Source organism: Castanea sativa, chromosome 2 (genome assembly GCF_040712315.1).
Source record: "Castanea sativa cultivar Marrone di Chiusa Pesio chromosome 2, ASM4071231v1".
NCBI lineage: Eukaryota > Viridiplantae > Streptophyta > Magnoliopsida > Fagales > Fagaceae > Castanea > Castanea sativa.
Window position 1 is genome coordinate 1,561,944 of NC_134014.1, and position 72,089 is coordinate 1,634,032.

The 72,089-nt window shown below is 33.7% G+C and overlaps 4 protein-coding genes across 6 annotated transcripts; 3 read left to right on the top strand and 1 right to left on the bottom strand.

Annotated features, from left to right (window-relative positions):
* The first annotated feature begins 2,627 nt into the window (after positions 1-2,627).
* Positions 2,628-4,496, top strand: LOC142624042 (pentatricopeptide repeat-containing protein At3g22670, mitochondrial). The gene has a single exon (XM_075797541.1). The coding sequence runs from the start codon at positions 2,712-2,714 to the stop codon at positions 4,359-4,361; it is 1,650 nt and encodes a 549-aa protein (XP_075653656.1). The 5' UTR covers positions 2,628-2,711; the 3' UTR covers positions 4,362-4,496.
* Positions 4,497-5,152: 656 nt separating this feature from the next.
* LOC142623315 (DExH-box ATP-dependent RNA helicase DExH16, mitochondrial) lies at positions 5,153-16,543 on the bottom strand. Its single transcript, XM_075796714.1, has 17 exons — positions 16,266-16,543; positions 15,196-15,319; positions 14,142-14,263; positions 13,858-14,048; positions 13,143-13,283; positions 12,778-12,900; positions 10,358-10,435; positions 9,753-9,921; positions 9,039-9,151; positions 8,803-8,883; positions 8,222-8,287; positions 7,994-8,058; positions 7,753-7,798; positions 7,551-7,667; positions 5,834-5,925; positions 5,614-5,757; positions 5,153-5,537 (listed from the first exon to the last, which is right to left on the bottom strand). The coding sequence occupies exons 1-16, from the start codon at positions 16,330-16,332 to the stop codon at positions 5,643-5,645; spliced, it is 1,710 nt and encodes a 569-aa protein (XP_075652829.1). The 5' UTR covers positions 16,333-16,543; the 3' UTR covers positions 5,153-5,537; positions 5,614-5,642.
* Positions 16,544-30,703: 14,160 nt separating this feature from the next.
* Positions 30,704-36,304, top strand: LOC142623462 (type IV inositol polyphosphate 5-phosphatase 7-like). Of its 3 annotated transcripts, none has more exons than XM_075796882.1 (14): positions 30,704-31,278; positions 31,429-31,516; positions 31,941-32,012; positions 32,100-32,184; positions 32,286-32,390; positions 32,492-33,329; positions 33,444-33,637; positions 34,025-34,133; positions 34,242-34,390; positions 34,617-34,881; positions 35,047-35,152; positions 35,531-35,613; positions 35,710-35,892; positions 35,988-36,304. In XM_075796882.1, the coding sequence occupies exons 1-10, from the start codon at positions 31,249-31,251 to the stop codon at positions 34,837-34,839; spliced, it is 1,893 nt and encodes a 630-aa protein (XP_075652997.1). In that variant the 5' UTR covers positions 30,704-31,248; the 3' UTR covers positions 34,840-34,881; positions 35,047-35,152; positions 35,531-35,613; positions 35,710-35,892; positions 35,988-36,304. The 3 variants fall into 3 exon arrangements, with proteins under 3 accessions (XP_075652997.1, XP_075652995.1, XP_075652996.1); XM_075796880.1 differs by having other exon boundaries at positions 31,112-31,278; positions 31,429-31,550; XM_075796881.1 differs by lacking the exon at positions 35,047-35,152 and having other exon boundaries at positions 31,112-31,278; positions 31,429-31,550.
* A 31,913-nt stretch (positions 36,305-68,217) lies between these two features.
* Positions 68,218-69,138, top strand: LOC142624270 (uncharacterized). The gene has a single exon (XM_075797796.1). The coding sequence runs from the start codon at positions 68,218-68,220 to the stop codon at positions 69,136-69,138; it is 921 nt and encodes a 306-aa protein (XP_075653911.1).
* The last annotated feature ends 2,951 nt before the right edge of the window (positions 69,139-72,089 follow it).

Below are 72,089 nucleotides of genomic sequence, written 5' to 3' on the forward strand. Positions count from 1 at the left end.
GATAAAGATAAATCATTCCATAGTCTTAAAAGTAAAGTACCATACAAAAAGAAAAAGAAAAAAGAAGAAGATAAAGATCAATCACTCCATGGTCCACACTCTAAAAGTTAATTATTATCTTAAATATTTATAATCCACTTAATAATATAAAATTTATAAAAAATAAAAGCGAAATTTTTTTTTACCCAGTACTTGATTTCTTGAAATTAAAGTTTCATACAAAACAAAAAAGAAAAGGTTAAAGATAAATCACTCTACAGTTCATACTCTAAATACTAATTACTTTCTTAAATATTTATAATCCACTTAATAATATAAAATTTACAAAAGGAAAAAAAATGTGAAAAAAATTGCCTAGTACTTTGTTTCTTGAAAGTAAAGTATCGTATAAAAAGAAAAAGAAAAGATAAAGATAAATTACTCCACAGTCGACACTCTAAATACTAATTATTATCTTAAATATTTATAATCTACTTAATAATACAAAATTTAGCTGCACAGAGCTTTAACCTTTTTTGAGGATAAACGACAAACACAGAGATTTAACCTTTGATGTACACAACTATAGGGGTGACTCAGACCTTGTAGGTTTTGAGCTACACGTGGGTGGAGAGTTCAAACTTAGGTTATAAATCATAATGGCTGGGCTTGGTCTTTTTGTATATTTTAAGAAGGTCGTCAATTGTTTTTAGAGAATTACATTTATTTGGTCTAATTGTCAACCTTAGCCAATATCAATAAGTAATAGTAAAAATAAATTATTATAAGTTATTGGGTAATAGTTTAAAAACTTAATGAAAAATGTTTAAAAAACTAAATGGAAAGTTAGAGCGTCGCATGGTAGGATATCATGTATTCCCAGGTGAGGTTTCTACTTTTGTGTGTGTGTGTGTGTCTATATATATATATATATATATATATATATATATTGATCGGGTCTGATAAGTTTCTAATTTATTTCCAATGAAATCAAAGTACTGTTTTATAGGTAGGTATTACTTCTGTCTATAGTAAGTAGGCACTATATGTATTACTACAGTACGTAAATTTAACTTTCCTCCTCTTCAATTTTTTGACCATAGTAGGCAGGCACTACACTATAGTGACTGATGTACGGAATGTGTGTAGGTTGAACTGTTTTGGGTTTGTTAGTAATGAGAGTTGCCTAGAATATTTAGTAAGTGGTTAGGTACCTCTACAAGAATACTAAGTTAAATCACACAAAGGCTTAAAATCACTAATTCTCAAAAATTTATTATAAGAATGAGAGTACAAAAGTGTTTATGCAATTTCTCCTACTACTAACAACCATTAGTTTCTTGCCCAGTGTCAAACTAACATTGTTTACATCTAATACAACTAATTCATTAACAAGACTAACTAATTTAAATCAGTGACGGCTTCAGAAATTTTTTCCAAAGTGGTACTTAAGAGGCATAAATTATACAATATAATAAAAAGAGAAATTCATATATTAACGCCAACAAAAAATAAAAACACAAATTCATATTTGAATGAAGATTTTTTAAGTTAAAGTTAACAGGAATTCACTTAAAAGATAAATATGAATCTTGCACAGAAAATGAATCTTAGGTATGTGGTTTCCTTATCAAATATTTGTTGATAATAACCAGCAAAAGAATAAACAATAAACTATAAATTCATTTGAAATATTAATAAAATTATTAATTATTTTTGTTTAGTTGTTTTATTATTTTTCTTTATTAACCACTAGCAATCTAGCACACACCCCACTGTTTGGTTTGTTTTGCACAACGTAAAGAATACAAATACACTGCATCATCTACCTGCCTAACATAGGGTTTTTTTTTTTTTTTTTTTTTTTTTTTTTTTTTTTTTAATGTGTTGTTCTGGGTGTTGCCTTTAAGTGGACCAGGACCACTACCTCAAGCCAATGCAGCCATTTTTTTTTTTGGTTGAGAAAAATGCAGCCAATTTAGCCTAAAGAGAACTAGAAGAAAGCCTAAGTCAGAGCAGACAAATATAAAATTTAGCTCAATAGCTTTTTTTTGGGCCTTTTCTTTTTGCTTGAAAGGCTCAATATATTGTTAAGTGGACCAAAGAATAGTTTTATTGGGCATAAAAAAAAAAAAAAAAAAGAGGGTGGTCACAATTATTTTTTAAGGGCTGGCAAATATAAAATTTTAAATTATTATATATATATATATATATATATATATATATATATATATATATATAATTTTCAGGTCATGGTGGTCCCTGGCCTCAATGTGCTGCCGCCCTTGGTTTAAATAATAAATCTAATCACTATTTGAGTGTTAGGTAGGCACTACATGTATTACAAACATTAACATTTAAATAATAACTCTAATAACCATTTGAGTGTTTTTGATTTTTTATTATTATGTTAGAAATATAAATTTTACGGGCTTAGGCTCAATGAATCACTATCTATACTACATGGATTGGTTTTTTACATACGAAAGAATTAAATTTTAAATCTTTTATTTATTTATTAAAAATTTTATTAATTGAATTATCTGAAATTTACTTATGACCGTCTTTTTACGGACACCTAAAAATGTGAAACAAGCCTTGTACACAATCTTCGTGCGCATTGATTTGTTTCTTGGTGTCTCTCATAGGCTCAAAGCCCACCATACGTAGAGCTCAGACAAATCCATTTCCTAAACAATCTTTCATTGTCTCATCCTTGTCCAAACTCCAAAATGCTCTCGTCGAAGTTCCAAATTCTCAAGCTTCTCTCTCACACAAGAAAAACCAAGCCTTTCATCTTCTTATACCACCCACTATGCACCATGACTGACTCAACCCAACTCACCGAATCACCCGAGCTTCCAAGTTGGATCAAATTCAGCGACACCCAAAACCCATCAAACCCAGATTCAGATGATGATTTTGTTATACCTTCACTTGCTGGTTGGGTTGACAACCACAAGTTTCATGATCACAGCAAAGTTGTTAAGCAAATGCTAAGTGAAAACACTGAGACAGAGGTTGATAAAATCAGCAAAATCCTCAAGAATTGGTACCCGTCGCCTGATAATGCAGCGGAAGCTCTAAATGGGTCTGGTTTTATTGCATCAAACAGTTTAGTTGAACAGCTTTTGAAGAGATTTAGCAATGATTGGGTCCCGGCTTTCGGAGTTTTCACTTGGGCAAAAATGCAAACAGGTTATAGGCATTCTCCGGAGCTTTATGATTCCATGGTTGATATCTTAGGAAAGGCGGAGCAGTTCCATACTGTGTGGGAATTGGTGGAGGAGATGAATGAGTTAGGTGGGTATGTCACATTGGTCACAATGAGTAAGGTTATGAGGAGGCTTGCAAAGGCTGGTAAATACAAGGAGGCAATAGAGGCATTTAGGAAAATAGAGATGTTTGGTGTGAGCAAAGATACCACATCAATGAATGTACTAATGGATGCATTGGTGAAAGAGGGTAGTGTTGAGGATGCCCATGATGTTTTCTTGACGTTCAAGAAAGTAATACCTTTGAGTGCTCACACATTCAATGTATTGATACATGGGTGGTGCAAGGCTAGGAAATTAGACCATGCCAAAAAGGCTATGGAGGATATGGAGAAACATGGGTTTCAGCCTGATGTGTTCTCCTATACTTGTTTCATTGGAGCCTATTGTCGGGAAAAGGATTTTCGTAAAGTGGATAAAATTCTTGAAGAAATGAAAGATAAGGGCTGCCGGCCTAGTGAAGTGACTTACACTATTGTAATGCATGCTCTAGGGAAGGCAAAAAGGTTTAATGAAGCTTTGGAGGTTTATGAGAAGATGAAGAGGAATGGCTGTGTTCCTGATGCATCAATTTATAGCTCTTTGATATTCATTCTTGGTAAGTCTGGTAGGCTTAAAGATGCACGCGACATATTTGAGGACATGACAAAGCAAGGAATTAGTCGGGATGCATTGACATATAATACCTTGATCTCTTGTTATTGCGTGCATTTGCAAGAAGAGGCGGCGATGAAGTTGCTTCAGCAAATGGAAGAGGATACTTGCAAGCCAAATCTTAAGACTTATGGTCCTCTATTGAAGATGTGCTGTCAGAAGAAGAGAATGAAGGTGCTATACTTCTTGTTAGACCACATGTTTAGAAATGACATCAGTCCAGAAGTCGGGACTTATTCGCTTTTGGTGCATGGACTATGTAAGAATGGGAAACTTGAACACGCTTGCTTGTTCTTTGAAGAGATGGTGTTGAAGGGAATGCTTCCAAAGGATTGCACATACAAGATGTTGATGGAAGGACTTGAGGGCAAGAGTATGACAAAAGCAAAGGAACATATTGAGAATTTGATGTCACGGGCACAGAACAACAAAGCAAAAGAGCACATCTACTAGAATGATAGTTTTTATCTTTAGACCAGGATGAATTGCTTCAGCTATTTTACATATTGAGAAGTTTCTAATATATTACCAATGAAATCAAAGTGTTATTTTTATTTTCTAGGATGATGAATGTGAATAATTTTATCAGTTTTGTCATTTTTGACAGATGAGAAATTTATCATTCCATTATAGTGAATATATCAACATGCGATATGGTATCATTTCAACTTTAAGAATGTTCGCAATGAGCTCCAGTTTTCTAAAAACTTTGGAGGACATATTTCTTCCCATGTAGTTAAAAGTTAAAAACTTGAAATTATGCTCTTCAAATAGTTGACAGAACCAGTGTGTTTGACCAAAAATTGTGTCTAGTTTTTGGGCTTCCAGAAGGAAGGTGCAATTCTAACTGGTCTAATATTATCAAATTCTAGGCATGGCCCAAAATGGGAGGCACCTAAGAACTAAGATTTACAGGACAGGATGTTTCCCTGAGTATATACTCTGCAAAATTATGTTGTACTTCCTGCCATGCCACTTTTGGTGGGATTTTGACACCAACTTCACAATAATGCTCACGAATGGATGTACCGGGTGCTCATCCATTATCCTTTGATCATGAAATTAGTCCCTCAAAAAAGGTCATGTTGCACATTTTCCTTGCATACTTTCTATTGTGGATCCTATACTTGCATATTATACCAGATCAGATCTTGGCCAACTAATATTGGTTCACTTCAATCTTTAGACGACATTACAAGTTTAAAAAGAGTAATTATTCTGAAGAGGTGGAGCTTATATCACATCGTAGTCAATAATATTTTTAGATTATTGTAGTGCAAATAATACAATGATTGCCAAAGTAAATGATTGAATTAAATAATTTGAAGTAAAGGAATTTTCTTGAAGAGGTGGAGCTTCATGCTCTGTTTTGGTTGTTAATCAGGACAGGAGAGGTAAATACACATATATAACGAGTTGAGTGTTAAAGTGACTAAACTAAAAATTCAATTATCCTTCTCCTAAAAGCTTTTGAAGATCTAAGAGAAGGAATGACTGTATCATGGAAAATGAGGACTTTCACAAATGCTGTCAGATGTCTTTGGACAACTGAGAATTCATTCTTGTACATGGTGGTAACCTCCTTGCCCTTGGCCTCTGCGACCCTAGTCCTTCCAGGAACTCCTTAACCTACAAATTTTTTGTAGAACAATAAGAGAGCTATCAAAATAAAAACTAACATACTTCAAATCCCAAGCAAACTCACAGGCTGCAAATGGCCTTCTGTGAGGACTTTCACAAATGCTGTCGGATGTCTTTGGACAAAAGTGAATTCATCCTTGCACGTGCTGGTAACCTCCTCGCCCTTGGCTCCTGCCACCCTAGTCTTTCCAGGAACTCCTCAATCAACCTACAAATTTAATGCAGAACAATAAGAGAGCTAGCAGATTAATAACTAACACACAACAAATCCTAAGCAAACTCACAGGCTGCAAATGGCTTTCTGTGATGACGCCAGCTCACGGTCTGGGAATGAATCCTCCAATCGAAAGCTCAACCAAACATAGAGATCCAACACCTTCAATTTTGGTACCAAAAGAGAAATTTTAGTAGCAAACCTACCTTATATAATAGTGAGAAAAATGAATTCTAGTAACATTTTTCTTGGAAGCACGAGTCAGGGAAAATGTGGTATATTCAACTTCTCAGTTTGACAAAAGAATACTACAAATACATCTTGAATGACTCTCAATGTATTTTCCTTTAATCCTTTGTCAATCTGGAAATCATTTCCACAGAAAACAAAATGTATACATCTACAATATGACATCAACTGCAGGAATGTAGATACTACAATGGCCAAATTACAAGTCTTCACCCAAATTTATTGGCAAAGTTTAAAACTTAATCATTGCAAAAAATCCTATATTTTGGAAAAGTTTACCTCATAATCTTCCATAAATAACATGGAAATTATGATCAGCTTGTGTCAGAAGACAGCCAAATGGCAACCAGAAGCCAATTGTCTCCAAGATATGAATTCTAAGAAGAATATATATAGTAATGTACTTTGCACACAAATTAAAAGTATTTTCATTCAATTTTTTTCTTGGCAAGTACATATTCTGCCAAGACGGGGAAACAAAGGGAAGGGAACTGCCCAACTACATGAGTTCTATATGTGAGCTACTAACCAGCTACAGCAACCATGTCCAACAATTTAGAGATATCATAGATTCAAAAGGAGACAAAGCAAAATAAAAATCTTCAATTAGAGGAAAGACAGAAGGACAACAACCATTGTAACAATGCCTTTTTGTTTGGGAAGCAAGATCCCAACACCCTCAAAATCTCTACCATTGTGCTCATTCCAAATACTTCATATTAGGCAAAGAGGGCCATGAGCTCTAGCCTAAATGACAGCTCCTGCTCCTATAAGAATAGGATGGAGAGTGAAGTTGTGTGTAACTTACTAATGACTATATATTAGACAAAGGGACTGTCCATGCTACAACACCCTAACCTTCCCCGCAACCAATACTGTTATTTATAGATCTTTGCATTCTGCAATTAAACCAATGAGAGCAAACACCAAAGCCACAATAGACTACAATTCTAAGCTGCCAAAAAGTGAAAAAGTATATGAGTAACCAACTCCCCTTATACAGCATCAGCTAACAACCTATGTCTTGATCAAATTATATGTAGTTAAAATCTAGAGCTAAAGTTCCTTGAAAACTAGCAATTACTCAAGTTCAATTCCTTCATTATCTAATTAATTCCAAACAGACAACAGATGTGCCTCACCTCCTATTCTATCATGCAATGCCCATAATCATGATTAACTCTGATAATTCATTTCACTAATAAAACTGATGTACCTTTTAATTGCAAAATTATTCTTAGCCATTGAAATTTACTGATATCAATATGATAATTACTGTTTAGGTTCAATAAAATTGGTGAAAATAAAAAATTAATGCATATTTTAGAAGATTAAGGTCATTTGCAAGATTCAATATAAAAATTTCAGATCCTCTGATGTCTATTTAGGCATTATGTAGTGTGTTTCTAAACATGCAACATATTAGAAGATTCCATCAATGAAAGGAATTTTTCAACCAATGAAATTGGGAATTGAAAACCAGTTAATCTCCCCAGGATCATAACTGATGCTTAGAAAAAAGGATGTAAAGACTTTACCTTGTGTATGGATTCAAGCTCCTTGAGAGCAGTTTGTGTTTTTGGCACCTTGAGTGTCCCTGGTGTAAATATTTCTCGCAGCCGAACTATGCCATTGTTTGCATAATTTTGTGCAAACTGGTTCACCAGGAGAGATCATATTAATTCATAATTAAAAACAAACATCGATTTATTTTTTTAAGATCTACATGTTCAATCTTACCTGTGTAAGACCTTGAGATGAAATCTCATCACCCATGTCAACTGGACTGCACAACACAATTATTAATAGAGCTGAAGCTGAACAAGTTCATGAAAAAGAAAAAAATACCCTAACTTGCTCAGTCGACCAAGTTTTCAGTCTTAGGAGAATTCCACCAAGATAGTAATCACATTCTAGAAACTTGGGTAAACAGTAAGCCTGAAACAATTTTTGACCATTTCAAATGAACTAAAGATATTACCTGATGCAGAAAAGGTACTTATCATGCAAACCAAGGGGCAACTCATCAATAACAGCAGCAACTTTCTGGTATCAATAATGTAATTGGGATCCAAAGTAAGAATTGATCCAGGATATTACGTAGTTACAGGGATGAATATACTTGACATTCATGGTTGCCAAGAACAAAGCAACATAATAAAAAACGTTTCCCCTGATTGATGGGGAAGGGAGCATGATATAAACGTACCAACATTTCTTCACAATCAGCAATAAAATAATTTTCCGATAATTTAGCGTTGTCTAGAAAGTGCTCCTGGAAAATTTAAGAAAAAAGGTCTTTTAAGTATCACACGATTGGAAACACATTGATATCATAATGCAGACAAAAAAAAAAATGCACAAGTTTCAATTATTTAACAAACAGTTACAATTCTCAGCTACTTGATAGCATCCATCATAAAAGTCAAACCCATTCATTGAGGAATCATGCTATTTTTGACAATCATAATTTGTTTATCTTGTTAATCTCTCATTTGCGAGGGGGCAAGAGAGTGAAGCTCCAACATTCAATGATCTCCACATAAACATATATGAATTTTCTATTTTATTTTCATTCTTTTCCTCGTCATTAAAAAAATCCATGATAAAGGTTGAATCAGCAACCCTTGGCATCACTTACGCAGATTACAGACACTTTTTTTTTTTAATTGTTCTAGAAAATGTATTACTCAATAAATAGCTAGGGCATAAAGATCGATAGACATGAAACAAATGAGTAGATGACAGATACAGAAGATACAAAAAAAAAAAGGTCGAATGAAAACCTACCAATATCTGATGGAGGCTATTTGTTGGGTGTACACGTGAATGCATATACATGAGATCGAAGGTAGGAAATAATCCAGCAAGCTGCATTGCAAGAGTTACTTCAATTAAGAAAAGAGGACACAACATAAAATAAAAATAATTAAAAAAAAATGATACTAAACCACATAATTATCGTGTAATGAAAAAGAACTTAAGAGAAGTCAAATGCATAGCCATCTCATTGATGGTAGAATAACCTCTAGCGTGGGCGATGGAGATTCGAGTGATGAATGAAGCAAGGGCAGATCCTCTACATCTATACAAGTGACTTTACCAATAGGAAATTTTGATCCATACCGGCCAGCTCTCCCTACAAGCAAATCCAATAAGTCATCTTGAAACACTCATGAAGGATCCAAATAGACATCTCATTTCATTCAGAAACCAAATACCAATAGGGGTTCCACAGGCCACTCTTTTCCATGGAAGAGCATATGGGGTGCAAGGGTCCCACGAAAGGTGACCCTTTTTTGTGTGGACTGTCGTGGGGGAGAAATATTGACAACTGATATCATCAGTAAGAAGCACTTATTGAAAGTTAATTGGTGTTGTATATATAGGAGTAGGGAGTCATTTGAGACAAATAATCTGGTCTTTTGTTTTTGCTTTTTTTGGATAGTTTGGGTGATGCAAAAATATGTGATTGAGATTAGGAAGGTTGACAAGGAGGATTCCATGCCATAGGGTCATAAAGGTTTGGCAAGCTGTAACTCTATGTATTACGAGGAATCCTCGGTGCAAAAGAAATAGGACTTTTGACGGAGTTGAGAGACCTACTTTTGTAATCAAAGAGTTTCTTTTGAGGTCCTTGTATGACTGGATGACCGACAGTCTAACATGGGTACCATCCCCTTACAACCATGCTATTACTACCAAAACAAAATTCTAAAGTTCAGCTAGGATTAAGCTACCTGCAATTTGCTTGATTTCAGGTACCATAAGATCCCGCATCTCAATGCCATCAAATTTCTTCATGGTTGAAAAGATGATCCTGGAAATGTTCAGATTGAGACCCATCCCAATGGCATCACTAGCCACAAGAACATCAAAGTCACTGCTCGCATCGTTGAACATTGTTGCCTGCAGTCCTAAAGAACATTTTAACTCAGCTAATCCTTAATCATCAAATATACAGACCATAAGAGAGAAAATTAAAAAAAGGGAAAAAGAAAAAAAAAAAAACAATAATCAACAGAAAAATGAGATGCACACAATATACATTAATATGCAAAGCAGTACATCAAGTAGAAGGTTTTCTACATATATATAAAATATTGAGGAGAGGAGATGTCATTTGAGCTAAAGAGAGGTGGAAAATAAATTTTGTTATTAATATATGGCAAACACATAACTCACTATAGGGAAAAAATTATATGGAAATGCATAACAGAAAAAGGAAGAAAAGAGAAGAAAAGAACATATAAATGACTTCAATTAATAGTATACATCTAGTCCAATGAGTTAAGATTAGGTATAATTGAGGAAGAGGATTTCAGACACAGAGAGGAAGGCATACCTGTCTAGTTCGAGTCTCAGGTGGCAGCGAACCATAAACGACAGAACAAAGATGCTTTCCCCCATTTTCAATTTCCTTCTACAGTGGAGGAGAAAATACAAATGCAGTTTGACAAGTTAGTTTACTAAGTCAAACCTATATTATGTCACTTTTGCATAATATAAACAGAACTAAGAAAAGGGAAGGAGACGGAGCTCCTTATGTCAAAGAATAAAACTCAATACATGGTATGTCTACAGCAACAAATATTGGAAAGTAAATTTTCTTTCTTCCAGATACATATACTTCCTTCAGAAAGCTAAAGAGCAGAAGTATAGACATTAATGAGTAGAAGAACGTTTGATTGAAAAAGACCCTTCAGTTCTTGAGTTAATAAAAGAGTTCTTCCAATTCGGTGGCTTGATCTCTTCCAGCAGCCTGAGCTCCTCCAGTCACCACTCTGACTACTTCGGACCTGCATCTTCTCCTTGTCCATTCATTGGACACAGATTCTGGGTACATACCAAAATACAAGCCTTTTGATAAAAAGACTAATGCAGGATGACCTAAAACAACTTGAAACAGAGGCCATAGGAGAATACTCAGTTTAATTACATCAACAGCTTCCACTGCTGCACAATCTAACCAGTCTCCTCTCCTAAGCTAACAAAGTATGAAACTTACTTCTATGAAAAAACACACATTATCTATTATCAATTACAATTCAAAACAAACCATAGTTTGATCTTGTTATTACTTTTGCTCATGACCAGTATCTTTTTTTTCTAATAATAAAATTTTATTAAGGCAAAGTAACTATCTCATTTACACAGGATGTTAGCCTAAAAATTTATTGAGAAATGAGAAATACAATCGAAACGAGAAGGAATCAGTGAAATCTACAATAGAATGGGCATCACTAAGACCCAAAACACTAGACCAGTGAAAAATTGATTGAATAAATAGCAATTTCAATTTCACCAACAAGGCTTCCTCGTCTTCAAAATCATAATGATTCCTCTTTGTCAAAAGTGTCCACAACAGGCATATGGGAACTAGATTCCAAACTAAAGACGAGTGTTTACCAAACAAATTCCTCCATCTAGATAAAAGATCAACAATACTTCTTGGCATAACCCACTGAACCCCAAACACCAAGAAGGTGAAAGTCCACAATGCATGCAACATCAGTCTACCAAAGTGATTCCTCTCTACATGAGATTGTCACAATTCAGAATCTTTCCCCAAGCTACCGCCCACACAAAGAAAGCAACTTTTTTTGGAGCCTTAGCACACCAAATACATTTCCAAAGGACGTGTATTACTCAAGCCTCTCAAGGCCCCATTACCAATATTAGCCCAAAGCCTATTCAAAACTTCCAAACTTATTTTGAGACACCCTTTTCCATGCCTCAAACATGTGGTCCTCTATTAGAATTCAGAATTGCATTTCAAAAACTTACAATCCAGTGTTTCCATTCAACCAGGCCCCATTACCAATATTAGCCCAAAGCCTATTCAAAACTTCCAAACTTATTTTGAGACACCCTTTTCCATGTGTCAAACATGTGGTCCTCTATTAGAATTCAAGATTGCATTTCAAAAACTTACAATCCAATGTTTCCATTCAACCAGGTAACACAAAATATTTCATGCCAGGTAATTCTACATTTTAGCTTGATTGAGCCTAGATCTTAGCAAAGTGATGCTAAACAAAAAGTCAAAAACTAGGAAAGAAATAAAAGAACAAAAAGATAAAACCTAGGAGTCAGCAGGGAAGCCAGGAGTCAGCACCAAGCCATTGAAAAATTCCAACGAAATTTTATTTCATCAATCATAGACTTGTCTCCATTGGAGGATAGTAGCACACTTATATAGACTACTAGGACTAAACCCTATTCCCAATTAACTTGGGCCAAAGCTTAATTATTGAACTACAAATATAACCTTGACTCTAGAGAATTAAATAAAATACTAATAACCTAATAAGACCTAAAATAAATCCAGTGGACCAAAAGTAACAGCAGAAAGCCTGTGATCATCATAAGCACTAGATGTTAGATCGTATCGTGGTTTAAAAATTTGCTTTATTAAGATAAAAGACCCAAATCAACATAGCAACCAAATTTTAAATGATTTTACACCTTTTTTTGCACTCGTTCATTTTATACATTTTTGCGTTCATCCTTTTTCTCCCAACAAGTACATATATTTCATCTAAATACACCAAAAAAAGGAAAGGAAAAGAAAAGATTATAAGATAGATAGCTAGACAGATTTATGTTCACCACTAACATATAATCACAAGAAAATTTAAGTAAAAAAAAAGAATGATTCAAGAAAAAATAATTGAAGCCATGTCATATGGGGTTAAAAAGAAAGAAAACACAAGCACAGAATGCAATGATGGCAGTAGAAACAAAAGATCAGTAATCACTAACCTTTAGCCTGTATATGGCACGACGTGAAAAGGTTACAATGCAATCGCCTGTTTGTATATTAGAGAAGGACCCAAGAGGAACCTTCATTGGAACTAGAGGTGAAAGTCTCTCATAAAATTGAACCTACACAGAAAAACCAGTCACATGATACAGACACCACAAAACTAGCATAGATCTAACAGCCACATAATGGCAAATAGCCTGATTATTTAAGATGGATAACTGCAATTGGCCCATAATTATATTTCAAATTCACGAAACGAAAAGATTTCATCTATGTAGAAGTAAGGTAGCATTAATATATATCCTTTATGAACAAAACACAAAAAACTTGACTGAACATTACATAATTTTTTTTTTTTTACCTCCACCTCATCACCAGTCACTCTCAATATTTCCTGGATGAGGGGGACAGCAGCTGGATCTCCACAAAGGTGAAGCTCATCAGCAGAGATTCCTAATAGAGCACGAGTAAATGAAAAACCTCTTGTCCTACATCCCAACATCTGTTTTTGGTGGAGGAAGGGGGAGGGGGAGGAGGAGGAGATAAGAATATGAATATAATGATAATAACATAACAATCACATTCATAATTGCATATGCTTGGATTTTATAGAATTCATCAACAATAAATATAAAGTCAAACAATCCAATAACTTGGGATTTACTGGACAACTATCACTTCACCAACATACTCCAGCTAGGCCACATCTTCAAGCATATGAAAGCCACCATGATGTAAATGATATTTAATTCTAATATAAGTATTGATATAAGATGAAAATAATGATCAGCTTTTTTAACATGAAATCCAACTCATTATTTAAAAAAAAAAAATGCAGGAGAGGGGTCTTTTAAATAAATTATATGTACTTTGAAATTTTGTCATGAATATTTAGGCCGGACCCAGACCCTCCACAACTATGAACTATAGAAACTAAATCAATTGCATTAAAGGTGCACTCCCACTAATTTCACATTTATATAAAGCATAATAATATCAATTCCATTAACAGAAATTTTTTTTTGATCTTTCTAAAATAAACAGACAGTAAGTCTCCAGATAAACCAATGACATGCCTGAATTTCATCAATAACGGCACAATGGTAGTCTGAAGTTACATCAGCCATCTCAACTGTCACGGCCTTATGTTTTGCACCTTCAACCTCCTCTCTCTCTTGTCCTGTAATGAGATCACAAGGAACATTTGCCTTGTTCAACCTTTTTGCCACCTCCCATGCTAACAATCTCAATGGACCACAGTATATGCCTGCAGAGTGATCACAGATACTTAACCGGTTTACTTACAGCTATGGTACTCCCTCTTAATTCTTCAACTAAGGGCATTTAAAAAGGAATTTACCAGAAGAACTTGACTGAAGTTGCTTCAGAGCATTGTGTGTTTTACCACTATTTGTGGGACCCATATGCAGGATAACCTTGCGATGTTTTCTTCTAGCATTTGGGTACCATGTATGAGGACGACTGAAATGGATTGAAAATTCCATTGTGAGGACTCTAAGAAGATGGTAAAAGTAAATATGGCATTCACAATTACCATAAGCATATTAACAGGAGTGACTGGGTCCTAAGATTTGATCATGGGAGGAAAACATTTATTAGATCATTACAAAAAGGTTTGATCAAAATCCAAACTTATAAAAAAGTGCACACACCAACCAACAGTATTACTTTTATGCGCACACATGGGCATGCAAACACTAAGGGCATCTAAATGGAAATGCGTCTTTCAATTGATCTTGCACATCAATTTAAGGAGCAAATTCATCTTACATAACCAAGATATTGGTGACAAAACCAGACCTATTCATCACCACAGATAATTAAATCTCAGAGAAGAATATCAAGAAAAAGTTTCATAGTAGCTTGGGATTCAACAATGAAATGTATGGTACTGTCCTTAATCCCTTATACAAAGTCCTGTGGTTATAAAGAAACATGTCAACTATTCTGTTAGATTAGATTTTACTTAATTTAAAATATTCTTTCTTATCACCTGTTGCTAACTTGCTACCCAAAATCTAATCCGATAAAAATGGAATAACTGGGTCCAATTTTTGTTGTTTTTGGGGGGTCCTGCAGTTCCGGCCTGACTTGAGTACTTAGTTATATATAAAACGATAGAAAAGACACTCTATAACACAACCAAGCAACATAGCAATTTATTTTATATATTTTTATACATTTATCAAATGTATAAAAATATATAAAATCATTTAGTATGATACACTATAAGCAAAGGAAAGGGTCATGATAATCTAGTAGTCAGAAATGTATTATGTAAGTCAGTCGATACAATTTTCAGGTACAAAACTATGCATATCAAATGCAAAAGTACTATAATTCTCCTAAGTGAAGACAACACTACTTCAGCATCTGTGAACCAAAATTCTTACGTGAGATCTGTAAAGTCAAACTTTGTGGTACCATTGCCACTGCTGAACTTTCTCGTTGCACCAAAAAGAGTAACTAAAGCCTCAATCCTTGATTCCAAGTGCAGCCATCTGTGCTCCATATTTCCTGTTGCACAATGGAGAGAAAAAAAGAGTAAGAAAAACTAAAAAACAACAAAACAAGTTCAAACACCAAAACTATTAATTTTGATGTAAAAAAAAAAAAAAAAAAAAACTGAATAATTGATAGCAACATGTTAATGAAAAATAAGGAAAGTTCATTATAACTAATAATATAAATTTGAAGCTAAATAGCCACCAATTTATATGTGATCAGTCCCATGACAGGATTAGGCTCCTTATGTTCATTATCTGATGATGAATATCTCTAAAGCAATTATTTAATGGTCTGAGCTAGATGAAACAAACATCTACTCAAGAATACACATATTGAATTCAGCTCTAACACTACATTTACTGCTAAAATATCTTGCCCATGAGTAGGAAAACTTTCCAAATAATAAAATTAGAGACTTGGGCTAAGTTTATTGCTAACACTTCACTATGTTGACCACATGCTTGTTATTAGTTTGCTTGTATTAGCTTTTTACTGAAAGCTTATTTGCCTATCTGCTAAAAACAAAGCATCTAATCCAAATCCACACTGATATACCCACCAATCAGGAAAAACAAAATAACGTATACAGCCCAAAAAGAACAAATTTTGAAATCAAAATTTCTTTCTTCTAACCTTAAAAAGTCAACTCATATGATCCAACAGTTATGAGAGATTCAATACCCAATTTCCAGACATTTCCCACATATTCTTACAACCAAGACAATTTGAATTTACTAGTATCGCTAAGGATGTGTAGAAACAGACATTGAATTTCCCTAACATGGGTTTACTTTTTCATCTCTAAACAAACACAAACTGAAACAAAAAGACCCAAAATTTGCTTTTCCTTTATATTTTTCCACACCTTCAACTAATTACTAAAACATTATAAAAAAAAATAAAAAAAACTGAAAATTTCAAGAAAGAAAATGAAACAAAGGTGTGGATGTCGAACCGTGAAGAGAGCGAGAAACAACACCAAGAGACGAAACTCTTCTACGAAGTAAGAGCGAGGAGGCCATTGCTTCTGAATTTTTTAGCAAAGATTGTTGCTTGAAGTAGCAAATGAAAAGCAAATTGAATATAAAAGTTGAGAGAAAACTCAAAAACGAGAAGTGGGTGTGTCAACTATCAATGTAAGACATCGTATAATATGAAGAAGAAGTATTAGAAAAGAAGCAACATGCGGTGTTCCCTCACTCGAGAACTCTTCAGCCTCGGAGTTTGTGGCCTTCGGTTACTAAGTTCTAACGCTGTCTTCGGGTCAAAGACTCAACGGAACCAAGCAAAACACTGCAAAGTGCAAAATACTTCGTTTTCACGGTACTGAAAATATTCCCTGAAAAGTTCTGGGTTCAAGTCCAGCCCAACAAAATTGCAGCAAAACCCATGAGGCCCCATGGCCAACATGCTCCAACTTTAGCATTAGGGCCAAAGAATGAAGAGGAGGAAGAAGAAGAATATGTAAAAAGAGAGCATAAAAGTTTAGCCTAAGCTTATAGCCCAATAGCTATTGAAACTAGCTTACTTTAGCTTTAGCTATAGTACTTGTTGGGCCAATTGGGTTCCTCCAATACTTGAGATACTTCTTCATTTTCATTCAAATGCCTATTATTTCAAAAAGAAACTTGTTCCCTTCTCAATTTTTTTTTTAATTTAAATTTTATTTTTGGTTCCTTACATATGGAGTTTGTTCAGTTTTGGTTCTTTGATTTTTAAAAGGTGTAATGATTTTAGTCCTTTCGAGTATTTTTCGTCAATTTCTTACACACATTTTTGTTTGATTTTATTTACTTAAATATGAAGTTAGTTCGATTTTAGTCTCTCAAATATGGGATCAATTCGATTTGATCCCTTAAATATATGGTGCCTCAAAATTTTGTTACTCACATAAATGGAAAAATGGACAAATTGACTATATTTTTACATTTTTAAATTTTTAAAGGTCAAAATCGAACAAAAACCATGTTTTAGGGACCAAAAATTAAAATGGAATGACCATAGTTATTTTGAATGATAAATTAATTTGTTTTTTAAACAAAAATTTAATAGGATAAAAAATTAAAATTCTTGAAATCATTTAACTTTATTGTCAATCTTTTTATAAAGTATAAAAATTTGAAATTTCCTCTCCCTAAATTGCTTTATTATGATAAAAAGAAAAGAAGTGGGGTATTTAGGTATTGCCAGTAAACTTTTCATTAAAGTGTATATTTGAGTTAACGATAAGTTTTAGATTTTTAAGAGAGAATTTGGATTTGTTTTGGTTTGGAAGTATTCTTAAATAAGCTGAAAGTAACTTCGAATGGAAGAGACATAAATCACAAAATTAGAGTAGATTTGAAATCTTATTTGACACACTTAGTACAAAGAGTTAAGTGAACTTCTTACAATTAGTTCATATGTTTTTCCTCTTTGAATCGATAGGTATCATATCGAAGTAAGATTAGTTATGTATGTCTAGATCTCATGTGCAGCTCTAAATCAAACCAAATATCAATGTGAAATCCTAGATATGTGGAGGGTTGGGTGTCTAAACTCAAAAGTGTATTATTGTGACATTGACAATACAAAGTTAAGCTCAAAAAACTACCAACCGGGCTGGGATTAGATAAGGGTATTGCATTACAGCATTGGTCGTATTGGGATTATGAGTTATGACAATGACATTATGTTTGGACTTTGGCTTGACTTCCAAAATAAAACCTTCATGTCCATGGTGACCATAAAATACGGCCATCGATCATAAATTCTTATAAGAACAGGCCCACGTATATATTCAATGCTAGTCAGAGAATGAAGGACAAGACGTTGAAAATATGGACTCACGCATGGTGATTTGAAAGCCAATATGGAGGGTGATATAATGCCTGGAAATTGAAAGGATAAGACTGCTATACCACAAATGTATAAGGAAAAAATGGATGGTGAGAGGCTCTTGAGTCTTGTGGCCATTTTCATCTAATATTGTGAACATAGTCTTCCCTTGTGTCTATGTCTAATGAACCCCTTTGATTTGCTCCTGTTTCATGGCTAGTGATGACTAAAAGTTAGGCAATCTAGGCTTTGAAATATAGCTAATCCAACCACTATGGTTTAGTTATCTTGGGAAAAATATCTGGTTAATTTCAATGGTAGAGTTAGAAAATTTTTCTTGAAGGTCATAACTGACCCCCTAATCTGAATTCCAAGTGGAAACGAGAAAAGATGCAAAATATTATAAATTGTATGTAATTTCAAACTCTAAAAAAGTTTAGAGTCATTATCATTTACAAATCGAATGCCAATTACTACTCTTTGTAAGGGCTGTACTTGAAAATATATTATAGTATATCATATGGAGAAATAAAAGAATTTTAAAAAGTTTGGGGTCATGGCTCCCCTAGTCTACATGTGGCTCCGCCACTAGTTGATTTAGTGATTTGTAAGTTTCATCTTTCATGTAATGCATGAAGCTTTGAGTTCAAATTTTTAGCCAATGTGTAAGAGTCACCTTTATTAGGGATTGTTTTTGTTAATTATGTAATCAATGCGTATGGGATATTGGGATGGAAGGACTGAACACACCTAGGGTGTTAAAATGTTAATCATATATTCTAAGAATTTTTTTTTGCGAGAAAATATTCTAAGAATTATGAGTTCTTGACTATTCGTAAGGATTATTTTTGTTAAATATGACCAAAATGATTTGTCTTCTTTATTCTTCTACTTCCAAAAACGCATATATAAGAAAACTTTTCAACATGGAAAAACTTGGTGCCATGTATACATAATTACAGAAAATAAGATGAAGAATTGGACTTCATGCATTTCAGCTCTTTAGCAATCAGATTTCTTACATATACGATTTGCTCTTTTCAAACCCCCTTTTTTTTATTTAATGCTTAGAACAATAAATTCTCAATTCCCCTATTATTCTTCTAACACAACCTTGATAATTTGGTTTGGTGGGAATTCAAATGAGAATATTTAGCAAAAACATATAAAAGGAAATCATCACCTTTTTTTTTAATGGAAAATCATTTAATATTAATTAGGAAAATAATGAAATCATGAATAGAATATTTATGAATGATTTGGTGAGATCAATTTGACAGCAAACAGCATACCAAATCAAGGCCCTGAATTTTATTCCAAATTCCTAATACTTTGATGGGGTCAGGGTGCATAAGATTGAAGTCCCTGTCAGAAAATTCATTTTTCAATCAAAAGGGAGCATTGGGTCAAGTCATTTTCGTCGGCTTCACAGCTCACATTCAAAGTGTGGTCCTAATTCCTAATAGTATAGCTCGAATCTTGTGCATAACCCATCTTTCTGACCTTATTTTGGTGATATGAAGAATTAGCAACCAGCAGACAGAAATAGACCAATAAAAAGAGAAGTAATGGAAGAATTTCCCTCACTAAACTTTGAAGAGAGATCTACTATTCATATCCAAAAAAAACCAACAAAGAGAGAAAAAATAATGGCATAAATGTTCCAGCATGATCATCTAGTTTTTTACAATGACAAGTTCAAAGCAGATTGCTGTATTATTCGAAATGAAAATTTACTCGTCAAAGTTGATTATAAACAAACAAGAATGACAACATCAATTACCGACATGTTCTTACTCATTATAACAAACTTTTCACTTCGGAGATCACTAAGGTGGGCTCAATTACACCAACTCCATCATGATAAAACCTATATTATTGCCACCATCACAAGCTAGGCATAACTACATAGTCTACACTTGTAATTTAGTCATTTATGTGATTTATTCATTTGTGGGATACATCTGGGACCCCAGATTATTGATGTTCAAAATTATAAATATCAAACATGTAGACTAATGGACAAAATTGAATCATTGGGAAAAAAAAATTTACTTCTAAACTAACTTTAAAGGAAAATTCTTCAAGTTCATTACGTGACAATTCAAACAATCATGCACATGTACTTTTAATCACTTAACCTATCTAACGAGTCAAGTAATTTAACACGCATGGATAATTTAAGGTTATCTCAATATATATAGGGTTCTTTGCGGCCAAAAAGGAGAGGAATAAAATCTAAGAAATAATAATAATATATGAGGAAAAAAGAAAGGGTGCTTTAATATGGGAAGATAATATAATTATAAGCAAAGTATTTTGAACATGTGAGAGAGGTCTACATCAGAGGGCATAGTATCTTGTAGACATGTACAATACAGAGGTAAATAATTCAACTTTGCTGTTTGTAAGATATAAATGCTAAAGATAATGACATGTGAGTAAAGGTTGGTCACATTTTGAAAACCGAAGGACCCCAAAAACCATGCTCTTGAAACGGATAAAAAAAAACAAACAAACCTCTCTCAACAAAGAAAAAAGGAAAGGGAAGGAATGGGGTCTCTCAGCCAGAAAAAAAGCAATAAAGTAACTGAGAAGAAAAATCAATATGGTGTTGCTGCTCCCTTTGACTGCCTCGTAAATCTTGTTTTAGCCTGATTAGATTCATCAGCAGATAGAGAGAGAGAGAGAGAGGAGGAGGGCGGTTTTGGAAACATATATATAAAGCAAAAGCAAACACACAAACCAAATCTTCTGGGACTTCTTTATGTTTTTGACCCTATTTTTAATCATATATCTTATTCCATTTGGAGATCCATTGGTCCATCACTGTTTTGTGAAGTACGCAATCTCAGTCATCCAGTTGTGAACATATTATAGGGGCGGTTTAGGCTCTTTTTAAAGACAAAGAAAGACTCTGATCATGTTGTTCTTGATTCTGGAATATTATATTAGCATGTAGAAAATATTAAAGGGATACGGTACATTACACCTACAACTCTACAAGAATATTTTCTTTTGTCTACATCTTTGTGTTTTTTTTGCCTAAGTAGTTTACATCTTAACGTATTTTTCGATAACAATGACCTCTATGTCTAATTTGTAGGACTGTAAACGAGCCGAGTTTTGTCAAGTAGTGCATGTTTAAGCTTGGCTTGTCAAGAAAAATTAAAAGCTTAAGCTTGGCTTGAGCTCATGACAAGCCTAAAAATAGTGTTTGAGTTTAAGCTCGCAGAAAAGCCAAAAAGTTTGAGCTTGACTTGACTTGGCTTGATTAATTAGTCAAGTCAAGTTTAAGCTTAATATCAAGCTCAAGCTCAAAAGAACTCAAACTCAAGCTTAGGTCAAGCTTTTGAGCTTAAGATCTAAGAAAATTACATTTAAATCTCTAAAATTATGAAAAAAAATAGTATATTCATTTTATCATGCATCTAGCTTTACTTATAATTAGCCATTATTCAAATTAAAAATTTATATAATTAAATTCATTCATTTATCATTCCTTATTTACAGCTTCAGTAGTTGTTCAAAATACAATTTTTATATTTACATTAGATGGTAAAGAACTAAAAAAATACTTGTTTGTAATTATTGTGAATGAGAAAATACTAACATGTTTTATAATTTTACTTTAGATGATTGATAGGGAAGAATTATATGTGGCCTACTTAATTAATTAATTTATTTTAAATGTAATTATAGTCTAAAGTGGTTCTTAATCAGTTTAGAGGGAATGAAAAAATTAAGGTAATAAGTAGAGGTCTTATGTTGGCCATGTCAGGATTAAGATATGTGTAATGAGTATATTTAATTAACACATATAAACTTATAAATGAGTCTATGTTTGAATTGTTGTGTATCAAGAGTAATAGTTTATGTGTTTGTTCGTGAACAAATTTTTTTGCTTGGGCTTGGCTTATTTATTAAACAAGCTTAAAATTAAGACTTAAACTTGACTTATTTATAAATAAATAAACATGAACGAGTTTTTTATCGAGCCGAATCTGAGTTGTTCATGCTCGGTTTGGTTCATTTATAGCCCTAATGATTTGTGTAACAAAACACTTATAGGAGTAAGTTCGAATTAGTTCAATTGGTAAAGTCTTTTATAGTCGAATAAGTAATCACCATGAACAAATGCCATAAATTGAAACTTTCAACAAAAAAAATATTAATAATTGGTTTGTTATGTTTTGTGTAGGTGAGATTTAATTCTACATCTTTTATTTAACAATGAAAAAACTTTTTTTCTTTTTGGTAAACGAAAAAAATTTTAACAATTGAATTAATTAGAACTTACGATTTTATATATTTTAAACATATTTTTTGAAACTTTATTTAAAACATAGTAATACATAGGTTAGAATATATATATATATATATATATATATATATATATATATATTTATAATTACAATATCGGCATGTGTAATTCATTTGGTTTAAAGTTTTAAAAACAGGTCAAATTTTTGGCTTTAAAAAATATATAAATGAGTTTAGAAAGTACTTAAAATGTATAAGTAGAATTAATATCACTTTTTCATTTACTAATAATCAATCATTATGTCAGCAGTTTGTAAATTTTTTTGTAAAATAGTTTGTATTTCTAGCATTATTCGAATACTATACGCAAATACATACCATTTATTCACATTTTTTTGCAATGTAATATCATTCAATTTTTCTAAATTTAAAATCTAAAATATTTTTGGTGTGTATATTTTTGACAATTATATTCTCAATTATAATAATATAGATTGACATAATAAACAACAAGAGTACTAATAAGAATAAAAAGTCCAGTCAAATGGGACTTTTTCTTTATAAATATAATAAGGAACATGTTTAATACACGTGTTATATTTTAAATAGGAAAATTAAAATTTTATATTTTAAAGAGTTTGTGAGTTTATATGGTCAAAGTTTTTTTTTTAATGAGCATGTATTAAAATGATGTGGTACAATATTTGTATTTTGCTAACTATTATTTAATTTCCTTTTTTTTTTTCTGAATAATTTTTACTACAAATATCATATCTGTGTTATTTTATTTCATTGGTTGGGGATTAATTGGTATTGTCCGTTTCAGCCTTTCAGGGAATTGGGGTGGTGCTCACTGAAATCAAATAATAATAACAATAATGATTATTATTTTAACATCTCCATAAATTAATAATATGGAACATAAAAAGAACTTTAAATTGAGCAAAATTTAGCTGTAAAATTAGTCGTAGCCTTAAGTTACAACTATCACTAAAAAATTAATATGACTATATATTCTACAAACCTAACCGTTGGATTGCATGCTTTTTATATTCTTAATACATGCACATGTTAAATTTCATGCCAATCAAATTTGATTTATTATTCGATTTGTAGACTTATTTTTTATGTATGATTTTAAATTACAAAAACTTAGAATTTAAACATTTGATTGATGACATAGCTAGCTATTGATTTTTGATCTTCTTAAAATTTTACAAGCTTGAAAGATATAAAAAGAAAATGTAATCCAACAGTGAATTTGTCAAAATTCATATCCAATAAAAAGATATTGAGTGAAATTATAGCCTTAAACTACAACCAAATTTGTAACTAAACTTTGCCCAATTAAATTCATCCTCTTAATTTTGACAAGTTGCTGTCAATTATGTTATCAACTGCCTTGATTTGTAGTTAACTGGATTGGAGCCATTCACTCACTAAAAAGAAAAGAAAAGTAAAGGCTCACAGTCAACTTGCAAGACAAAAAATGGTGTTCTAACTTCTAACTCCGGATACCATATAAAATCTTTCCTATGATTATGATGTAAGAATAAATAATAAGATTCCTGAATTCTCATTATGTCTACATTGAATCCATGAACGCGGTGTTCCCTTTGATAGTTGATACTCCTTTGACATTGGGATTCTACTATGCTTAGTATGCTAGTGTACCGTAGAATAAAATTTGATCGAGACTTCCTATCAAGGTGTGAGAGATACTGAGATCTCTTCCTCTATTGCCAATTGGATGTCATTTTCATTTACTAAATGGACCCATTGTCTTTTTGATTTACAGCAACTCTCTATTCTCACAAGAATTTTAAATAACTCTATAATCACTTTTTCCACAAATTGTCCTTAATTAACATGTACTCTAGCTCTTTTCAAGTATTTATTTAGGCTATCATATTATAAGAAAATAATTAAAACTTATTTTGTTTTCTAAATGTATCTGTAGGGTCAATGGGCCCCAGAGTATATATCTATATATGTATTGGGCCAGTGGCCCAATCCGAGGAAATTAGGAAGTCCGAAAACGGGAAAATATCTCCTCAAGGGTCCGGGTTGGAAAGTAAAAGGATAAAGTCTGACTAAGGTCATCCAAGAAGGCGGCTTAAAACCGAGGTTGAGACAGATGGTCTGTTTACCTGAAGTAACCTTCTAGGAGATCTTGTAGATAAGGATGTACATGGTAAGAGTATAGGACAAGGAAGGGCCGTGAAATATCTAAGGAAAAAACTTTTGTCACCATAATGAATGCTCTATAGCTAACTCTCTGGCCGCATTAATGAGGAGATGATGGCTGAACATCAGTGTTCAGCCTTACAGCTACCTCCAAAGGCTTCAAGAAGGGGCTGATGAGACAAGTATCAAAACCAGTAATCTAATCCATAAGTGGAGGATGTAGAGAGGAAGAAGGATGATATAAAAAGAGGATGAGACATTCAGGAAAGGGGATCGGAGAGAAAGAAAGAAAACACTGTAGACTGGATATTTTTGTAATCTTCCTTTAAGAAGAAAGAAGTATAAGAACTAGCTCTTCTGTTTGAGTCCGATGACAATTTTTCATCATATAAACTTGTCCATCAATATTGTTTTATGATCTTGAGTCATTATCATTGTTAACTAAGCTCATAAACAATTAGATTTAAAACCCACTCTCTACAAATTTATTGTATTGGGCTCTTTGGGCCTATACCCTTTCTACTATTGGATTTAAGTGCAAATTGTGACCAGTATCCATTAAAAACACTAAAAAGTGTTTATTGAGCTATAAGTCTTTTAGTTTTCTTTTTGAAATTAAGGTTTAGCATATAGTTTGTATACAAAATGTTATTTCAGAAATGTTTATATAAATAAAATTTTATAAAAAATATTTTATGTAAAATTTTTTCTATTGAGCTACATAGCTCTTTGGTTTCCTTATTGAAATTAAGGTTTAGTTTGGTGTATAAAAAACTTTTTTTAAGCAATCTTTATATATGTAAGAGCATGAAATCTGGATTACCCAAGCCTACTTAGAATAATGAGATTGATGTTCCCAACCTGGCCCAAATCAATAAATATTTGTAAAGAGAGTGGGATGAATAAGTTTGAGTTTTGCTCGAGGACATAAATAGAGTAGGAGGAATCAAAAATCTTAGATTTAAATGTATAGATGGATCTTTACAAGCTTACCCGAGGACAATGTTCTTGGTTGTTACGTACACTGTTCACTCTCTTTCTCTCAGTTACTGTTCTAACTCTGATCTCTTTTTCTTGATTCTTTTTTTGATCCCCTTTATCTGAGAGTCTCTTTCCTTTATATACTTCATGGCCTCTCGCATCTTGGCCCTCCATCCTCAATCCTCCTAAATCCCCTTAGGGCGCTTGTCCCATTAGACTTCTGGTGAAGGTGGCGGAAGGAATTCCTGAGCTGTGGATATACCATTTAGGTTACTTTCTCATTAATGCAGTTGATAAAGCTGTTGCCAGCCATTTGATGCGGAGGAGTAAGCGAGACCTTACAAGAAACCTCCCACAATATCTTGTTTATCTCTTAAGGCGCCCACCTTCACCTCTTATATCCCCTAAGGACGCTCTGTCACTTCCCACTCTCTCCTCGGACCACCTCACTCCTCGGGCCATGAATGGTCCTTCATGAGGAACAATTGGAGGCTACAGCGGTGCTTCCAATATTCGGTCATCGGGCCTCCACAATATAAATAAAATTCTATTAAAAATATCTCAAAAAAAAAAAAAAACTACTCTTTTAGTGTAGTTGTGTGTGTGTATATATATATATATTTTTTTTTTTGAGCAATCGTTATATAAATAAAATTCTATTAAAAAAATCTCACTTAGGCATAGGACCATGTATTAAAGATGTCATGATAGGAAATATCCACATTATTTTGTATGAAAATTCTGTGAAATTCTTTTATAAGAAAGGCCTTTCTTATATATATTTTCCACTTAAAAATTGTATTACTATTTATTAATTAGCATACGACGAAACCAAATTAATGAGAAATAAATTTTCATTTTTTTCTGACAAACTTTCTCTCTCCAACTTAGAATGACAATTCAAGAAAATGCGCATCCAAACTTCCCTTTCCATTATGTCCTTATTGAATCCAAAAATATTGGTTTCTCATAGATACCACTCATGAAATGCCGCATCAAGGTTTGTCAAAGAGAGAAAAAAATGAAGTATATTTCAAGTTGTAGGGCTGTGTGTGTGGGGCCACTTGTTGTGCTCTTTAGATATCCAAATACCAAACATGGCCCATTGCTCTTTAGTCTTTGATACAATTCTTCACTTTACAAGTTTCTTTGTATTATTCAATGTTCTCTTTTTCACCTTATTGCTTCAAATCATTCCCCAAGACCCACATTAGATGAAGCATAAACGTGGCTGTGTTGTTCTAAATTTCATACAAAAAGGAAAAGCATATTGTCTCCTACCATTTCATGAAGGTAATTGATGTTTTGCTGATTAGATTACCTTGATTTGAACAATATGGAAGTCCACTCATTATACATGTTTACAAAATAGACAAGGAAAAAAAGCATTTTAATCGGTCCTCCATAATTTGAGTTTTTATCCTATTTCAACCCAATGGCTCTAGAGAATATACCCATATGCATGTATGTGCGCATTATATCTTCACCATGGCTGAGTTTTCATTCAAAGGATTCATCGATTTTTTGCTCAAATCTTATCCAATGATTCATCAATTATGCATGTTGGCCTGGAACTATTATTTCAAGAGCCTTGGAGTTAGGGGATTTTCTGAGATTCGGAATAATCGATCCACTTGACCAACTTGATTTGACTTGAAGGGTTATGGATGGGTTCTCGAAATCAAGTCTGACCATTAGGGGTTATCGGATATTCATGTGAGTCTCAAGTTGTTTTTATAAAAAAAAAAAAAAAATCACCTGAACATACAACTCGATTGTTATTTATATCCCCAATAGAAATGTGTAGCATTTTTATTGCACATTAGGATTTTTACCTTATGTTTATTCGACTCCACTTATATGACAAGATTTTTCTGCCCCAATTTCTCTCTCTCTCCCTCGTTGTCACCAACTTATTTTCATTCGTTGATTGCCTTTTCACCGGCCGCCGACCTATCATCACTCACTTCTCATCCCTTCACTGTTGCAGATTTCTCGCTCTTCCACTTTCATAAGTCCTAGCTCAGTACCATCATATCATCTGTTTGACAACCTTTGTGCCCAACCTAGCACAAATAGATGCTCACCCCTTTGTTGTTACTAAGTTCATATTTGTCTTTTGGTGTATGCTTTTTACAAATGATATAGTTTTTGTTGGATGAAACTAGAAAATGAGTTAAACAATGCCAAGTTATTTGACTAAAAGCTTCCAATTAAGTAAGACTAAAGCATAGGATATGGAATGTGAGTTTAGTAAAAGTAGAAACATAAATAAAGGGTCAGTAAGACTCAATAGTCAAGAGATACTAAAGAGAGAGAGTTTCTAATATCTAAAGGAAAATGTGAATCATAGGATAAGAGCAAGGTGGATGAAGTGGAGAATCGCATAAAAAAATTGTAATCGTAGAATATTTCTTAAGTTAAAGGGAATTTTTATTTATTTATAAGACTACTATAAACCAACTATGCTTTTATGGTATTAAATGTTGGGCCGTTAAGAAGTAACATATTCATAAATGAGTGTAACTAAAATGAAAAATATTAGCATAGATAAGTGGAAATACACAAAAAGATAGGATTTGAAATGAGGAAATCCGTTTAAAGATAGGAGTGACCCCTATTGATGAACATACGAGTCGCTTGAGTTGGTTTGGTCATGTTAAGAGGAAAGTGACTAATGTACTGGTAAGAAAGAATGAATTGATTTAAGTTGAGGGAACGAAAAAAGTAAAGAAAGACAAGAAATAACATTAGAAAGTTAGTAAAAAATGACATGTCAATTAAAGAAATAACATATAGTACGACTTCAAATAAAATATAATGGGGAAAAAGAATACATGTGATCACCGCTGGCTAATTTTTTTTTTTTTTTTTGAGAGAGAATTTCAATCTATGATGTCCACTTCTGATAATAGCTTTTTATCATTAAATCAAGACACCAATTGGTTTTTGGTGCAAGTATGAATTAATCCTCAGATCTTTTATTCAACCATTAGATATTTTACTAGTTGAGCGAACTGGAACCCACAACTAGTTTGTTAAGGATTACTAGCTGCTTGAAAAATTTTGGAACTAGGATTTTGTTATTATTTTTATTGTTGTTATCTTGAATATCTCATATCCATGGGCCAATTTTGACCAATTTGCCGCTCAGCAACGGTTCCAAAAATACCCATTCTAAAAATGATCCGGTCAAGTGGTGGGTTTAACCTAAACTTAAACTTGACTTACCTATAAACACCCTTACTTAAAGTTGAATTATAGAGAATTTGAGCTCATATCATATGTGGTTTATATTGCAAGATGGAGGGAAAAAAAAAGACACCGCATATTATAAAGGGACAATTGACTCTTTTATCTTAATGGTTATAACAAAAAGAAAACAAAAGAGAATGACACAAACCTTCATTACTTACTAAAAAAGAAAAAAAAAAAAGACCTTATCATTTCAAATTGGGACCAATAGGCTATAAAAACCAAAATAAAACTACTGTGCACTTGGGTTAGTGGGGGATCATGAAGTTGCTAAGGATTTCCATTCATAATAGTTTTTGTGCCATTGTGTTTGTGTGGTACCCCAGCTTGGATTTTTACGCCGTCAGCTCACTATATTTTGTCCTTTGAAAGACATATACATATAAAAAATTTGCCCCTATTAGATGTTTTAAAGGCACAAAAGCAATCATGAGGATTAGGATGAGTCCAAATATAACAGACGGCCTCATATATTCATATACTATATATTAAGGCTGGTCAATGCTTCAAACTATGGAGCTTAACCCAAACTTTTTTATGCATTGAAATGGGTTTTTAATTAAAAAAGCCAAAGGTTTGTTGAATGCCCGAGGAGACACCATACTAGCGTGGGCGGCGGACGGCGAGGCCGCACATCAAACTAAAAATAGTATGAATTTTCATTTTTGTGTGACCAAAATAACATATTCAACTCATAAAAGTGAGGAAGCTCCTCACATTAAAATTAAATTATGGAAAATAATAGTCACCAAGACACAAAGTTGGTACTTCTAAAGTACTAAAGGTCTAAAACATTAATACATAAAATGGTCAAAATATTGTTTTTTTCCCAATAAACAGAAAGAGCCCCCCAACTTACTGAACTTGGGACACTTGTCCTTCTTTCCAAAGACACTATCCTAGCTAGATCGAGCCAAACAACCTTAACAGTAGTTTAAAAACATTTTCCACAATCCATGTCATTGCACCAATAGTCGAACCTACAGTAGGAACAGACATGAAGACACTGCTCCACAAAACCAAACTTGGCAAAGGGGTTAAAAAATGACAAAAATGAAGTTTTTTTTTTTTGGAGGAGATTCACAAACCTTTACAATTTTTTATTTTCTTAATTATTAAGTTGATAAATTATGATTAGTGTATAATAAAAATGATGTTAATGATGGTCTTGTTTGAACTGTAATCTCGACAAATTATGAAAGAAAGTTGTAAATTTGTCATATATGATATATTGTGGAAAGTTTAATCTCACCAAAATGCAAAATCCAAAAAATCCTAACAAGTAAAAGCCTCACAAAACCTAAAAAGAAAGAAAAAAAAAAAAGTTTGAAAGACAAAGTTCAGAATTGTCAATGTTTAAGTTAGAACACTGTACCTTCAATTGCAAACATTCCTTGTCCAACAAAAGAAGAAACAAAATATAAAAAAGAAGAAGAAACAAAATAAAAAATAAAACTAGAGTCATATAGTACTACATACTATACTAGTCTAGTCTACAACACATACATTCTCTTTATCTTTTTTACTTTCTTTAAGTACTGCTTTTGCTTTGATGGAAGACCAAAACGGGAAGAAGGAGAAGGGATACAGCTATAGGGTACCCCTTCACTTCACTTTGCTGACCGAAAGGGCAGCCTTTGTCTAAGCTGCCCGACTCAGTTTTTTGTTCTGCAATCAGTAATGTAAAAGCTTATAAAACTGCCTGCCCGTTTGCCCTTTCATGCTTTGGACCCTTTGTCTTGTGCTTTGTGGTAAAACCAATAAAATTAACAAACAAAACCAACACAACACAAAAACAAAGACAAAGTCTTTCTCTTTCTCTCTCTTATTATGCACTTTATTCTGTTCAAATTCGATACTTTGCTGTTGTTACTGAGACCGAGGCTCTTTGTTCAAAGAGAGAGAAAGGGAAGCTCAAGGCCAAAGCTTTACACTTTCTCTCTTTCTCTCTCTGCCGCATTGTCTTGTTCTACTTCAGAATCTCATCTCACTTCCACGCATTAAAGCATTGTCTCTCTTTCTCAGTCGTTGGTTTTTTTTCTCATATTTCCTGGGTTGTTGCTTCTTTGTGTCTTAAAGGCTTTCAAAGAGTGCATTTAATAGCACCAATAGAGGACAGCAAGAAAACCCATTTTGTTTTCTTTGGTCTCTTTAAGGCTGAGCTCATCAAGAGTCCGTTTTGGTGCTTTTGGGAGTTACATACAACAGACTTATTTATGTTGTTGTTGAAGTCGAAGTTGAACTGAGCTAGCTTGTTCTTTTGTTGCAAAGCTCATCAGTATAGAGAAAAACACAAGAGAGGAGTGGCTAATGCGGTTCTAACTTCTATTCCTTATGTTCTGACATCTTTGGTTGGTTCTAAGCAAAACCCTGAAATCCAGAAATAGTAGAGAAGAGAATATACTTGGAGAGCTGTATGAAGTGGTAGTGAAACAATGAGAGATGGGAATTCCAAGAAAAGCAAGGTTTTATTTTTTACTTTCTTCTGCTACAAAAGATATTCTCTTCTTGGGGGAAAAAAAATTTATATAATGGAATTATTTCTGAATTCCTTTCTCTCTTTTCTTAATTATTGGAAGTTGTCAAGCTGATTCTTTGTTTGTTGTTTGGTGAAGCTCTCATGGTCAAAGAAAATGGTCAGGAAGTGGTTCAATATCAAGAGCAAAACAGAGGATTTTCAGGCGGATGAAGTTAATTATGGAGGTGGATATCTTTGTTCTCTCTGGGTTCTTACTTGGTTGGTAATTGTTAGAACTTTGGGAGTTAAATCTTAGCCTCAATATCAGCAAATAATATGTGATTTTGAGGAAGGGAACAGATATGTGTATTTTTTTTAAACTTTATTGTAAAATGTTATCATGGTTCTCACTTCTCAAAATACTATGTACTTGGCCAAATAATTGAGGATTCTGTTTCACTTCATAAGCACTGAATATTCTCATATTCTAAATTCTAAATTTCTTTTTTCCAAAATTTCATAGTAACCAAATTATGAATTAACTCAATTGATCAAGTTTGTTTTTGCTGCTTCTAAAACATTCTTGGTTTTTGTATTTTTCTTTATGGAATTTATATCCTTTTTGTTTTAAAAGTATGATTGATGCATTAACGAAGATTTCTTCTTCAGGAGGTGATGTGGAATATAGGACTAGCAGCTTCTCAGAGAGGGAGTCATGCACAACCAAAAAAAGCAAAACAGGTTTAGTATGATTAGAACACGATTTTGACACATCTTAGTAAGTTATCTTTTTTCCTAATTTTTTGTCGTCCTCTCTATAATGTGCAGAAAAATTTAGCCGGAACACAGAGCAGGTCCGGCGAGCAAGAATGAATCTTGATCACCCTCGGATTATAGATGTGCAGAACTATAGGTAACCTTCCCTTCCTTCTTTTTCCTTTCTCTTCTTACAAATGGTATTGACTTGTAATTGTATTGATTATGAAAGCTTCTCTCTTTTTGATTTGGTTTCAGCCTATTCGTAGCTACCTGGAATGTGGCTGGAAGATCCCCACCAAGTAATTTGAATCTAGATGACTTGCTTCATGCCTCACCTCCTGCTGACATTTATGTTCTTGGGTATGTTTTGGAAGGCTTATATTTCCACATTTTGCTTTGGAAGGAAACTCTGAAATTGGCACATTACTTATATATGCCATTCTGTTCTTTGTCTGTTTCAGTTTTCAAGAAATTGTTCCATTGAATGCTGGTAATGTTTTGGGAGCAGAAGACAATGGCCCTGCCAAAAAATGGCTGTCTCTCATTCGAAAGACTCTAAATAATTTTCCTGGGACCAGTGGAGGTAGTGGATGCTATACACCATCTCCCATTCCTGAGCCAATTGTAGAAATAAATGCAGATTTTGAGGGATCAACTAGGCAGAAGAACTCATCTTTCTTTCATCGCCGGTCGTTCCAGACAACACAGAGCTGGAGAATGGACAATGACCCCTCAATTCCACAACCACGACTTGATCGACGATTCAGTGTTTGTGATAGAGTAATCTTTGGCCATAGGCCTAGTGACTATGATCCTAATTACAGATGGGGTCACAGGCCAAGTGACTATTCTAGGCCAAGCGACTATTCCAGACCTAGTGACTACGATCCTAATTACAGATGGGGCCACAGGCCAAGTGACTATTCTAGGCCAAGCGACTATTCCAGGCCTAGTGATTATGATCCCAATCACAGATGGGGGCATAGGCCAAGTGACTATTCTAGGCCAAGCGACTATTCCAGGCCTAGTGACTATTCCAGATGGGGTTCATCTGATGATGATAATGGTCCGGGCGATTCACCAAGTACTGTCTTATATTCACCAATGTCCTATGGTGGATATGCAGCAAATGAAGATGGATATAGAATGCCAACACGTTCGAGGTACTGCTTAGTTGCAAGCAAACAAATGGTTGGCATATTTCTCACAGTTTGGGTGAGAAGTGAATTGAGAGACCATGTTCGGAACATGAAAGTATCCTGTGTGGGTAGAGGATTGATGGGTTACCTCGGAAATAAGGTACCATATTATTCAATAAAATGATCATTACCATATTTATCCCCCTTTTTTTTAAAGAATTTTCTTAGATGTATTTAACTAAAAGAATGAGCAATGTTCTGCTTGAATCTGCAGGGTTCAATTTCGGTCAGCATGTCTTTACACCAAACATCTTTTTGCTTCGTCTGTAGCCATTTGACTTCAGGACAGAAGGAGGGTGATGAGCTAAGAAGGAACTCTGATGTTATGGAGATCATTAGGAAAACAAGGTTTCCACGGGTCCATGGCTCGGGCGATGAGAAGTCCCCAGAAACAATCCTTGAGCATGAGTAAGACCCTTGCACATTGTTCATCAATTAAATAGGACTCTAATAACTTGCAGTGCAACAGAAATTTAGGGGAGATTAGGGTAAATGCAGATTCATGCGATCTGAAAACAATAAGAAAAAAAAAAAAAAACTAATTGTTCACATCCTTGGAATATAAATTAATTGATCATATATTTTATAGGATTTCTAATTTTAAACATACCAATTTTGTTCTTTTTTTTTTCATCTAATTCATTCCACCTCTTGAAAGTTAAGGAATGACAACAATTTGTATAGACCTTGTACACACATATACTTGCATAAACTAGTAATTATCATTGTTCAACAAAACTTGCCTTCTATCTCCTAAATTTGTTTTGTTTTGTTTTTTTTTTTTTTTCAACCTAGTCGAGTTATATGGCTTGGGGATCTGAATTATCGCATTGCCCTCTCTTACCGCTCTGCTACGGCACTTGTTGAGATGCAAAATTGGAGGGCATTGTTAGAGAATGACCAGGCATGTTTCCTCTCTTGAAATCCTCTCTGTTTCCAATTGCTTACTTTCAGATTTATTACTTATATGAAGAAGACGTTCGATCTAAATTGTTGATGTTTCTCTTCACAGTTACGTAAAGAGCAAAGAAATGGTCGTGTTTTTAAGGGATGGAATGAAGGGAAGATATATTTTCCCCCAACTTACAAGTATTCAACTAATTCAGACAGATATGCAGGGGATGATATGCATCCAAAGGAGAAGCGCAGAACACCTGCCTGGTAAGATCATCTGTCCTATCTTATGGGCAACAATATGTGAAATAATAACTTAAATGCATAATCGACATAGTGTGGAGATTAATAAAAATGATACATATTTTTTTCTTTGTTAGATGGATTGTAGACCATATTATGGGGCATAGGATGTAGGTAGTGAGGGTCTTTGTGTTGTTGCATTCATAATTTTAGTACCTTTTTGTGCTGATTTAATTATTTTTGTTTAAAGGTGTGATCGAATTTTGTGGCATGGAGAAGGCCTCCATCAATTGTCCTATGTCCGTGGTGAATCTAGATTTTCAGATCATAGACCGGTTTATGGCATATTTTGGGCAGAGGTTGAGTCAAGCCAAAGCCGATTGAGGAAAAGCATGAGTTGTTCTGATTCCAGGATTGAGGTGGAGGAGCTTCTGCCGTATGCACATGGATATACTGAACTTAACTTTTTCTAAAGGAATGGACAATAGTTGAGATCCACATTGACCTGCACTAGAGTAAGCTCTCTCTCTCTCTGCCTGTACACAGACAATTTTGCATGTTAGAGTAGATATTTGGCCTTGGGATGCATTACTTACTACTTACTACTTACTTAGTTGCCTTGACATTATGTAAGCTAACCTGACAAGGAGATTAATTGAAGTATATTCTTACTATTTCAGATCCTTGCTCTTTCCCATAACTGTGTGATTACTAAGGCCAATAACCATTTGAAGAATTTCAATTATTTCTGCATATCAATTATAATTTGCATCTTCCGTCAATCAGGTGAATACCCCACCTTCAGTTCCTTCCCCCCCTCTCTTTTATTTCTATTTTCCCTTTCAAGCATTATATGTGGCTGGGAGTACAGATATGGAAGTAGGCAAGTCTCCTTGATGACATTACTTCCCAGCCTCTTGCTATAAGCATGGAGGATGTACTTAGTACAATACCCCACCAAGGACTGAATCATGCCTCTTTTGGTCCCCTTAGTGCATGCATTTTGTGAATCCATGTGCAAATCTAGTTGAAAAACATAAAATGCGCTTTGCATAATCTGAAAGTTTTTCACATTTACATTCTCTTTCCCTTATCCTTTGAGTGTTTTCATGAGCAGCATATATATTGCTTGTTCCTGTTCTTATCTAGCCATTTGGTCCCCAGTTGCAGGAGGGAATCACTTTGAAACAAAATTCATCACCCTTGAAGAGTGATGGAGACATTCCGTTGCTCACAAACCGAAAAAGGTTGGTCTCCCTCTCCTTTTTTTATATTTACTTTTCTTGGTTTTGCTGTAGCTCTCAGTTCCTTTGTCTAATTTAACCTTTACTTTCTCTTACCAGGTGTTAATTTTGTAATTTCCATCCCCAACACACTGTACCTTTGATCATCATAACTTGTTAGCTAACAACACACTAGTTTCAGTATTATGCATAAATTTTGTTAACTGATCTGATTAACAAGCACCTACTTTTCTGGCATCACGAAGTTCCGTAAGAGCATTTGCAGTCCTGCATAATAATCAGGTACTATATACATATGTTAATTAGTGCTTACTTCTATACTTAACACTAAATAACTTGTCCATGTACTTATGATCAAAATCTTTTTTGCTCTGCAGGATGAACTCAGCCTATCAAGAAGTGCCAAGTGGGTGGATGACGATTTTTTCATTCTTTAATTTGTCTAGGGACTATATAGATAATAGATGATGACTGAATGAAGGTGAAAGATAGTCAAAATAATCATTTGGATACCAAATTTTTTGTTTTAAATACAAACAGAAGTAAAGAAAGGTTTTTTGGATACTCATTGCCAAACTGATGGAAACAAATTGTAAAGAAAGAAGAAAATGAAGTCGATGATAGAAATCTGATTCCTCTTGTTCCCTCTATTGTAGTTAATGATTTTACTGAAAAAGTTGTTTTCTTGATGGTCTCCCATCCCCACTGCTGTTGGCTTTTCTTTTTACCATGAGGTGAATAACAAACTAGAAAAGAACAAGACAGATTCACAGCTTTGGCAGTATCAGACGCCATGATTTAGAGACTGCTCTTTAAGAAAGATTTCTTATTCCACGTTTGTCTTTTGCTGTTTGTTCTAAATGTTACTATTAATTACTTTAATCATTAATACCATAAACACAACAGTGGAGGCAGCAATAACAGCGTCCAAATTCAGATAAAGAGTAACCAAAGTGGCTATAGGACTATTTCTACTAAAATAAAGCTAATTACCCAACAAGTTTCAAAACTGTTTTCACAGTTGCTGAGGTGGCATGTTGTGATTGGTTTATGATAAAAATGATTCCAGTAATTGTCTCATATCAAACTGATGTTGTATTAATCACAATTTGCTACTTCAATAAGTTGTGAAATTTTTTTTGCTTAATGACATTATTGTTTTGAATATACCTTAAAAAACTGTATTATGTTAATAAGCTGTAATTTGTTAGTGCATGCGTACTCCTTCTCATGCATTTCAACAGAGAAGCATAGGAAGCATTTTTGCCTTTTTGTGGATTCCAATGGTTTCTTATACCTATTTCATTTTATTAATGTTTTTCCCACTAATGGGTCAGCTAAAGCCTACACATGACATGATTACATCATTTTAGATAGCGTCAAACTCAATCCAACCTTCTGTATCTCAGCATTGCATAAGGCCACTCTGCAACTCTTCCTAAAGTACAAAAGCCTTGTGCCTGTGTCTGAGGTCCAAATGCTTGATACATCAGTGCATCACTACTGTTTACCTTGCTCTTATTACTACAATTTATTTGCGCGTGCAAATTTTTAATTTGCAATGATGTACTATTATTTGTTTGAATCCTAGAGGTGCTATTGCAGTACCAGAAACAACATGAAATGAGGCGCATAAGCGTTTTGCTTTGATGCTTTTGAATCTTGAGGTTGTCACCTGGTTCAAAGTAATTATTAAAATAAAATGAAGAAAATAAAAGATGTAGAGAGAAGAGAGGGGAAAGTCCTTTGTGACTATGTTTGTACTATTTTGAATTGTGTATTTCAAGAATCCAATATAGGATATATACACACACACACACAATGATTGACCTGTAGAAGCCATTGATAATGCCCGAATCAAGACATCAATTATTCTTGATATGCCTTGATGCAGGGCTCAAGAAAGGAGCATGACTAAGGTGTAAAACATAGAGGACAGATACACTTTGTCATGTAAAACATGTTCATTTACTAACAATAATCGAAGTTATCCACTATAGTTCAAGTTAGCTCTCTTTTACTCAATTGCAAGTAGTTGACTTGAATGGTATTATTTGAGCTGAGAGCTTTAAAGGGGGGAGTGCTCAACGAAATTTTTTGTCATTCATCTGAACTCTGAAACTTGGTAGTTTGAATCAGCTACCCAAGCTAGTTGCCATTGGCTATAACTGAATAAAATTCCATATTCATACCCAAAAAAAAAAAAAAAAAGGAAAAAAGAAGGCTTTAGCTAGTCGGTATCAAGATTAAAAAAAGATTCTTGTGGGCCTCGTTTCCCACACGAAACCATGATGAATAGAGTCCTTTAAAATTTTGGAGTTTTCTCTGAAGTTTTTTCACTTTTAAAGATTCAAATGCATGATTTTTTCCTCTCTTTTTTTTTATTGAGGATTCTACACGCATGGCATGGCGTGGATGCTAGTATAGAATCATAATTATGGAGTGAAAAGGGTTCTTCTGATGTGATCCCATTTCCTTTCTGTTTTTACAAGTCCTTATCCTTCGTAGAGAGGCTCATACCCAACTCAAGTGCCCAGGTTCTAGCGTGGACTAAAAATGCCTGGACCTCTTTTTTATGCAACATAGCGGGTCATGCCCGTTGAGTTATAGCTTATAGGACCTATAGTTAATTGGAAGATTCACTTCTGAAATTTGAGTACTTTCTTATTCAAATCTAGGACAGGGAAAAACAGTTACACAAACCTGAATTTACTTCAATGTAGTTGAATGTTTTGTGTATTGCTTTTTCCTGATATATGTAAGTTAAAAGTCAACCGAGGCTGTATGTTTTGTACTGACCAAATTTGAGTGACACTGGGGTGTGACAATCAGCAGTAATTGCTGATGAAAAGTAGAACAGCAGCTCATGTCAAGATCTCTGATATGTAATTTTTGCAAAATGAAAAGCATTTTCCCAATATGTCTTGGAAAATTTCCACAGTGCAAAAGACAGTGGGTGTAGCCTACATAAGAACTTGCACATTTAAGTCGCTCCATCTGTAATTTGCACATTTATGTCTTGAAAATTCCCACTTCTGCGAGGTCTAAGAGAGAGGTGAATTCCTGATTGGTATGCTGCTTCAACCCAATTTTATCTTTTATTTTTAAAATTTATTATTATTATATATAATCAATGAAAGATGAATTTTAAATTTGTATCATCTTTCATACAAAAAAAAAGAAAGGGTAAGATGTTTAATTAACATGCTTGCTGATTGGTTATTAATTGCATTTGTTATCCATTGGAAGGTTTGCTTGAGCAGATTAATAGCTTGCTTTAGATAGGTTGTAACTGGTCCCCAATAGCAGCCTTGCAGGCAAAAACCACTTCAGAGTCTCAGCCCTGAAGCGTGATTGAAATGTTCCCTATTGCACAAACCGGAAAAGGACAAGCCTCTATTTTACTTTTCTTGGTTTTGCTGTAAGCTGTAAATCTTTAACTGTGGCCTCATTTTCTTAGACCTTGGTATATATGATTCATGAAACTTTGCGGTACAATCAATCACTTTCATAGAATCTTTCTTGGTGCATATCTTAATTGGCTTGTGGAAATATCAGTTTGAGAATGTACTCGGTTAACAAAAACTGCTTGATGGCATCTAAAAGTCTTGTCCAAACATTTGCAGTTATGCATAATGACTAGGAGATAACCCTCTGTGGCGATGCAATTGGTTGTACTAATAATCTCTTAAAGAGTGATTCTAACCATACTACAAATTTTACTTCATAAAGTCTATAAATTGATGCGTTATTTTTAAAACAGGAACAAAAAGACATTAAGAAATTAGTTTATTTATTATGCTGTTTATGTAATACCAATCACATTCATTTTTATGTTAGTTTGCAAATTTTTTATTGTAAAATTGGTAGTAACTTCAGCATTTTCCAAAAGCTAAATTCAGCAATCAAGCAATTCCAAGTAAGCAGTGAGGTTTTCACTTTGTCAATGATTTTTTTTCCTCTTTTGGGTGCGTGGGAAAGAATCAGAAAAACCAAATGTGAGGGAATGATGAAAGAGCGAACGTGGTAAACATAAGTACTTCTTTCTGTTATAATTAAAAAAAAAAGAAAAGGAAGAGGTAGAGATTTGACGGGTGTTCATTACTGGAAGTAATCAATATCATAAATTTGGACTTCATGATAGAAGTTTGAAGCTTTTCTATGTTTCTGCTTATGATTTAACTGAAAAGGGTGGTTTCTTTACCCTACTTTTTCTTCGAGGTAAGCAACAAACTTGAAAAGCAACTCTTTAAAGATCTGACAGCTATATTGGGAAGTCATAATTTAGAGCCTTTTCCTTTTGCACAGATTAGTGTTCCACTTCTATTTCTAATACCTTGCAGATCAACTATATTCCCATAATTGAAACCTGGGAACTAACTTATGGACATTAGAAATCATTATTTGTCCTTTCCTACTCCTTTATTGCTCAAAGCTTAATAGGGTCTAAATGGAACATCACTTTGTATTGGAGAGATTTTATGCGGTGGCAGAAGCTTTTAGTTAGTGGGAAGGATAGGCAAAATGGGCTACATATACAGTAAACAAGGTAAAAGCACATCACTTTGTCTTTGCTGTGCCGACCATAGCAAAGGATTGGTTCTGTTCCTCTGCCTCACAAGTTGCTATCATTTACTCTTGAAACTATGCTACTAAACTACTTCCACAAATTAATCTCAATCAAAGATAAGAGTTCTTGCTATATCTTTTACAACTTCTACAAGGTCTACATAATATTGAATCATTTTCCCTCTCTTCCTAAACGAGAAAGTGACATACTAAATCAGCTATATAATCCAATTAATTTTCTTTTGTCAGAATTGGTCATGCTAACCTTCCACGTAGTATTTACTCATTAGTTTGTTGGCTCATTTGGTATCCCGGTTACAAGTTACTTTATCCTTCCTAAACATGTCCAAATGATTATTGTGCATGCACAAAGTTCATTGAAATTTAACCTGCAAGTCAAGGCATTATAAATGTGCAGCCAAATGCCTCTCCTTGCAAAAAAAATAAAAATAAAAAAAATAAAAATTCAAGTCTTTATAGATGTCCACTCACTACCTTTTGTTTTAGATGAATGACCAAAAAGCAATTTCCATTGCTGTAAAAGCTTTGTTTTCTCAATTTATAACAATTTATGCATATGATCACTTTGCTAAAGAAGAAAAGTAATTGAAACATAATAATTAAATGCCCTGAGATAATTTCAGATTCAATGCTGGTTGGAAGCATTTTTCCAAAAGCCACAAAATACACTTGGAAGTGTAAACATCAAGGCTTGGAATTAAAAGAGAATAATATGTTCTTAATGTTTAACTTGTTTAAGATGAATCAGAAACTTATTAATATTTACTTATATTTAGGATCTTATAAGGCAATGGATAGTGTTTCTGTTAGCTTTTTTGCATGGAAACTCAACATGTAATTATGATTGCTGATTAGATACAGATAGCTGCATTCTTAGCTGGAACATAAGATAAACTAAACAGAGGTACAGGTAGACACACAAACCAATAATCGACTTTTCTGAAAATTCCACAAGCTCAATAATTCAATGCTGTTTAATCACATATGTTGACAACAAAAATCAAACAATCACCATAAAATTTGGCAAGCATGACAGTTCATGCCTCATCTGCCATAAATCTTCCAGGAGATCTACATAAAAGCAAAATAGTGACACTGACATGAAGAATATCACTTGTAACTAGAAACGAAGTTTCATAGTGTATCAAAAAAATAATACAAACATCTTAAGAAATTGAGGCTGCAATATAAATCAATAAATGTTTTTTTTTTTTTTGCCTTAGAAATTGTAATGTAATCAAAAGTATACAATGAAACAGAACCAAGTTGAATCCTCCTTAAATTCAACTCAACATGAAAATATGAAAAAAAGAAGTGTAAACTATCTCTATCCTGCAAAAGATTGCAAGCCAATTGCAAAAATTACACCGCTCTGCACCTCTACTACTAGCAAGTGAACTATCAGTAGACTAATTATACATGGCTAGCTGCAGGAATTGGAATGCCATTTTTACGACCCAAACCCTGACTATGCATATCTTTTCTTCCTGTAATCAACTTTGTTGGTTCTGAGGAATCTAGTTTTGGAAAACCATCCCATGACATCTGATTGTCACGGCAAGCAGGAGAGCAAAATGCTCTTAGGTAGCTGCACCATAAAGTTTCATGCATCAAATAAGCAATTTTATATATGAAGTAATACACATCCCAATTAATACGAACATGATCCTCTACATTTAACAGATATATCAGTAATAAAGAAATACACAGGATTATGCAACCAAAGATGCATACGCATATTTTTAATTCATCAATCATATAACACAAACCAAAGAAAAGATGGTCCTTAATTTCTGTCTGAATAATCTAAATTAGTTCCATAAATTTGTCACTTTTGAATACCTAACTGATTATACATCAAGTACAGTTCTAAGTATTTAGTTCAATTCAGCTTAAGCTAAATCAAAGCAAGGAACTAATTGCTGCTTAATTGTCATAAAAATTAAAAATAATTGCATTGAAGTAGCAGATTATGATTACTTTCACAAACAACAAATGATAAAGTCAATTAATATGGTTGGTTCGAGAGTCTTAGCATTATGTAGACACACACGTGTTATTAGTTATCTCTTATTAAAAAAAAACTTAAATATATTTTTGGTCCTTACATTAGTCATTAATGATTTTAGTATGATATATGATCATTTTAAATTTAATTAGGAATTTCAGTCAACTAAGCGTGTGTTTGGATTGGGCGTCCAGCGTCCAGCGCCTACGTCCAGCGTCCAGCTTCAGTTTTTTTTTTTTTTTTTTTTCCTTCCCAGCCGTAGTTATTGACTTTTCTTCCGTGAACAGTGCATTCGTGCACTGTTCACGGACTCACAAATTTTACTTTTCAGCCACTTTTTCATTAAAAATGGGTCCCACGGTACTATTCACACATTTTAAAATTATTTTGGTACAGTGTTTTCAGTTTTCAGTTTTCAGTTTTCAGTTTTCAACAATAAACTCTATCCAAACGGACCCTAAATTGCTTATGAGCTAAACTTAGAAACATCAATCAATTTAAAGGGATCAAATATAGTTCAAGGGCAACCTGTCCTACTTAAAAAGATAACTGAGACACTGCAAAAATTAATAAAATCACATATTTGAACCGATTATAATATAATCTAAGACAAAACCATTAAGCGCCTTGTTTGGTTGTAAAAGAAATTGTTAAATTACAAGAAAATAAACTAGAGGAAAATTGTGCCAAAGAAATTAAGCAAGACTTACCTATACATGTACACATCTTTATCATCCTGGAGCTTTGTCTTGCATCGAAAACAAGCCTTGAGAAACTCCCCAAACCCTTCATCGGGGTTCTTCTTGGGCCCCTTGTCGTTCGGTTCCCAAACTGACCCCAGTGTCAATATACTCTTGCGAGGATGCTTTTGCTCCTTTTGGAGGGGTGGTAGATCCAATTTTGGTGCTGCAAGGCGCATCTTCACCCAAAAAGTCTCTGAATCATCAAGCTTGATCATGCCCTGGCTTGTTGTCCGATGAAGAAGAGAGAGCTTGGAAGACATCAGTGAACAACTAGGGTTTCAAGGTTTTTTGTGGGTATGCGTGTTTTCCAAGAAAGTAAAACTAGGGTTAGGGTTTTCAAGAAAATAGACGTTCAAGAAGAAAAAAATAAAACTAGGGTTAGAGTTCTTTTGAGAAAACTAACGACAAGACGTGAAAAAAAGAAGATGGCCTTCATGGGTTTAGAGGCCAGAAAGTGAACATACTCACTACTCACAGTCAGAGCTTGAAAAAAAAAAAAACAAAAAAACAAAATTAGGGTTTGAGTGGTGAGGAAAGAGGTGCCGATCCTGCTGAAAGTGTAAATGAGAGAGAGGAAGAGTTTGAGGAGGAGAGGATATATATATTTGCTAAGAGATCAAAAACTCAACATAAATTCTTTGGGAGTGAGATTTTTGGCAAAGATATTCTATTGTATTTGGTAGTACATGAAGTAAAGTTTTAAGGGAATAAGAGTCCTCTTCTGGTAGAATTCTATTCCACTGGGGAACTTGCTTTTCAGTGCCGTGATTGATTGCTCTATTATGGTATCCTCTTTTGTATTCATAACTTGGGTGATTGTCACAGGTCTTGTTCTACGTAAGGCTTAGTTATCAAGCAACTAAAAAATGGCTGTTCCACGAGTTTCCTTGATTGAATAAAAATTAAAAAAAGAGTCACCATTTAAAAAAGGACTAGTTTCCTTTTCTTTATGTGTACCAAAGCTGTGGCACCCTCACTAAAACTGTTACGCTCTGTTTGTTTCAGCATTAACATTTTTTGAAAAATAGTTTATTTTCCAAAAAGCATTTTCTAGAAATCTGTCTTATTTTCCCGTGTTTGGTAACGACTTTGAAAATGAGCTTAAAAATGTTTTCTGGTATTTGGTATGCAATTTTTAAAAAATATTTCTTGTAATTTAAAACATGTATATTATGTGAACTAACTAATGTAATCATTATAAATAAAAAACCAAGAATGAATTTGGTTTTCATACTAAACTTTTGACAATAGATACAATCAAAATTAATTAGTTGTCAAATTTTCATGATCTCTACTATTCATCTTGCTCATATATATAGACAGTAATGTACGTACACACACACACACATATCAACCATTTGTCTACTATGGTCAACCACAAGATTTTAATATTACTCTAAATTATGTATTTACATTATGTACTGCATAATATATCATCACTGCATAGTATTTGCCAACAAATGCAATTCTCCTAAACAATTATCATTCATTATATAAAAATATTATTAGTCCACAGTAAAGATTGTCTCATGTAAAAGCAATTTAGAGCAATATAGGTATTATGTTTAAAATTTTCATCTTTTACTTCATTCATTCTTCTTCTTCTTTTTTTTATTTTATTTTTTTACACTTTATGTACGAAAAAGAAGTAACTTCTGCCTGGAATCCAGCAAACCAAAAATTTCTTAGAGAAAAAAAGAAAATCAAGCTTGAAATTCAAAGCAAAGAATTGGGATTTTGGTAGAAAGGAATGAAATAATTACCGTTGCAAATTTGTTCTCCTTTGCAAGTCGGAGTTATTGACTGATCAGTGAAGGGAAAAAAAAAATCTAATCAGAGAATTGTGTTACAGAGGGAAAGAGAAACATGGAGAAAAGAGAGAAGAGAGATAGTTAAAGAGAGAGATCTATGAGAAGAGGAGAGACTAGAGTCAGTGATAGTGAGGGTACGAGGAGAGAAAAAGCAAAGGGAAGAGAGAAAAAGTGAGAAAACTTACCATGAGATAGAGAAGACGCAAAAAAAGTATGTTTTTTTTATAGTTATAGACGAAGATAATATTTATAAGAGATGTAATGCGTGAGGGAGACATTGTTTTCCAAAATTTTTTTTTGGAAAACAACCTATAGAAAATAAGCCTTATTTTTATTAAAGTTTTCCGTTGACTAAAGATAATTTCCATTGACCAGGTTTTTTTTGTGCTACCAAACACTGAAAAATGTGGAAAACTATTTTTACAGAAGGTTTTCCAGCGAAACAAACAGAGCGTTAGTAGATGTTCCAACTTCCAAGTAATTGCTCATGGAATTGTACAGCCATTTTTTGCTGAACCTTTGGATGATCAGTTATCATTTGCCCATGACTGTCAATCAGTCATTTGATGGTGCTTCGTGACTTCCTAATAATGACCATTCTGTGAAAAAAATAAGCATTCTTGTAACCTAAAGCCAGCCATATTACTATAGTTTTTGTTTTAACACTCCATTTATTTTGAAGTAATATATATATTTTCATCCGTAAAATTTTACAGTTATATGTAAAATATTTTCACATATTTGGCATGGCAAAAGGTAAGATTTTAGGATACAACAACTAATTGAAATTCTACAAGACAAAGCCAATAAGGTTAATACCTTCTTGACATATTCTCTATTTAAATACACCAAACACAGAATAACAACTGACATAGAATCGATTGATAACAAAAATGTTTCATAATTTTACCTCCGCCAAAATTCAATCACAATCCCAATGCAAAAACAAATTAACATTTATTGAAAAAATGCAAAAAATTGAATAGGAATAGGGAATTGAAATTTAACAAAAACATCATCCATCCATAAAAGATGCAGTATCATCTTCTCTAAATCACACCTAAGGACAAATTTAAAGCAAAAATCAAATAAAAATTCCTATGCTATAAAAATGATTAGGAGTTGAGGCATACTAATTCTGAAACACATTTTCACCGGTGAATGAAACTAGACTTTCCACGTAACTTATAGCAAGTGTTGTTATCCACGAGTTTGGAAACTCTCTAAATTGAAGATTTTTAATTTCTTCAGAGCCCATGTTATTCAAAACTATTGTTTGTTTATCGTCACCAACGAGAAGAAGAAGCTCTCCATTCTTGACAAATCCTAGTGGTAGTGGCCGTTGAATTCCTACAAGGGGTCCTACAACAAATTGTTTGGTCCAAGACTCTTTGATTCCAGATTCAAGTAGCTGCATCACCCATAAATGAATGCTTCTCTCTGTCCCTCTTGTATCATTAAAAATCAAAGCAAGGCAGTCATTGAACACAGCCAACGTTTTCCTCATATCCAAAACATCGCCAAATTCAGATTTCAGCAACCTTATTATTCGAGAGGTCTCATGGCTCATATCAAATTATAAAATTACCTCACACTGACAAACCCGACCACCTTCATCTGTGTCTTTAAGGAATCCGTGCCAATGATATAATCCAGCGTGCCAATGATATAATCCAGCATCCAAATTTGAGGAAAGATAAAAATCTGAATGATCAATACAAGTGTCGATTTTTTTGCCTCCAACAATCAGTGCTTAGGGTCTGTTTGGATAGAACTTATTGCTAAAAACTGAAAACTGAAAACTGAAAACTGAAAACACTGTAGCAAAATAATTTTAAAATGTGTGAATAGTACCGCGGGACCCATTTTTAATGAAAAAGTTGCTGAAAAGTGAAATTTGTGGGTCCATAAACAGTGCACGGATGCACTGTTCACAGAAGACTAGGTCAACAACTGCGGTTAAAAAAAAAAAAAAAACTGAAAACACTGAAACGCAAAACGTAGACTTTTTCTGTGGAATCCAAACGCCCTCTTAGTGTGTAAACATGAACAAAATTTTTGCTCATCATTGACATGTCCGTGTATCTCCTTTAAGAGAAAATTCTAACCACCTTGTAGTCATTAGAATTATGATCATAACCAAATGCAAATACGATTTGATTGTAGAAGTCAGATTTACGACCATAAGGAGGAAGTGTGGGATAGGGAACAACCTTATATTGACGGATCGCCGGATTCCATAAGAAAAAGCCATTGAAGTCAGGGAAGAAGGAACTGCCAATACAAATTACGTCGTTAATGCAAGCACACATATTGGGCTCAAGGGTTCTCATGCTTATGCGGTTCGAATTAAACCTAATGACCATGTCCACAGTGCGTATATCGAAATCATCATCATTATCAGGATGAGGGTGCAGCAGGGACATGATATAGATTCTGCTTCTGGGGTTGGGCTCTTGGTTCTGGATAAAAAGACTGTGTTGAGAACAACAACGGTGCCGGTGGTGTTTGGCAATGAATCTTTGGTTTTGAAAAAGATTGCACCATGATTTTTTAACGCACTGAAAACGTATTAGAGTTTTCACTGGAAGCCTTGACAGGATCTCTTCCAACAAGTCTTCTGATAAAGACCTGAATTTCGACCTCTACATTGTCTTGTATTAAGTTATCTCTTGCTGAAACTTAATTGAAACCCTAGTTGCCCCCACTTATCAAATATTTATTTTGTTATAATAATAAATAATAAATATTAGCCAAAAACATTTTATGGTAGACACCTTTTTTTTAATAAAAAAGTTTTAAATTTGTTTTTCAATGAGATGGCTGGGAAAAGAATTTTTAAAGATACTATTATTATTAAACAAACATTTGTTAAAAAAAATCTCAATATATTATTAGACTGGTGGACAACTTTTTTATTATACTTTTATTGTTTTTTTTTAAGGGTTAATACTTTTATTTTTTTTTTTTCAAAAGTAATTTTTTTTTTTAAAGAAATCTTTATCCTATCTCATAAGAATAATATAGGATAAAGATTTGAGATTTAATTCCTACTTACGCTAAAAATCGATTAGTATCTTAGTTTGGTAATAAAGAATATCATCAAAAGCAGATGTCATAAGTTGAAACTTAAAAAAAAAAAAAAAATCTCATTATTTTGGAATTTTTTTTTCATAGGAATTTTCTATTGTTGATAAGTTTTTTTTTTCCTTTTTGAATGCGATACTTTTTTTTAGAAGATACATGATAGTAACCTATACAAAATTACCAATAGGTTTAATAATAATTAAAAAAATGTATACCAATGAAGTAATATATTTTCATCCGTAAAATTTTACAGTTATATGTAAAATATTTTCACATATTTGGCATGGCAATAGGTAAGATTTTAGGATACAACAACTAATTGAAATTCTACAAGACAAAGCCCATAAGGTTAATACCTTCTTGACATATTCTCTATTTAAATTCACCAAACACAGAATAACAACTGACATAGAATCGATTGATAACAAAAATGTTTTATAATTTTACCTCCACCAAAATTCAATCACAATCCCAATGCAAAACAAATTAACATTTATTGACAAAATGCAACAAATTGAATAGGAATAGGGAATTGAAATTTAACAAACACATCATCGATCCATATAAGATGCAATATCATCTTCTCTAAATCACACCTAAGGACAAATTAAAAGCAAAAATAAAATAAAAATTCCTATACTATGAAAATTGAATGTGAGAGGAGGGAGTATTATTCTCCGTGCTCCGGAAGTACTTAAGAATTACTCAAATTCAATAGTAGGACGTTCAAAGTATTTAGTTCAATTCAGCTTAGCTAAATCAAAGAAAGGAACTAATTGCTGCTTAATTTTCACAAAAAATAAACACATAATTGCATTGAAGTAGGAAATTATGATTACTTCCACAAACAAAAAATGATATAGTCAATTAATACAGTTGGTTCAAGTGTCTTAGCATTATATATAGAGACACACATGTGCCCATAAAAAAAAAAATTAAATATATCTTTGGTCCTTACATTAGTCATTAATGATTTTAGTCCGATAGCTTTTGGTCTCTTAATTAGATGAAGTGGCCAAACTAAAAAATGACACATCATCATGCCAAATGGACTAAAAGTGATCCCTATAGATTACTTTAGGTTTTTAGGAACCTTATACAATCATTTTAAATTTATTAGGAATTTCAGTCACTAAAATTGCTTATAAGCTAAACTTAGAAACATCAACCAATTCAAAGGGATCAAATATAATTCAAAGGCAACCTGTCCTACTTAATAAGATAACTGAGACACTACAAAAACTAATAAAATCACATATTTAAACAGATTATAATATAATCTAAGACAAAACCGTTAAGCTCCCTGTTTGATTGTAAAAGCAATCGTTTAATTACAAGGAAATAAACTAGAGGAAAACTGAGCCAAAGAATGCAAGACTTACCCATACATGTACACATCTTTATCATCCTGAAGCTTTGTCTTGCATCAAAATCAAGCCTTGAGAAACTCCCCGAACCGTTTGTCAAGGTTCTTCTTGGACCCCTTGTCGTTCGGCTCCCAAACTAACCCTAGTGTCAGTATGCACTTGCGACGATGCTTTTGCTCCTTCTGGAGGGGTGGCAGATCCAGTTTTGGTGCTACAAGGTGCATTTTCATCCAAAAAGTCTCCAACTCATTGAGCCTGATCATGCCCTAGCTCGTCGTCCGATGAAGAAGAGAGAGCTTGAAAGACATCAATGAACAACTAGGGTTTCGAGGTTTTTTGTGGGTATGCGCGTTTTCCATGAAAGTAAAACTAGGGTTAGGGTTTTCAAGAAAATACGCTTCCAATTAAAAAAAATAAAACTTGGGTTAGAGTTCTTTTCAGAAAACAACCGTCAAGAAGTGAAAAAAAGAAGATGACCTTGATGGGTTTAGAGGTAAGAAAGTGAGCGTACTCACCACTCACAGTTCAGAGCTTAATAAAAAAAAAACAAAACAAAACAAAAATGGGGTTTGAGAGGTGAGGAAAGAGGTGCTGATTCTGCTGAAAATGTAAATGAGAGAGACGAAGAGATTGAGTAGGAGAGGATATATATATTTGCTAAGAGCTCAAGAACTCAACAGAGATTCTTTGGGAGTGAGATTTTTGGCTAAGAGATTCTATAGTTTGGCAGTACATAAGGCAAAGTTTTAAGGGAATTAATAAGACTCCTTTTCTGGCAGAATTTTATTCCATTGAGGAACTTATTTTTCAGGGCCGTGATTGATTATTACTTTATTATGTGGACTACGTAAGGGCAAGTGATTTTTATATATATTTTTTTCTGTCTTAAATTCAATTCAACTCTTAATCAACTTCTACTAGACTCAATCTAGTTGAAAAGTGAAACTTAATATTTAAAAAGGATTTAATAAAGATAGTTTTATATATTATCACTATTATTATTATTATTTTTTGTATGTAAAATGTCCTTGGACTTTGAGTAGGGTAATGTATATTGCAATGTATAACATCATGCACATGCACTCTTCCATCATTTTTAATTAGTAGCTAGCCTACTCTTTTCTCTTTTCTTTTTTCTTCAATATAAATAAAAAGCTGTTGGAGAAGATAATAACTGTATACCCAATAATAACAGAAAAAACAACTATAACCACTTGTAACTGCGTGTGAAGATAACATGAGAAAATTGCTTCTAGTGGTGGTAAGCGTAGTCTCATTTTAAGAAACTTTTGTTATCTTTTTTGTTAGTTTATATTATTATTTTTTTAATTTATTTAACCTCATTTCTTATTCATTAATTATTATTAGGACTAATATTAAAGACTACAGAAAAATTAATGTATATATACCGTACCATAGAATCTATTCTAGTAATTATTATGATTTTTGAGTGAATTTGTGGTATTCTTTTGTATTAAAATCTTATTCCTTCTCCTTTGTGTGTGTTTTTGTTTTATATATATATATATTGGTTCCTAAGGAGTTACAACAAAGGGGAACTTCAGAATTTGTAGGCCAAATCTAGGTAATTTGGGTTTAAAGTTTAAAGAAAATTTTTGGATAAATATAATAAGATTTAAATTTGGTGGCCACATAATTGGTTTTAATATTAGTGAAATTTGAACTCAGGTCTGTTTTTGAATAATGAGATACTCTACGAGTTAAGTCATATTGGTTTTTTAGTTTTCAGTTAGATCATTAGAAGTAACATTTATACAGAATTTTCTTTTAGTAGAATTTATCCAGAAATTTTGAAATAATAGAATGATTGGATATTGATACACATGGAAAAAAATTAGTACGGCAGACTGTATGAGAATGGCTTACAGCACCATGTCTTCCAGTCTAGCAGACCTTTTCCACTTTGTATTAAAGATAATTTTGACGTTTGACTTATGATAGGTGCCGGTGTGTATGATTACAATTTATTTTGCATGAAAAAAAAGTATGACTTTTGTTACAACAAAGGACAATGGTATGTTTACATTCTGTTTAAGTGTTGGTTATTATGATATGAATCATCATCAGATTACAATATACAAGAAACCATATTTTAAGTGTTGAATCTGTTGATTATAATACACAAGAAAACATATTTAGTGTTCTCGATCGTGTAAGCAGAGACATGCGAACTTTTGGATCAAATTAATTATTGTTTTACTCGTGTGAGATAAGATTTCTTCTTAACCAAATAAGAGAAATTTATATTTATATTCCATCTTTTTACTTTTTCATTTTCTCAACCAAAAATATATAATGAAAAATTAAAATCTTTTTATTATTCTAACTACATTTTTCATCCTTCCATTCAAAGCAGGTTTAAAGTTAAATCAATAACATAATTTTACCTTGACCTAGGGTTATTTAAAAAAATGTTATATATCTATATATATACACAATTATTTTTAGAAGTATATAGAGAGAGAAAAACCAAAATTTGGGATTTTGAAAATTAATATTTTGATTTAACTGGCCCCATTTTAATTTTTTTTTTAAAGATATCATAACTCATAAATTATATATAAGGGCAATTTAGAACATCTAAAAAAAAGACACCAAAATAGAAAATCCTCTTAAAAATTGAATGGATATATGATGGTGCATTCATAAGAATGAGTAAAATCATAATTTCAAACAGTGCTTCAACACTCTTGAGAGTATAATCTCACACCCATTCCCGAAATAGCATACTTTCATTTTATTGGTTATATAGCGGCCTTACTTCACATAGAGAGTTCCATATAATACTGCAAATTAAGCCTTCATTTTTTTAAAAAAGAATAATTCTGCTACGCTGCTTCAAATAGCTAATGGCTTTATATATATAATCTGTTGAAACCCCAATCTTGAACAATAGTTTACATTTTAGAAGTGTGACTCAAGCTCAAAATAAACTAGTGGTGAACCTGATTGATTTAGTCAGGATTTTGAGCAAATCTCAAATGAAACTGCAAGTTGGGGTTATGGAATTTGGTACTGATGCCAACCAAATTAAGCCACAATAAGTTTTTAATAATGCCAAACATTGCATATTAGGGTGATTTAGCTTAGTTAGTGGAGTCAGCGTTGTTGCTGGAGCTTAGCTTTTGAGGACAAGGAGGCCATCGGAGCTCAAAACAGACGGATAACCACCGTGCATCAATGATGCGATGGTCTCTCTATAATTAAGTTTTACATATATATATATACAATTAAAATTTCTATCTTGTATAAAAAATAAATATAAAAAAGACAAAAAGAATTAGAAGTATCAATGCTTTTCTTTACTCTCCACAATCAGATGCACAAGTTAAGCCTATCTCCTTGCACTAACGTAAAGCTAAGAGCACTGGCCCAAGATTCATACATGCATTGCAGCATGTATAGTATAGCAGGGTCTCGAATTCTTTCGCATAACATCGTTAGTTTCAAATTAAAGTACTCTGGACTTTCAAAATCATGTTTATGTAAACACTATACTTTTCAGGCTTCAATTGGAAGTTTGATTAAGATTTAAATTAATACAATTTCAAAAGTTTTTCTTAGATAGATAGTGAAATCCGTGACGACTGTCCTAACATAGACGGTGTTAGAAAACAAAAAGCTCTCAACGATCAGTTCTTTTCTGCTCTGCGACTTGTGTGTTGTCCATATTCAACTTCATGGATGACTCTCGCCGCGTCCATCAACCCCAAGCTTTGTACTTTATAACAACTCGCATGCACACAAACACGTAAACACCTGAGTTGGACCTCATGCACAGCTCCTCAATGCTATGTCCAACAAATCGAGCCCACAATCATGGTTATCAGTTACAAATTCGTAGAAAATTTCATCAGTGAACTGTTTTTGCACCACGTCAATTTGTCCTACAGGACACTCGTCACCTTGCATGATAATATGCCAAAACAAATGTACATCATGTTTAAGCTCTTGGGACTATAAATACGTGACCCTTCTGTGTAATCTTTCACACCATCCAGAAAAAAAAAGCCCCTCCAAATTTGAACTACAACCATGATATTCAAGGCTAAGCTTCCTTTTTTTTTGTTCCTTTCATTTCTTTTACTAGCCTCTGTGCCTTGTACTCTGAGTCATGAGACTGAGAACTCGAGGTATGAGCTGAGCCCATGTCAGGATCGGTGTCAACGCTATTCGCATGACCCACTCCAATACGCATTCTGTGTGTTCAATTGCGAGCGGAGTCAGAGGGAAGGAGGTCGTGATGTTGAGGAGGACAGCACTGAGAACCCTCGTCGTCGTGACCCTGAAAGGCAAAGGCAGAAGTTCCAGCAATGCCTGCAGCGTTGCCAAGAAGCAGGTGATCAAGAGAGCAGCAAGAGTGTCTGAAAAGCTGCATAGAGCAAATAAGAGATCAAATCCGACGACACTCACGACAGCAACATGAGCAGTACTGCCAGCAACAATGTGAGAGGCAAGGCCCTCGACAGCAACAACAATGCCAGAGAATATGCCAGCAACAATTGGAAGAGCAGCAACAACAACAACGAGAAGAAAGAGAACGCCGCCATCATAGAAACACTCTGGATTATTCTCGAGACCCACAAGAGCAATATCAACAGTGCCAACAACGGTGCCAGAGGCAAGAACAAGGCCAGCGTGAACAACAATGCCAAAGGAGGTGTGAGCAACAAATGAGAGAACAAGAGCAAGAAGAAGAAAGAGAATGCAGCCATAGTAGAAACACTGTGGATTATTCTCGTGACCCACAAGAGCAATATCAACAATGCCAACAACGTTGCCAAGGGCAGGAACAAGGCCAGCGTGAACAACACCAATGCCAAAGGAGGTGCGAGCGACAAATGAGAGAACAAGAGCAAGAAGAAGAAAGTGAACACCGCCACCATAGAAACACTGTGGATTATTCTCGTGACCCACAAGAGCAATATCAACAATGCCAGGAACGTTGCCAGAGGCAGGAACAAGGCCAGCGTGAACAACAACAATGCCAAAGGAGGTGCGAGCGACAAATAAGAGAACAAGAGCAAGATGAAGAAAGAGAACGTCACCACCGTAGAAACACTGTGGATTATTCTCTTGACCCACAAGAGCAATATCAACAATGCCAACAACGTTGCCAGAGGCAAAAGCAAGGCCAACGTGAACAACAAAAATGCCAAAGGAGGTGCGAGCGACAAATGAGAGAACAAGAGCAAGAACAAGAAAGTGAACGCCGCCACCGTAGAAACACTGTGGATTATTCTCGTGACCCACAAGAGCAATATCAACAATGCCAGGAACGTTGCCAGAGGCAGGAACAAGGCCAGCGTGAACAACAAAAATGCCAAAGAAGGTGCGAGCGACAAATGAGAGAACAAGAGCAAGAGGAAGAAAGAGAACGCCACCACCGTAGAAATACTGTGGATTATTCTCGTGACCCACAAGAGCAGTATCAACAATGCCAACAACGTTGCCAGAGGCAGGAACAAGGCCAGCATGAACAAAAACAATGCCAATGGAGGTGCGAGCAACAAATGGGAGAACAAGAGCAAGAAGAAGAAAGAGAACGCCACCACCGTAGAAACACTGTGGATTATTCTCGTGACCCACAAGAGCAATATCAACAATGCCAACAACGTTGCCAGAGGAAGGAACAAGGCCAGCGTGAACAAAAACAATGCCAAAGGAGATGCCAGCAACAAATGAGAGAACAAGAGCAAGAAGAAGAAAGAGAACGCCACCACCGTAGAAACACTGTGGATTATTCTCGTGACCCACAAGAGCAATATCAACAATGCCAACAACGTTGTCAGAGGCAAGAACAGGGCCAGCGTGAACAACAAAAATGCCAAAGGAGGTGCATGCAACAAAGAGAACGAGAAGAACGAGAACAAGAGCGCCAACGGGGACAAGGGAGAGGCCACTTATTGGCATCAATTTTGAACTTTGGAGGTGTCTTCTAAGTAGTACCGGAAATCAAGTATGTTATGTTATGTATTATCTAATAATGTAAAGAGAGAGAGATGAGGGCACGCCATGTACTTATTGTGGCGTTAGCTTTTGTATGAAAATGAAGATCTCTAGCTTTTTACTATGAATGAATAAAAGAGAACTTGTCTTCTCAAAAGTTTCCTTTTTTTTACTTGTTCTTTCTTTTCAATGTTCTCAATTTTGTATATATACATGTGGCTTCACTATATAATCATTCCAATAAAAACTATATTAATTTTTCTACATAAAACTTACAAATTGATGTGGCAATGAATTTAATTGGTGGACTTTAACCGCTTAATAATTAAATATTTGTGATATATATTGTTATTTGTGACACATCAATTTATAAGTTCTATGTAGAACAAAAACTTTACAAAAATGATGTGTCACTAATCACTAAAAGTTATTAAAAAGTTTATTTATTATGTTTTGAAATCCATTTATAAGTAATTAAATATTTGTGATATATATTGTTATTTGTGACACATCAATTTATAAGTTCTATGTAGAACAAAAACTTTATAAAAATGATGTCTCACTAATCACTAAAAGTTATTAAAAAATTTATTTATTATGTTTTGAAATCCATTTATAAGTTCTACGTAGAACATAAACTTTATAAACTGATGTGTCACTAATCATTAAAAGTTATTAAAATATTTTGAAATTCAACGATCACATTCATTGTCACATTTGATTGTCAAAGTTATGCAATAAAATTTATAATGTCCTTGCATTACTCATTTCTTATGTTGTGTTTAAAATTTAACAAATCAATTTGTTATAACACTAATATGTAGCAGAAATTTGTGGTATACTTGGTGAGCAATTCTTATTCCTCTTATAGGAAGAAGAATAGATTCTATTATGAATTTAATTAGTAAAATTACAATTATGCAAGCAAAGGATCATTGCTCTCGGCCAGTATTTGAATACTTAGTAATGTATATAACAATTACGAAATAAAAACAACAATTACAACATGCGTGGCAGGAACAAAAAGACAAATTAAGCACATATTTAAAAATAAAAATAAAAAGGTTTATTGCATAAAGAATATTTAGCTTAGAACATTACCAAAGACATGAGAAATTATTAGAATCTACTAGAGCACCACATGATTGTACTGAAGTGCTCCTCTCAACCAATAATTTCTTTTTACCATTTGATCATTTGGTTGAAAACAGATTTAACCACAAAATTAGAACACTAGTTAGAAAGAAATTTTACTGAAGAGGAAAAATTAAATTCAAACACCCAGTTTTCAAAAGTCGAAATTAATTTGAAATTGAGACAGGACATATGCCCACTTCAAGTTTCAGGATTGACATTTCAAAAGTGAAATAGATTGGCTAGTTTTGGATTTGATGGTGGGGAGAAACGGGTTTAAGGGTTCAGGTTCTTTTATGAGAAGTTGAGACAGAACATATGAGATAACACAACGAGATGAAGGTTCTCGATTTTTTTTTCCCCTTAAGTGTGTGTGTATATATATATACACACATATAACAGTTGAACATTATTAACAGTTGACTCGAACTAACAATAAACTCTAATGTGAAGTATGAAATTTGTCCAATTATGAGCTGTGTTATTCCATCTCAAAACCAATTAGTGATGAGGAAGATATACTTAAACTTTTTATGGCTTTCAACATTACACTACGTGAACCTGTTTTTAGAGTGGTTGTAAGGAGTCAAATTGTGACTTAACAATTCCTCCCTCATAATGACATTCCCATGACTTAAATCTATGACAATGGCTCTGATAACATTTAGCGGACCGTGAGCTATGTCATTCCACCTCAAAACTAATTAGTGATGAAAAAGACACATTTAAATCTTTTATGGTCTTTGATATAACATCATGCAGACTTATTTTTAGAGTAATTGTAGAGAATCAAATTGTAATTTTAACAAAATTGGGCACAGATTGATGCTTTTTGTTACTCATACTCCCCTTCGGAAAGGTTAAAGAATGAGGGAAACATATATAGTGATTTTGGAAATGATAATCTATCAGTAATTGGTTGCAACTTGTGCCATGCTGCACGATGGGGCTTTTCGCTAGGAGAGAGTTCAGGTCTAAAGAGAGAGGTGAATGAGTAGTTTAGACGGCTGAGATTGATCTTTGTTTTGGTATTTGTATCTCACTGTAAATTTTGATAATAAAATTTCTCTTTTGGTATATTGTTATTGGTAATGTTGGGTTGTTTGTTATTCTGAGTACACGAGCTATATATATTTGGGAAGTGTGACATCTTCAGTCTCATTGAGTAACAAGGCAGTTTGTTGGTAATGTTATTTGGTTAACACGCTAGTTTGTTGTTTCTGAGTATATGAGCTGTAGAGTGTATAACATCTATTTTGATTTACACGTTTTTAGAACGCTATAGTTATACAAGTAAATAGAAAGGGAAAATTGAGATAATAAGATTAATAAGATAAGCTGTTATTATTATTATTATTATTATTATTATTATGGATAAAGAGAGATTTTATTGCTCATTGGTATATGAAAATTATAAACCCAAAAGCTGTGAGCATGTAGCTGAATGAATATGTGTCATTATCACTGCAACAAGCTTGGCATATTTTGACGCAATTTTTTTGAGATGTGATGTGAGATGAGATGTGTATCCAAGTTACCAACTTGACAATATCAACCCAATACTACACTTTGGGTTGGTTTTTCATAAATTGAGTTAGGTTAATTGGTTTTTTTTTTGGGTAGCCTTGGGTGCGATTTGATTTGGATTGGATAGTTTTTTAACTCAACCTAATTTGATATAGAAGTTTATTTTACTACCCTTCTTTTAAACTTTTAATTTGATTTATTTTGATATTTTGATTATTAGTTTTGAGGAATTTGAAATTTTGGAATGTAATATACATATATTAAGTGAATTGTAAAAATTTACCAAAAAAAAAAAATAAGTTAATGGAAATCTAATTTTTAGAAGGCATGAAACATTTGAATCCAATATGCTGTATGTCAACTCAATCCAATCCCATGTGGATAGGGTTAAGTTAGTTCCTACACATATGATAGATAGGATTTGGATGAAAAACTCTTCAACCCAACCTATATACACCCCTAAATATTGTATCTATATGTCACCCAAGGTTCAAGACCTTACTTTGGGTCCATATGAGACGATAGTCTTGTTCTTTTATGACTTCAACCCCATTCTACGCTAGTCACTTCATTTTACTACCAAGTGGATTTTGTTAGGATTTGTTTTTTATATAGTAAATTGTAGAATTAACACTTCATTTTTTTTGTAATTGCTACCATTCCGATAGATTTACTTAATGAATTTCATGTAACTAATTAAAATACCATTTAGAATGACCAATTATGTTGTGGTTTACTGGCTAGGTGCACGTTTGAATGAAGTTGATTCTCAAATTGAAATTATATAAAAAAAAAAAAGGGAACAAATAAACGTTTGAATGCAGTTTCTTGCTAATTACTTATTGTTTATTTGCTAAAATTTAGTTAAAGTATATTTTTCTTTAGAAAAGAGTGAGCTAATTAAGCTGTACAGAAATGAACAAAGATATATAAGATCTAAAAAAGTTGATCGCAAGGAGACTCCTGTCTCCTTTTCTCATTATGTAATTACCAGTAGTATGACATGTAACTTCAAATTAACGATCCCTTGTCAAATGAATTGCTAAAAATGAAAGTTAGATACTCATTTATTCTGAATTGCTTTTACAAGGCAATGGATCCAGTATACTAACATGCCAAAAAAAGAAGAAAAAAAGAAGAAGCAATTTAAACAATAATCTGTCACCAAATTATTTGTTTTAAATATTAGTTGGCAATTGCCATTTGCAAATAGGAGAGGGGAGATTTTAACCCTACATGTTTCTGTTGAAAATAGAAAAAAAATTGTAACAAATTAAGTTACAAAGCTCTTAATAACTTAGTGGTATTGTTTGTTCACTATTCTTCTTTGTGAAAAGAATTAGTGTTCATACTTTTCCTCTTCTATTGTTATGTGCAAAGCTAAAGTCATTGAATTAAGTATAAAATCAATTTCTTGGCATGAAAATGTTTGTTTTTTGTGAGTGTTCATGAGAGAATAAATTTTTTTTATCTCATTTTTTGTGTTCCACTTTATACTTTACCAATTATAATATGTCATATATAGGATTTTTTTCCCATTTTAAACTTTGGTTATATTATAAGAAAAATTAAAGGAATATATATGCCGCAAGTTTTGATTAATAGAGTATAAATTAGTGGAACACACAAAATGTGGGAGAAAATATTTTTACTCTTCTACAAATGCATTCAAACACTACACTCCATGCATGCACAATTTATTTTTTTAAGAAAACAAGTTTTGAGATAGAAGAAGGGAGATGAATCTTGGACTTATATATTACTATTGTTATATTATCATTAACTCTTTTTGTTACTTGATATACAGGCGAGGAGATATTACATTCATTGTCAACTCTCAATAAGTTCCATCACTTGTGCCTTTCCTGAGGTTTCCATATCTTAGTTGTTCTTGGGATCCCATATCTTGTATCCGTTAAGTGTGCCTTTAGCTTCGTCGATGTCGAAATTTTTCACTCCATCTATTGTGCCTTTCGATATGTCAATCTTGCCACCTAGTTTGGCTGTAAAGGAATATATATATATACACACACACGCTAAGATTAAGAGCTGTGTAGAAAATACTTTAACACTTACAACAAATATATATGGACATCTCTAAATTGTCACTTATATCTAGAATTGAGTAAAATCTTGGTTAGTCGCTAATTAGAAAAAGTATCTTATGAGATTGGTTTATGAAGTGTTTCACTCATATTTGAAGAACTATGCACACCTATAGAACTTATGTATTGCAAAACGAGCACTTCATAACTCCATTTTGTAAAATATATTTTCCATCAATTAGGTCATAGAAATGAAACGGATCAAAAATTTAAAAATAAAATAACATAATACTAGTAGTAGTTTAGATAACGAGAAATGAAACAGGTGATATCCCTCAAGAAAATTGAAAAATTGAATGAAAACCTCAATGGTTTAGTTCAGCAAACAGATCTTTAAAAAAGTAGTATCACCTTGAGAAAAATTTTAATGTCTTAAAAAAAGAAGTTATAGACTTTTAGTGCTTTACAATTATTGTTTTATGTATATCTAAATACTAAATAGAACTAAGTAGTACTTTAAAAAAGAAGAAGATGAAGAAGAATCGAATTAAATATATTAATTAACCAAGTAAAACCATGAAGTGAAAAATCTTATACGTACCAACTTTTTCCAAAGCTTCACATCCCTCGTCTCAGAACTTCTCACAGAGTGAATGGCTCTTGTTTTCTGGCAAACAACCTTCGTAGCACAGCTTAAAGCAAGTCTTGTAAACATCCTCTGTAGCCTTAGTTGCTGGAACCGAAGCTACAAGGACAAAGCAAATGAACAATGCTACAACTTTGTTTGCCATTTTTATCTCCTCAAATCAAGTACAAATACACTCCCTTCTGGTTTTAAGGGAGGCATAGATTTACAATATTTATAGGGTTTGGAGTATTTTGATGAACGGTGGACCTTATTGAACGGAGTATTCATGGTTTATATATGACTTTACAAATATAGAGAGATTTTGTTTATAAATACCCTTTTTCTTCTCTCTGATTGTTGTAACTATGAAGCTTGAGAAGTAATTTGTAGTACAAATAAATTTAGTTGTTTATATAACCTCTAACTTTAAAGAATGGTGGTTAGGTAGTTCCTGTGTGACTGTGTGCAATAGATTGTCCAACTAAGCTTGCAATATGGTGCAACATAGTTACAACAGCACTAAGTAAACTGATTATCAATTTGTGACACATTTTAGGGGCTGAAAAGTGGACAAAGCTAATATACAAGTCACAATTACAAGATCTTTACTGCCCAACATAGAGATGAATTACTATTATTGGAAGCACAAACGTGTAACCTAAACATAGTGTGAAAAAAGCAGCTCAAGGCGGAGTTGGGATTTTAATCCAAGAGGAAAAGATATTATTGAAGAAAATTTTAAAAACAGATTTGATTTTGAAGTTGTTAATTAAAATAAGCATTGAAATAGATGACAAATTAAACACAAATTTAATTGTCACGCATAATTATAAACTCATATTTTTTAGTCCTAGTATCCATATTAACAAAAATAAATAAAAATATATATTCATCAACAGAATAATTTAAAGGAGTAATTCATATATATATAAGAAATTTAAATAGATAATTTGATTAAGAGTAAATGGAGTTCATATACAAGATTAAAAGATGAACAATATAGATGAAAATTTTCAAGAGAATTTCTTAATTTCTTTTAAGAGTTTCTATAAACAAAAAAAAAAAAACAATTATTTAGTTGGCTTTCCATATTATCCTTAAATTTGAACCCACATTTTCAAACTCACCAACAAGCATTTTAGAAAAATATATTTATACTATTATAGTATGCCTAATTTGCAAACTTCCAAATATTTTGAGACCATGTATATTAAACTTAGATTGGATGATTACTTGGCTTTAACCTAAAAAATAAGTTCCACATAACAAGTCTATATGGGTGACATATGACTCCGTGCAATCGGCACTTTTCCATATAAAATTAGAAATTAGGGATAAGCAAAAGTTGGGTTCGGGTTTGGGTTCAGGTGGGGTGGGGGTCAACCCGCCATCTAACCCATTCCCTCTTGGGTGAGGAAGCTTCAATATGTTATCAATTGAATAAAACTAGGAATTTAAATGGTCTTCTTTTCACATAAGGATTACTATTTTTAGGGCATTTAAATATCTTGCTTTTTCTGGGCTCACGGTATGGTTATGATAAAAAAAAGAAGTTTAAAATTTTTTTGTGCTTTACGATTATTGTTTATATCTTGGTGTTCACCTAAAAAATAAGTTCCATGTAAGCAAGGCTCTATGGGTGACATATGACTTCATGCAATGCAGCAATAGGCACTTTTCCATAGAAAATTAGAAATTAGGGATAAGCAAAAGTTGGGTTCAGATGCAGATCTGCATGCAGAGGACGACAACGAATTGGGCAACGTTGTGGTAGTTATGGGAGCTAGGAGACGAGAGGTGGGCAAGGTCAATGAAGTATAAGGGATGGTGGTGAATGTTAGAGGGACACAAAAAGGTCGAGTTTACCAAGTTCAAGAAAGAGGACTCAAAGGCTGACATAAACAAGTAGGGTATTAGGTTTCAAAAACCAATTATGTTGAATATATATTTCAGTGAAACCAACTGTGATGAACTGGGTTGGGAGAATTTAGTTAAGTTCTCAAATTTATGTTCAACCCTAATAAAAATAGTTACACAATGGCTAATTGATGAAGGAAACATATAGCCTTATTTTACCGGTTGACAAGTGGCTAGTGTACTAGTTGGTTTCCAATTATTTTTGAAATGATGCAGATAAAGAGAAAGAGTTGAAAAGTTTAAAGATCAAATATGCCTCGCTTTAAAGGAATAACTATGGTTTTCAAAGTAGACAGAATGGACCGAATAGGACCAAATAGAACTAAAGTAGACAGAATTGACCGAGTAGAACTAAAGTGGACCGAATAGGACCGAAGTGGACAGAGTATGGCTAATATAGACTCAATGGACCAAATTGGACCAAAATGAACTCAATAAGACCAAATGAGTCGAATTAGACCGAATAGAACTTTAGTGGACAGAATGGACTAAATATTACCGAATGGACAAAATAGGACCAAACCAGACTGAAATGGACAGAATGGGCCAAATAGAACCAATTCAACTTTTGAATATTTATTATTTTTAGGGCTCATATATCTAATTTCCAATGTCTACCTTAATATTTTTTTTTTGTATTTTTTAACTCAAAACTAAAGAGTTTAGCCCAAATATAATAAAATTTCATACTTTTCAACTCAAAAATAAAGAAAAACAAAGAGAATTTTTTAGCTAAAATTGAAAAGAAAACCTACAAAAAGAATCAATTTAAGGTACAATTAGTTTAAAATTGACTGAAGGGGGACCGAAATTAACCAAGTGGACTAAATGGAACAAATTGGGCTAAAGTAGACAATATTGAACCGAATGGGACCGAAGTAAACCTAATTGGACCGAATAGAAGTTGTTTAATTTGTAGGGAGAACAAATCATCATTATAATCTTCAAAAAAATTTTGAGTAAAAATTATAGATTATATTACAATACAAAATAATTATTTATTTCCACCCATTGCGGGTTGCGACTAATGTGGGGAGTAAAAGGACCTAAGCGAGTATTTGGACTTTGGGCATTATTAATGGGCGCTAGTTCGTTTTTGACTAAAAGTCTCTGTGGCTTCAGGTCGGCTCACAGGTTGAAGGTTCGAGGATTCGTCCGAGGACTGATTTCTCCTCGGACCGACCCGCGATGACCCTGAGATTCGCCAAAAAAATCAAGGCAGAGTTCTGGAAAAACTATTGGTTAAAAGGTGGATCCAAGTACCCTCTAGACGCAACGGTGTGAGAGAAATATCTTATGAAAAGGCTGCTACCTCTACATTAAAGATCCTGCACCTACCTCACTGGTCGCATTAATGGAGAAGTGACCCCTGAACAGTAAAATTCCACCTTCCTCAGTTATTTAAAGACTTGAAGAATGTGATGGAAGGGAGAGGGAAAAAAGAAAGAGAAAAAAGGGTGAAGAATTGTAATCTTTGAAAGAGAAAGACAGATAATACATAAATCATCCTCGGCTTGCGTCTGAGGAGGTTCTTTCGTCATATTTGTTTATCATTTGCAAATATTGTAACACTTCAGCCTGTTTGTCAAGCTTCCAACACTCCTAAAGCTAGATTTCAAATCCACATTCTATAAATTTTATTGTGTAACGCTCATTAGGCCTGAGCTCATATTTGTCTTTGGGTCCAGGTGCAATTGTGCACTTACAACTAATATCTTATAAATCCCATGACATTTTAGTTTCCTTAATGAATTTCATTTTAAAGTTACACCTCTCGACCTATCATTGGCATTATATCGTGTGCTTGCTACAAAAGTTTATAGCTTCAAAACATGTCATACCAATTAAGGTCTAAAGCCTACAGAAGTACAAATAAAGCGCAACAACTCGCTCTATCTAGGTGATGTGGGACTGAACAATACTCAGTTTCCCTTCACCTCTATAAATAAGATATCTTTCGGACTCTTGAGAGTTCCCACAATCCACTTCTTTAAGGACCACACATCCCCGAGTGGGATTGCACCTACATCTTATACTATTCTGTAAATTAAATCCTTTAATAAATAAAATCCTCAAATTCATATTACAACATATTGAAACTACCATCACCCAAGAAGCCTCTAATCTATGAGCTGTGAGCTTTCGTGGCAAAATGGACAATATCATGCTATTTCTCCCTTTCACAACGATGTTGTGAAATCTAAATCCAGTATTTGTCAAGGACTCAAGTTTTGTAGTGAGATAACTAACTATATAAATTTATTTTCATAAATAATAATTAATGCACCAAATATAAATGATTATTGCTTAAATGTATTTACCCTTATAAAATACATGGCAATGATGTAATTTTTTTTTTTTTTTTTTTTTTGAGAAGTTAGCTTGCAACGTATACGTAATTAGTCCATACTAACTAAATAAATTGAAGAATAAATCACGTGTCAGGCACTAAAAATTTCAAATTGCCAAATGGAAATTGAACTCTCGACCCAAGTATTAATGCCTATGGCATGAAATCATGAAACTGATGAGAATGCATTGACAACCTTATCATTCTATATCTTTCCATTAATGCATCCTAACTTCCTTAAAGTAACTTTAGAATATATACTATATATAGTTCACACTCCAGACTCTACCTACCCATAAACACTAGTAAAGTTGATAACATTCTCACACCCACTTCCTCTTTTTTCTATTTGTGAAGAATGCAGATGACCATGTTCCGCAGCTCCATTTACTTCTTGCTGGTCTTTGTGTTCTCAGGTTCGTTCTATACACACGATAAGCAAACATGTTCGACTTATGTATGACCACCTATTAAAGTTAAAGTAGCTTTGGGTTTGTGTAGTAAATATGTTAAAGTTGAAGAAGTGGACAACAACAGCACGTGTGGAGTGAAGAAGAAAATAACAGAAAGTGGCAAAGATGTTGCACGTGCCAGTAAAAGAAGAAGGAAGAAATCAGTGACAATTGTCTAGCATTGACTGTGGAACAAGTGTCAAGCATTGATTAGTTGTATTGTTGAAAGTTTGTTAGTTAGTTATTTTCGCCGGAAACTTTGGCCTCTATTTTTAGTGTATATATAGTATGGTGATAATTATTTTGTAACTGTTTTGTATATCAGAAGGTTTTGGCTATCAATAAGATTTTTCTACTCTCTTCAAGAATCTCTTTTTTTACATGGTATCAGAGCATTTTCTCTATGTTTTAGAGAATTTTTTCGTTTTCTTAGTTTACAAACAAAGCTAGTTGCATGTTTCTTTCTCGTTCATGGCTTCTGATTCCACAAACAACACTCAATCTCAAACTGCACATTCAGTTCCTTCTTCAAGTACAGTAATGGCAAATGAATCTGTGAATAATCCTTTTTTTCTTCCAGCTAATGAGAATCTTGGTCTCATTCTCACATCACAACCTCTGACTGGCCTTGAGAATTATATGAGTTGGGCATGATTTATGTTCTTGGCCTTGAGTGCCAGAAATAAGTTTGGATTCGTGAATGGATCAATTCTTGATCCTGATCCATCTTCTCCATTGTTCAATTCTTGGAGTAGGTGCAATACTACGGTGCTTTCATGCTTAACAAATTCACTTTGCATGGATTTGAAGGCAAGTGTTATGTACATCAACACTGTGAAGGAATTATGGATTGACCTTAAGGCAAGCTTTCTTAAAGCAACACTCTAAGGTTTTTTGAGCTTTAGAAAGAGATCTCTCATCTTTCACAAGAATCATTCTCGGTGAGTTTTTATTTCGCAAAATTTAAGACCTTGTGGGATGAATTTGCCAATTGCCAACCTTTCACAGTATGTACTTGTGCCTATACTTGTGGATCTAAGTCTTCTCAACTAGATGCTCAGGACAAGGAGCATATATTTCGTTTTTTGATGGGGTTGAATGATAGTTATGGGAATATTATTGGTTAGATTTTGTTACTTGAGCCTTTTCCCTCTCCTAGCAAAGTGCGTTCCTTGATTTTGTAAGAAGATAAAAGAAGTATTGGTCATGGTTTCAACATGATTCCACCTAGAGATGTTGTTGCTATGTATGTGAATAATAACAAAGGTTTTTGTGGTAATCAAAGTCATAATCATGGTGGAAAAAGGGGTAATTCTACAAAAGACAAGTCTGTATGTACTTACTGTGGTCTCACTAGTCATATAGCAGATAAATGCTATAAACTTCATGGCTATGGCAAATCAAGTTGCTGTAGTGCTGCCCTCTGGAAACTTTGGAGTGGATGTTTTTCCTTCATCGGTGAATCCGAGCTTCATGACTGCTGGTACTTTGCATACTAGTGTTTTGTCCAATGTTGGTGTTCAACCAGACATTGTTCCTGCCTCACAAAACCTTGTTGGCCATACTTTTGGGGGCTCTCATTTGCAAGCTAGTCCACCCATTGTCCCAGGCCCAATGTAAGCAATTTCTCAACTTTCTAAAGAACTATATGGCTTCTAGATCAAGTAATGGTGCTCAGATTGCCCATCAAGTTGCTTCTATCATGGCACCAAATCCTTCCATTCCACAAATCTCACCTTCTACCTCCACTTCACCTTCTTGCTCATCCAATTTTTCAGGTAATCCATATTGGATTCTACCTAATCTTTCTCATTCAATTTTTATTGCTCAAGTTGTTGATAGGTATGCATATAAATCTAATACTTGGATCATTGATACTAGAGCAACAAATCATATGGTTCATTCCATTACTCAATTCACTACTATTACTTCTATAGTCCAAACTTGTGTCTATTTGCCAATTGGGGAACAAGCTTTAGTCACACATGTAGGCATAGTGCAAGTTTCTTCCACACTTACTCTCATTGAAGTTTTGTGTGTACCTTCTTTTAGTTTTAATTTGATATCAGTTAGCAAGCTCACCAAGAGCCTTTCTTGTTGCCTCATTTTTCTTGGTAATTGATGTTTCATTCAGGACCTTGCTCAACGGAGCACGATTGGTCTAGGTAAAGAAAAGAATGGATTGTTTCTATTGCAAGATTCAGATTTTAGAACCACTGCATCTGCTCTTGTTGCTGCTTTCAGTCACATCTCTCCTTCAAACTTATGGCACAATAGATTAGGACATCTCTCTAATTCAAAACTTTTTCTGTTGAAGCAGCTTGTACCTTTTGATGTTCCAAATAAAACACCTTGTTGTGAAGTTTGTCATTTTTCAAAGCAAAAGAGGCTTCCTTTTGTTTCTAGTACTGATGTATCAACTAAACCTTTTGATTTGATTCATTGTGACCTCTAGGGTCCTTTTGCTACTAGTACTGTTGATGGTTTTAAGTACTTCCTGACAATTGTGGATGATTTTACTAGATGCACTTGGGTTTATCTTCTTAAACATAAGTCTAAAACTCAATATTTTCTTCCTCAATTTGCTTCTATGGTGAATACTCAATTCAATAGAAAAATTAAAACCATTAGAAATAATGAATTTTACTTAGAAGGTTTCTTTCACTCTCATGGCATCTTGCATCAATTATCATGTGTTGATACTCTTCAAAAAAAATGCTGTTGTTGAAAGAAAGCATCAATACATTCTTAATGTTGCAAGAGCTTTAAGGTTTCAATCTAAAGTTCCTTTATGTTTCTAGGGTGATTTTGTCTTAACAACAATCCATTTAATCAATAGAATTCCCTCCAAATCATTAGGATATAAGAGTCCTTATAAGCTTCTTTTTCATTCACCATCTTCTTATGCTCATCTTACATGTTTTGGTTGCTTGTGTTTCATTTCTACCTTACCTCATAATAGAAATAAATTTGCACCTATGGCTAGAAAGTGTGTGTTCTTAGGCTATCCCTATGGCATAAAAGGTTATAAAGTTTTGGATCTTGAATCAAATTCTGTTCATATCTCTAGAAACATCATTTTCTATGAGCATATCTTTCCATATGTTTCTTCATCTCAACCTTCAGCTTCCTATCTAGATGATTTGGTCTTTCCTCATTGTACCTCAAACACCACTTCATACTCCTCTTTACCATCAATTCCTCCTTTAATTGCACCTTCCTCATCCCATTTGCCTCCTGAACCTAGTACAGGCCTTCTAGGTACCTCCCCTACACCTTCTACAAAACCCATTACTTCCACTGATTCAATTCCATCCATTTCAAATTTTGATCCTATTCCATCTACCTCTTCCTCACCTATTACAACTTTACCCATCTTAAGAAGGTCCACTAGACCTCATAGCCCTCCACCTTATCTTTCTAACTATTCTTGCAAATCTGTCAGCAGCAAGCCTGTTTCTAGTTTGCCTTATGACATTTCAGACTGTTTAGATTACTCTCAACTTGGTCCTACCTTCCATTCCTTTGTCATGGTAGTCAATACTACTCCATCAAAACCTATCTCTTTTCATCAGGCAGTTCAGTATCCTGAATGGAGGGTTGCAATGGACAAAGAAATTGAGGCCTTGGAAGTTAATGACACTTGGACTTCAGCCCAATTACCACCTGGTAAGTCCCCAATTGGTTGTAAATGGGTTTACATAATCAAATACCTTCCTAATGGCACCATTGAAAGGTACAAGGCTCGTTTAGTTGCTAAGGGCTTCACACAAAAGCATGGTTTGGATTACTCTAAGACATTTTCCTCAGTAGCTAAATCTGTGTCTGTTAGAATTGTGTTTTTGGCTGTTGTGAAGTTGTGGTTTCTTCATCAAATGGATGTCAATAATGCATTCTAGCATGGTAATTTGGTTAAGGGTGTCTATATGTGCTTACCACTTGGCTTTCACAACAAGAGGGAAAGCATGATTTGCAAATTAAACAAGAGTCTTTATGGTCTTAAGCCGACTTCAAGTAGGCTTCAAGGCAATGGTTTGAGAAATTCTCAAACACCATTTTGCAAATGGGATTTGTTCAATCTAAATCTGATTATTTTTTGTTCACTCACACTCAAGGGTCTTCTTTTACATTGCTTCTAATGTATGTGGATGACATATTGCTCATTGGAAATAACCCTGCATGTGTTGACAGTTGTTGAGGGGAAAATTTTGATGTTCCCAAATAGAATATAGGGTAGCCAAGCCGAAACTCGACAATGAGCCCTTGAAATAAAGCCCAAAGGCTTTCGGTGTTGTGTAAGTCCGCCCAAGCAAGAGATGGAAGATGCACCCTAACAAGAAGACAACAATAAAGCATAATAAACATGTTACTATTGTTAGTTTGTTATATTATTAGTCATTTTTATAGCATTATAGTTCAAATCAGTCCTTTAGAGGTAAATGTGAAATTACACTTAAAAGTTCAGAAGTTAATGATTAAATAAATTTATGAAGGTATTCAGTCCTAGGGGTCCTTGTGCGTCTTGGTCAGGGAAATTTATAGTACTTTTAGCCATCATTGCATCAATGTTAGGGAAAAACTCAATTGTTACAAATACATTATATTCTTCATAATAATAATAATAAACAAGGATTAAAGGCTCCCTAGTAACAAATAAAAGAGGAAAAATAGGATGGAATGAAGGGAGATAAAGATCTCCAGCTCAATGCAGCAAGTATTAAACTAAGATTTTGGTGTGTATAATTATAAGGCATGAATGAGGTGAATGTGGGCTATTTTGAGTGAGTGAGATGGGATTAAAACCAAGATCAAGGCTTTTGTGAGTGGTCTGTTTATGATTAGTTGAGAGACATTTATGGGCTGTGTTTGTGTGAAAAAGGAAAGAGAACATCTGAGATTAGATGAGTGTGGGCTAAGGATGATGAGTGGCGAGCTTGAGGGAGGCTAAACCATGAGCAAGATAGCAAACAAACCAGAATTTCAGAGAGGGTAGTTGTCCTCTGGTCAGTTATGGGATGTTTATGGAGTAAGAAGGTATAAGTAAGGTGGTGAATGTTGGGGTTATGGTGACTATAGGCTGAGAAAGGTTGTGAGTGAGCTCTAGAGAGCTTGGGGAAGCTTAAAGGAAGCTTAATAGGGACCGAATGTCTACATAATATAGTTAATGACAAAAATCCATAGAGAGGCCTCCCCCCCTTCCTTGTGGGTTGAGGTGTGTATGTTTTTATAATGGAGCTTTAGGGAAGCATTAATTAACAAAAGTCCAAAAAAACGTAGGGTTAATCAGAGGTGGGAAACCAAGGTTAATCTTCCTGGGATTTTTGGTCAGAAGTAGATGGTTTACTTTAGGGGCTACCTTGCTTCTTTGGGTAATGATGGGATTTTAGAGTGCTTTGCATTTAATGCCATGATTTTTTGGGCTGAGCTGAATCAATCTGATTATGACGTGTATCAAGAACGAATCCTAATACTGCAACTGAGATTTGGTCCCCAAGAAGTAAGATTCAACACCCTATGCCAGGTGTTAAATTCTTAGTTCACTTTAGGGGGTTCGCTGGAGATCCCTTTATGCCCTCCAAACCACATGTTCCCAATTTTTCCCCTTTAGGATTCATGGGCTTGGTACATGAATTATGTCTTGAACGTTTTTGACATTTATAGCATCAATTTGTTAAGGTTTGGATAACTTGGCTTCAACTCCCCTTCCGCTGGAGGTATAGCTTTGAGGAAGATGATGGAGTTTGATCACCCTTTAGACTTCAACTAATATGACAGCTCTCTGGCATTGTTCACGTCAGGCAGAGGGTGGCAAAAAACTGATGGGACAGCCCATAGTTCATCCTTAAAGGCTTGGTTCTCTTGTTAGGGTCTCTAGTTGTTTTTTGGTTAGGGATGAACAAGGGCTAGTTGCCCTCTCTCAAGCCTCTTGTTGGGGACTTTTTTGGGCTGGAACTTTGCTCCATTTCAGCACTTTTAGTTGGGCCACATGGCCCTTTCTTTGCTTGGGCTTGTTCCCTACTCCATGAGATTCTTGGTCTTACAAAATGGGCATTAAAGACATGCTTTGTCATGGGTTTTTTACTCCTTATGAGCTTTAGTTGTTAGTAGAGATAAAATGAATCCATAAGTTTTAATAAATATTTATGATAGATTTTGGGTATTAATTTGCATGGGCTTTAAATAGCAACTTGTATAGTTTCTCAAAATTTTTGCTATGGATTACTTTGTAAATGATATTTTCTTTGGGGCTTTTTAAATAATGACCTCCAATATTTTTCTTGAGAATAATATTTACAATGAGTTTTAAATAAGTATGGTAACAATCACTATAATGGAATAATGTGATGTTCTCATGAGTTTCTCTATAGATAATCATAATGGACATGTAGGATGAATATTACCATGAGTTTTGGTAATGAATGTTGTGATGTAAGATAGATAGTGAATATGAGTTTATAACATGAAATAAATAAATGTCATGGGTCTAATAATAACTTTCCATGGCCTTTTAGAAGATGATTGCCATGGGTTTTGAGAATAAATAATTCATAAATTTCATTAGCTTGTAATATTAAAGTAATATGTTTAAGAATTAAAGTATTGTTCATTATTGGACTTTTAAGTGGAATAATTATGATATAGTATTTTGCCAAGTATTAATAACCTTGGGCTTTTGATAAAATAGTGCCAAGTAGTTAGCTTGGGCTTTTAATAGTGCCAATGAGAATTGGGCTTTGATGTTGCCAATGAGAATTGGGCTTTAAATATTGCCAGCGAGAACTGGATTTTGATATTGCGAATGAGAATTGGGCTTTGATGTTGCCAATGAAAATTAGGATTTGATGTTGCC

What these genes read in the sequence shown, in the direction of transcription:
- LOC142624270 (XM_075797796.1), top strand. Translation starts at nt 68,218, where the DNA reads ATGGCTAGAAAGTGTGTGTTCTTAGGCTATCCCTATGGCATAAAAGGT.
- LOC142623462 (XM_075796880.1), top strand. Translation starts at nt 31,256, where the DNA reads ATGGGAATTCCAAGAAAAGCAAG. An exon ending in TCTCTCTGGGTTCTTACTTG is followed by an intron (nt 31,551 to 31,940) that starts GTTGGTAATTGT and finishes TTTCTTCTTCAG; the next exon opens with GAGGTGATGTGGAATATAGG. An exon ending in GCTGACATTTATGTTCTTGG is followed by an intron (nt 32,391 to 32,491) that starts GTATGTTTTGGA and finishes TGTCTGTTTCAG; the next exon opens with TTTTCAAGAAATTGTTCCAT.
- LOC142623315 (XM_075796714.1), bottom strand. Translation starts at nt 16,332, where the DNA reads ATGGCCTCCTCGCTCTTACTTCGTAGAAGAGTTTCGTCTCTTGGTGTT. An exon ending in TGTTTCTCGCTCTCTTCACG is followed by an intron (nt 15,320 to 16,265) that starts GTTCGACATCCA and finishes ATTGTGCAACAG; the next exon opens with GAAATATGGAGCACAGATGG. An exon ending in TTTGACTTTACAGATCTCAC is followed by an intron (nt 14,264 to 15,195) that starts GTAAGAATTTTG and finishes AATCCATTTCAG; the next exon opens with TCGTCCTCATACATGGTACC.
- LOC142624042 (XM_075797541.1), top strand. Translation starts at nt 2,712, where the DNA reads ATGCTCTCGTCGAAGTTCCAAATTCTCAAGCTTCTCTCTCACACAAGA.